This window comes from Argopecten irradians, chromosome 6 (assembly GCF_041381155.1).
Source record: "Argopecten irradians isolate NY chromosome 6, Ai_NY, whole genome shotgun sequence".
NCBI lineage: Eukaryota > Metazoa > Mollusca > Bivalvia > Pectinida > Pectinidae > Argopecten > Argopecten irradians.
Window position 1 is genome coordinate 781,344 of NC_091139.1, and position 60,948 is coordinate 842,291.

At 33.1% G+C, this 60,948-nt stretch overlaps 2 protein-coding genes across 3 annotated transcripts; both read right to left on the reverse strand.

Annotated features, from left to right (window-relative positions):
• Window positions 1–23,617: 23,617 nt before the first annotated feature.
• On the reverse strand, window positions 23,618–36,323 carry LOC138324664 (receptor-type tyrosine-protein phosphatase epsilon-like). The gene is made up of 22 exons (XM_069269700.1): window positions 36,239–36,323; window positions 35,428–35,523; window positions 34,736–34,825; window positions 34,178–34,312; window positions 33,838–33,946; window positions 33,208–33,332; window positions 32,059–32,246; window positions 31,769–31,856; window positions 30,973–31,049; window positions 30,473–30,509; window positions 30,022–30,119; window positions 29,526–29,654; window positions 29,035–29,180; window positions 28,541–28,676; window positions 28,072–28,218; window positions 27,587–27,686; window positions 26,739–26,812; window positions 26,215–26,340; window positions 25,720–25,836; window positions 25,302–25,459; window positions 24,776–24,911; window positions 23,618–24,559 (listed from the first exon to the last, which is right to left on the reverse strand). Exons 2-22 carry the CDS (start codon window positions 35,450–35,452, stop codon window positions 24,491–24,493), a joined length of 2,310 nt encoding a protein of 769 aa, XP_069125801.1. The 5' UTR covers window positions 35,453–35,523; window positions 36,239–36,323; the 3' UTR covers window positions 23,618–24,490.
• Window positions 36,324–40,878: 4,555 nt separating this feature from the next.
• Window positions 40,879–56,772, reverse strand: LOC138324672 (multiple epidermal growth factor-like domains protein 11). 2 transcript variants are annotated; one of them, XM_069269711.1, is made up of 9 exons: window positions 56,686–56,772; window positions 51,819–52,028; window positions 48,014–48,259; window positions 47,748–47,846; window positions 46,234–46,329; window positions 41,870–41,959; window positions 41,519–41,611; window positions 41,123–41,215; window positions 40,879–40,993 (listed from the first exon to the last, which is right to left on the reverse strand). In XM_069269711.1, the coding sequence occupies exons 1-9, from the start codon at window positions 56,765–56,767 to the stop codon at window positions 40,893–40,895; spliced, it is 1,110 nt and encodes a 369-aa protein (XP_069125812.1). In that variant the 5' UTR covers window positions 56,768–56,772; the 3' UTR covers window positions 40,879–40,892. The 2 variants fall into 2 exon arrangements, with proteins under 2 accessions (XP_069125812.1, XP_069125813.1); XM_069269712.1 differs by lacking the exons at window positions 41,123–41,215; window positions 41,519–41,611.
• Between the last annotated feature and the right edge of the window lie 4,176 nt (window positions 56,773–60,948).

Here is a 60,948-nt window from a genome sequence, read left to right on the forward strand (position 1 = left end):
AGATCACGTGATTAATTATCTCGCCTCAGTGGTCCAGCTTCTCGCGAGAATGAGCAACACATAGACTCGATTACCGAAAACGGAACGAATCGGGTCATGAGGTCAACCCATTTCTGGACGGGGAAAGCGAGAAATTATTTATTCACATGCCTATATTTGAAGGTGTTGCGATAAGTAACGGGTGGTGTTCATGGCAATAACGAACACTCTATGACAAAAATGGATTTCATCATCCACCATTAAGTGTGACTGCATGGACCATATACATCAGCAGTTACATATTAGGATTACTATTCTCTTCTTGACTTTTGTATGTGGATGCAAAATTTGGACACATGTGTTTATTAAAACACTATTAAAACCATGCCAGTGTTTCCAAGGAGCGCTATGGGGAAGTTCAACAGGTAAAATAGTAAATTAAAATAATATTCATATAACTTTTAAGACATCAATCCTTTATATCCGGTTGTCTGATATCCAGTGAGGATGGCTGTCGTCGACGAACATTTATCTGCTGGTGAGCGGCAATCCTTCTTCAGCTCAGTTTCAAATGGAAAAACCATAGCGCCGAGATATGAAAATTGTTCTCCGATGTTATCAAGAGGTGCAACAGACATTTTGGAGCAAAATCCGGACAGAATTATAGACGTCATAAATCGTGGGCATTTGCCGTCCGGTTCTATTGTATTTCAAACGGTTCTAAAACAAATGTTGGAGGAACAAATTAAAACAAATGATTCAGAAAATGGTGGTAACGAGAACGGAAGTAAAAAGCAGACGCAGAAACCGAACTTCCGGCGCTGCCATTCCGAGAAAAGTGGGATGCTGGTAACTCCACGGAGACAGGTGCGGTGGGCGAACTCAGAACGATTATTGTCACCTCTCCCACCCCATAATACTCTCCACACCCACCACTACCACCACGTGCATCACCATGTCCACTCAAGCACATCGGCGAGGGTGAAACGAAGTATATCGGAGGGACCCACCCATTGACAAGACGTTGCACAAACAATGGGATATCGTGTGGAGTTGTACTTTTCACTATCGGAGGCTATTTCACTGAGTTTTGCTTCTCAAAACTGACAGTTACGCAATCGAGTTTTGTTTTGTTGTTTTGAATGCAAAATAAAATTGCCACAGCGTTTGATAGTGGAATATCAAAAAAGCATATTCATATGGAGTCTAATGGCTTCTCAAAACAGGTTACACAACCAAGTGTTTTTGTTGTGTTAAATGCGAGATAGACATATTCATAACTTATTAAGAACCAGTCGTATGGAGTCGTGCTTCTCAAAGCTGGAGGTTACACAGCCGAGTCTTGTTTTGTTGTGTTAAAAGTTAAATAGACACAAAGAGACAAAACGTTGGTTGGTGTGATATTATAAAGAAGCATTCGTGTGGAGGTTTGCTTTTCACAGTTGAAAACTATTTAAATGAGTTTTGCTTACTTTGATGTGTATAGTACGAGTTAAAATTTCCGCACGTTTGATGGAGTCAGCACATTTGATTGTTTTTCTGTTGTTTTTTATTGTGTGTTATAATAGGGATTGCACAGGATCTAAGACATGTTCACAACGCTACAAAACTATAAAAGGTAGCAAGTTTATTTCTGTGGATTCTCACGTCACAATCGCGTGTATATTTTATATTGCTTTGCCTAACAAGTACTGCGTGGCTGTCTGTACATAATAAATGTTGAATAATGACATTATATATAGGTAAACATACATAATTAATGTGGATAAGTACATCATCAGGTGTATATACGTATTTCTTAACCGCCATGTGGTGTTATTACTGCTGATGTCTCTTTGTACATCTGCAAATCTTTATCGAACACAATTGATGTTTACGTAAATGCAGTCTATTTTGTCATGTAATAAATGATTTATAAACATGAATGTATATCATTTTCCATTATCAGTATCCATTCTCTGTAATGGATTCTTTAATAAAATCAATTTCTATCTATTTGATGAGGATCTCTATTCTTATAAATTGATATTAATTGACATTTACCGAAAATATTTTCAATCATATATATAGCCGGTCAGATCTACATTAATTGCCAAAGACTGGTGTTTTCTTTCAAACATTTATTCAACGTAACAGAAAAACACTACTATAACAAATACAACATATTGGAAAACAATAAAACTAGACTGTGGTATACATGTACACTTCACACGAGATGTATGATTTTATCATGTATACATTAGATACAAAGTCTCCGTAACGGTTACAATTAACGTCACGACTTCAGCGTAAATAAACATATATGATTCTGTCTATGAAAAATTACAGAATCTATAAATAAAGCAAACTTAATTAATGTAAAATGTACTTTACTTCTATTTTACATATAAAGCTTAAAAAATACATAATGTGCATACCCTATTAGTCCGACAGGGGTTATAAAGGAAACCGTGTAAGTTCCTTCTGTCTATATAGTTATTTCTTTCATACCTACACGTGTAATACTGGCTGGTCTAGGGCAATACACTCATGTCGCCTGAGGCTGTATTGCATGGCTAACCATCGTGACGTCACGGAGTCAACAAAATCTCTATTTCCTCGGTAAAATTTTAACATTTTTTTCACAAAATTGACTGGTTTTACTATAAAAGATGCAAGCAACGGAATTTGTGTTGAAAATATCACGTAATTTTTCATGTATGGAAATTGACTTCCAGTCGTGGATTTCTTCGAATTTATTTCAAAATGGCGGGATATTATAGTTGTAAAATTGCAGTAAAACATCGTGGTATGAAAGAAAAATACTCTTTCATAAGTGGATATGAAGGATAGGGATATTCTACCCTCGGGATCACAAAATGTTGCAAAACCCTCGGCAAGCCTCGGGTTTTACTACATTTTGTGACCCTCGGGTAGAATATCCCTATCCTTCATATCCACATATGAAAGAGTCTTATAATATTATCTGTAAGTACAACAACGCACAGATATACCTTGCATTAAAACAATCTAACAAATTATAAAATAAACCATTGTTTAATTTCATATTCTTTCCAATCCAAGGGTTAAGCTTCCGCGTTGCCCATTTTTGCAATTTGGGAAGCTAATACTTGCATTGTTTAGCAGTTTCAAATATTGGAAATGACGCGTTCTTTGAAGTAAAACGTAGTAAAACAAATCACGTGCTTACACCTAATTCATGCGATTGGTCGAAATTATGGGTAACCAGTAATCGCAAGATTGTGTGTTTATTTTGATTTTGATTTCTCTGACCTGGTATTTACTAGTATATATATTTTGGCCTTTTGACAGAAATCTGATTTTTTGTGTCATATTTACCTGTTCTGCAACCTAAAGCATGTAAATATAAATTTAGAATTTTACGAATTAAGCCGGGAGTAGCCGATCATCGCTGATCCTAGATTAGACGGTTAGAACGACTGAATTGGTCATTCCGCATAATATCATTTATAGATAAAACGTAGAAATGGCGGTTATATAACACTTTTCAATCCATTATCTATAGTAAAACAGTACATATGTGCAAGTCAAAATGAAATGCATGCAATATTAATAACATTTTGGAGTCTAGATATTTTTAAATAAATCATTTTACCGAAAAAATGGCAAGCAAACTATCACTATATTTGGAAGTAAACACACAATCACATGATCACTAGTTACCAATAAGACAATTTTATATTTCGGCCAATGGCATGAATGAGGTATAAGCACGTGACTTGTTTTACTACGTTTTTACTACAAAATAGATGCAAACATGTTAAACTGGTTTCCCAATAAGTGTGTAACATGTACTGTCTCGATATACGGACACCTACATTGTATGTATTCGGTGTGTAGTATGTACTGTACATGTGTCGATATAAGGACACCTATATATTCTTGCACATATATATACATTGTGAAGAATGCTCACGGTATGTCTAACAGATAGGTCCATGGGAGGTAACTCAAAGATATTTCGAGACTTCAAATCAGTAGACAGCCTACTCTATTGTTGTCTACTGCTGGCAATTGTTCTTTTTTTTCTAAAAATAGACGCTATTAATCTATCTATTTAGTAAAATCTTTATTTATACTATGTCATTAAAGCCAATATATCAAGTTTTAAGCATCCGCCTTTCTCTATACTTTAGCTAGGTGTAACTAATTTTGTGGTGAAACAATGGGATATAATTACGGATACCATGTGATTTCAACTCTAAAATTAGCCTTTAAATTTTTCCCTGTTACTTTACCAGTCATACGCTCACAACAATATGTCTGTCCTGTTCTTTGAAATCATTACCAAAATCAAATTTTATATCTTTCCTTTAACTTTTCTTATAACTTTTGTACAATAGCAAATAGAAACATTTACTGATCCATATACATGTATTAAGGTCTGTGTAGTTAAGTAAGCTAGTTTTTTTTCCGAAATAAAAGATGCAAATATGGTATTCTAAAAGACTGAACGTTCTTATTGATTAGATAATGTTAGACAGATATACGGGAGGTAACTCAAGGTAAATTGATACTTCACATGATAAAAACATGCTCGTCAAAGATATCATTTTTCAGTCTCACAATTTAAAAAAAGTTTCCATTTCAGGCGTGTAGCTAAAATTGTACCATAGACACATGTACTCCCGTGCATTCACATAATTTTCCTGCCTATTTAAGAATTAATACTGATTACGTTAAAACACTAAATTTAGACTGTACAATATCATTTATATATCGTAAATAAACATATTTAATACATCCTCTAAATGTTGTACGCCGATCACCAACATGTCTCCCATGAGTATCTAAATTCCCATCTGATTCATTGCTTGAGCTCATTAATCGTTTAAACATTAGCGTTACTATGATAGCATATGGTTGGGAAAGCAACTATTATTGAATGCTAGTTATCATCTATATTATGTATGCTCAGATTTTCCTCTATTGTCATTGACTTTAATACAGGTACATGGTCATTTGGGGGTACAACTTATAAAATAAACCATTGTTTAATTTCGTATTCTTTCCAATCAAAGGGTTAAGCTTCCGCGTTGCCCACTTAGCATTTTGGGAAGCTAATACTTGCATAGCTTAGCAGTTTCAAATGTTGGAAATGAAAGGCTCCATAATGGTACAAAACACGCGTTCTTTGAAGTAAAACGTAGTAAAACAAATCACGTGCTTACACCTCATTCATGCGATTGGTCGAAATTATGGGTAACCAGTAATCACAAGATTGTGTGTTTACTTTGATTTTGATTTCTCTGACCTGGTATTTACTAGTATATATCAATTTGGCCTTTTGACAGAAATCTTACTTTTTGGGTCATATTTACCTTTCTGAAACCTAAAGCATGTAAATATAAATTTAGAATTTTACGAATTAAGCCGGGAGTAGCCGATCTTCGCTGATCCTAGATTAGACGGTTAGAACGACTGAATTGGTCATTCCGCATAATATCATTTATAGATAAAACGTAGAAATGGCGGTTATATAACTCATTTCAATCCATTATCTATAGTAAAACAGTGCATATATGCAAGTCAAAATGAAATGCATGCAATATTAATAACATTTATGGAGTCTAGATATTTTGCAAATAAATCATTTTACCGAAAAAATGGCAAGCAAACTATCACTATATTTGGAAGTAAACACACAATCACATGATCACTAGTTACCAATAAGACAATTTATATTTCGGCCAATGGCATGAATGAGGTATAAGCACGTGACTTGTTTTACTACGTTTTTACTACAAAATAGACGCAAACATGTTAAACTGGTTTCCCAATATGTGTGTAATATGTACTGTCTCATAGTGATATACGGACATATGTATTCGGTGTGTAGTATGTACTGTACATGTGTCGATATAAGGACACCTATGTATGTGTGTGTAATATGTACTGTGTCGATATACGGACACATATATATGCTTGCACAGTGAATATGTGTAATAAAGTGTCGACATATATATACATTGTGAAGAATGCTCACGGTATGTCTAACAAATAGGTCCATGGGAGGTAACTCAAAGATATTTCGAGACTTCAAATCAGTAGACAGCCTACTCTATTGTTGTCTACTGCTGGCAATTGTTCTTTTTTTTCTAAAAATAGACGCTAATATCTATCTATTTAGTAAAATCTTTATTTATACTAAGTCATTAAAACCAATATATCAAGTTTTAAGCATCTGCCATTCTCTATACTTTAGCTAGGTGTAACTAATTTTGTGGTGAAACAATGGACATAATTACGGATACCATGTGATTTCTGCTATAAAATTAGCCTTTAAATTTTTCCCTGTTACTTTACTAGTCATACGCTCACAACTACGTGTCTGTCTTGTTCTTTGAAATCATTACCAAAATCAAATTTTTTATATCTTTCCTTTAACTTTTTTTATAACTTTTGTACAATAGCAAATAAAAACATTTATTGATCCATATTTTAAGGTCTGTGTAGTAAAGTAAGCTAGTTTTTTTTCCGAAATAAAAAATGCAAATATGGCATTCTAAAAGACTGAAGGTTCATATTGATCAGATAATGTTAGACAGATATACGGGAGGTAACTCAAGGTGAAATCGATACTTCACATAATAAAAACATGCTCGTCAAAGATTTCATTTTTCAGTCTCACAATTAAAAGTTTCCATTTCAGGCGTGTAGCTACCGTAGACTCATGTTCCCGTGCATCCACATCATTTTCCTGCTCATTTTAGAATTAATACTGATTATGTTTAAACACTGAATTTGTACAGTACAATAACATTTAGATATCGTAAATAAACATATTTAATACATTCTCTAAAAATTGTACGCCGATCACCAACATGTCTCACATGAGTATCTAAATTCCCATCTGATTCAATGATTGAGCTCATTAATTATTTAAACATTAGCGTTACTATGATAGCATATGGTTGGGAATGCAGCTACATATATTGGAATGCTAGTTATCATCTATATTATATATGCTCAGGTTTTCCACTATTGTCATGACTAGTACAGGTACATGGTCATATGGAGGTAGATACAGCATTTCGACTCTGTGTTGGCTATTTAAAAACTTTGAGGTTAATATTACATAATTATGAATTATTGTGAATTTCACTGTCCAAGTGAATTCAACAGGGTATTGTCCTATGGCCATCGTTTTTCTTGTAAGTAATACACACATTTTAAAAGAAATTCCATATCTAATATAAATTAGTGACCTTTGATTCGGTTAATATGGTGTTATACTGTCCTGGTAGTATTAACCTCAACGAAGTATAGGTTCTTACTTGTAATTCATATATGCAACCAGCTTTTGAGACATCACTATTACAACATTTTAAAATTGTACATCGCTTCTCTTTGATACATACATATCATGCATTTCCAGAGTTCAATTGAATTTTTCGGGAAATGGCGGCGTTTCCATTTAGAATAATCCAATCGTTTTCACTTGAAATTATCCAATTTCATTCTAAGTTTAAAAAAAAAAAAAAAAAAAAAAAAAAAAATTTCCGAATACCTGAAAATCGCTACAGCAGATAGGATTCATACTAGAAGGGGTGCCCTTTTTCGGCACGAAAAAAAAATAGTTATGTCATTGCAGCCACATTGTTTTAACCCTGGCTACGCCCCTGCTTTATCTAGGTGGTAAAGCAAAGGGATAGAATACGGATATCATGTGGTTTCTGCTATAAAATTAACTTTGATTTTTCCCCATCAATTTTTCACAACAATGTGTCGGTCCTGTTTTTTGAAATCATTACCAAAATCAAATTTTATATCTTTCCGTAAACTTGTTTATAATTTTTGTACAATAGCAAATAGAAACATTTATTGATCAATCTGTATAGTAAAGTAAGCTAGTATTTTTCGAAGTAAAAAATGCAAATATGTTATTCTAAAAGACTGAACGTTCTTATTGATCAAATAATGTTAGACAGATCTACGGGGGTAATTCAAGGTGAAATCGGTACTTCAAATGATCAATACAAATCAATTCAATTCAATTCAATTCAACTTCATTGCTTCCTTACATCCATACAAAAGGGATCGATAGCAAAACATACATGTAAATAACACACAGTAGATCAAAACAACAACTTACACCTATCAAGCCAGCTTTCCTCAGTTCAAATGACTTTTTAACAAAGAGGCTTAAATCCTGCAGAAGTTTTAGATCATTAGAAGGCAGGGGTCGTATCAAATTTTCAAAATCTGTTAAATGGTGGTTAATTACATCTTATGACTATTTAAGAAAGTTGTTCTCGCTGTAGAGTTAACGGAACACTTAAAAATGAAGTGGGTTTCATCCTCAATTTCTTCACAAAATTTGCATAACCGCAGAGAACGGGGAATCTTTTTTACCCTACCCGCCTCGATTTCTAAACTGTGGTTGCTAATTCGCAGTTTTGCGAGCGATTTTCTTAATTCAAAATTCTTAATAGAAAGATATGTTTCTTCCTTATAGTTTTGTTTAAATTTACTATATAAAAAAGTTTTACTGTTATTATCTTAATTATTTATCATAGTTGTAAAAATGGCTTTGAATGTGCCTTGTATCGATTTCTTGAATAATAGTTTCAGAGTACGTTTAAACGTCCTACTCGGATTGGCATTTTCAAAGTTATAAGAAATCTTATTTTCCTTTATGATATGAGAAACATAGGAAAACCAAGAATACGTTCAATTTGCAATTCCATCCTTCTTCAATAGCATAACGCTTGTGTATTTATGAAACAATCTAAAGTAAACTGTCCTTATTCAGCCCTGGGAGCTATATTCAATGCATACTTTCCAACACCCAAACCCATTTTGCAAAATTTCAAATAAATTTGCTCGAATGGCGTTTTATCAATTAAGGAAAATGGGGCAAACAATGCCGTGTTCGAGCAAGCTTTTGTACCAGCATTTGTTATTTTACTATAATAATCAGCATATCAAATTTCAGAGTTATACGTCAAAACTGGTCTAACTAGGGAATTGAATAACTTTTTTCATAGCCATATGGGTATATCAGCTATTCCGTATTGATATTGTTTAATTGAGAATAAAACCTTTTTACTTTTCGCGCAATGTTTCTTAACAGCAAGCGAAAATGTTCCGTTATCATGTAATTTTGTACCCAATTATTTATACTTATTTACTTGTTTAATTTCCCTGCCATTAAAAAGAAATGGTTTAACTTTAATACATTTGTTTTTAGTGGTGCGTCTCGTTCGAAAAATCATCGTCTTCGTTTTTGTTGTATTTATTGAAGCTGCCACTTTGCAGAGTCTGCCACTTTGCAGAGTAGCTTTCGAGCTCTGTTATTGATTTTTGTAACCCTTCTGGACTATCAGATAAAATCACTAAATCATCTGCAAAAGATAAGCTACCTACTTCTACATTTCCTAGTTTGAGTGGGTCGTACTTCAGAATACTTGATAAGTCGTTTATATACATACTAAAAAGTGCAGGACTTAAACTGTCTCCTTGTCTTACCCCTCTGACAATATCAAAATAGTCCGTCGTACACGCTTTGAATTTAATTGAGGATTGTGTATTTTCATACATTTTACATGACGCATATTCTATTGAAAATATTTTTACCGATACCTTGTTCGGCAATTTTGTATAGTAAACCTTTTCTCCAAACGCTATCAAAAGCTTTGTTAAAGTCAACAAAGCAAGCATACACTTTGCTTTTCGCCTGTGAGTATTTAAAGCATCAGTGATTCTACTATTTTTCCGAAAACCAAATTGATTCGGACATATCATGTCTTCCATAAAGACAGTAATTCTAATATTCAAAATTGAATTAAATATTTTTGCCAGACAACTTTGAAGAGAGATAGATGCCTCTGTAATTACAGGGAGATTTGCATCACCAGATTTGAAAACAGGAATAAGGTATGATTTGTTCCAGGAATAAGGATAGCAACAACAGCTTAGAATTGCGTTAAAAGACTTTGCTAGTGACGGAATCATAACATTTATAGAATATTTTATAATTTCATTGGATATATAATCAGGTCCGGCCTGTTTTATTTTCTTAAGGAGCTTGATAACATCTTTAATTTCTCTTATTGTTATACAGTGTAGCTCTATCCGTAATATCGTTCTGATGCAACTGCTCTTTCAACTGATAAAGTTTCAATTCAATTTCCTTTTTAAATTCGGGATCCTGACAGTTGCTTATGTTCCCCAAGTTTTTGAAATGTGCTACAAAATCTTGCCAATGAGGGGGATCATCGTCATCAGTTTTACGGGATTTGAGGGATTTCAGTACTTGCCACAATTGATACGACTCACTGATAGGTATTGAATTTATTTTTTTTAAGAATTGTTTTTTTAAACATAATCTTCTTTCTTTTTTCATATGTTAAAGTTGTTTGCAATGAAACAGAAATTTCAACCTTAGCTGTCAATCATATTGAGATTTCTTAAGTTTATTGCCCAGGCTGTTAACCGTTGACCTCAGGCTATAAATTTCCTTGTCTGTCCAAAGTGCTTTTTTGGTTCGCTTTGGTTTCACTTTTTTACGTACTTTAACCGACATACATCGTCTTTGTAATTTTTCATATAAGTCCGTAATCAAAGATGTTGCATTTTCCACTCCCTCATTAGTACATGGGTTATCGGTACATTCAAGCCTAAGAATATCTTCTTTTATTGTTATATCCCCCAATACTTCGATGAGTTTACCATTTGAGGAATTTCCCATCGATATGTTTTCATAATAGTATTTTGAGGAGGCAATATCACTCTCGGATTTTCGACTATTTTACAATCTAAAAAAGTAACTGTTTGTACATGATCTGACAAGTAAGCTGGCTCTTTTACAACGAAAAGGTTAACTGAGGAAAGCAGGCTTGTACTAGTTACAACATAATCAACAACACTACTGCCATTGTGTTTAATACAAGTGCAGTTACCCAATAAATTCCCTAGATATCTTCCATTCAATACCCGTAACCTTGAAGAGATACACAAATCTATGAGTTGCCGCCCTTGAACATTAATTACTTGATCTAGTGACTCATATTGCGATCATATATCGCGATCAATGGTATAAAAAGGTGAGTAGTCATCATGTTTCTGAAAATAGCCAAATTCCGAGTTCTAGCGTTAAAATCACCTGCCAGCAAGATTTCACCACCAAGCTGAATTTAGATATGTCATTTTCAAGTTCGATGAAATCATCGTCAAAATATGCAGGTGATACTGAAGGCACATAAACTGCACATGCTGAAGGCACATAAACTGCACATAAATAGATATCGTTTTTCCTACCAAAGTATGATTTATCCAGTTTTATCTACGTTCTGTTGTTTGAGATAGACCCATTTATAAGGTATATGATCCCTTTCGATATGGTATTCCTAATATAAATTATTATTCCACCACTATTCATTTTAGCTTTCTTTTTCTATTTTCTTATTTTCGAAAAGAATTTGAACCCTTGTATTTTAGAGATCAAGGTTTCACCGGTCCAAGTTTCCAGACAGATGTTTATATCATAATTTATTTTAGAAATGAAATTATTATCTATGTATTTCTCTCCAAGGCCATTGATATTCCAACAGGAAATGGTAATACAATTTTTCATTTCCAGCAAAAGAAAGTAAACAGAAAATCTCAAGTAGGGCCTACATTACTGTTACAGATAAAAATTGATACGGTACCGTCATTTTTGTCAAGAGAACCTGTACGAGTTACTTCCCTTTAAATGATACACTATGTTTGTCGTGCCTTTCACTAAATAGATTATAATCTTACTGACTTTGCGTGAAACATAAATATGATTACTTATTGTATTATGAATATAATAACTTTGAATACAGTTATCACAATAAAACGATATGAGTAGATACACAGTGACACCCACTAGTGATATAACAATAATCAATGATACATTAGTTTGATAGAATTCAATTGTTTCATTATAAAATATATATATATATAATAATTTTAAAAAAAACCATATTTCTGGAATGTCACCTATATAATATTGATAGTGAAATCACCATCTTTAAACAAGTATTTTGTAACCACGAAAATAACCTATGTACAGCTCCAAATCAAATGACACTATATGTAAATGGTATACTGAGATAGTGCATGTTTTTGCGGGATTCTATTTTCGTGGTTTATTATCATGGGAGCAAGAATTAATTATCGTCTGTACATCTTTGGATATACTTTTGTTTTTGTTTCATTGTTATAGTCATTTTGTAGTCATATGTATCAGCTCCATTTAACACCAGCTCCATTTAACCTCGCCAAAATAAGCGCTTGTAAACACAGTATTTCCTAATTGTCACGACAGATTGAAGACTCAGTGTTGCAACAGCATTGCGACCTGTTCAACAATGTCTTGAATGTTGACATTTATCATCTTTTGTAACATGAAATAATTCAATTTTGCTTGTTACGAGCATTTTCATTGGCTTAAAAATTTACTTTATCAGCCCATAAAGGAAAAAATGGCGTCGCCGTTTGTAACGTCGCTTCTGATTGGCTGAGATGACAGCGTAATAATTTCATAGACAAAAGAGTCCCAAAATGAATTTTAAATGTTGAAGAGATTATCTTTAGTAAAATGAATTATAAGGATTAATTTGAATAGATTTTTTATGTTATGGAGATATAACACAAAAATCTGAGTGTACTCTCATCATAAACCGCTTCGCGGTTTATTTAGAGTACACTCAGATTTTAGTGTTATATCTGCATAACATAAAAAATCTATTCAAGTTAATCCTTAAATATCGTTAATTGTAAATGGCACAAATTCGATATTTACTCATATTGACATATACGTAGAAAAAAAACTTATATTACACACGGGAGCTTTTGTTCATGTAACCTTCAGGCATGACTGCTTTTCATACATCGATACAGTGACTTAAGTAAATAAACGTGGATGAGTAATTGATCCTTTAACTAGTAAGCCAAAGTTCAATATTGTAAACAATATCATGGTCATACTTCTCTATCATCCGGTGCCCTATTTCGATGTCATTTACGAATGAGTACAGATGGTAGGAGAATAGACAAAATAATAATAGAAATCGCTGGTGGTCTCAGGCAATCAATACAAAAAGCTACACAAGTCTATACCTTGTCCAAGTGAGTTTTTCATTATTAAAATCCTGTTATATTGATTATTGATCTTCAGGGAAATTTAGTGGAGATGGTGTATATGGATCCCTTCATCAATAGTGTGATGTCAATGGTAAATTTCTGTGTAATGTTATCGGAGATACACTAATTACAATGTATATAAGTAGATTGTTTGTTTGTTTGATTAATTAACGTCCTATTAACAGCTATGGTCATGTAAGGACGGCCTCCCATGTATGCGGTGTGTTGCGTGTATGTTATGGGAGGTGCGTGTTTTGGGAGACTGCGGTATATTCGTGTTATGTCTTCTTGTATAGTGGAACTTTTGCCCTTTTTATAGTGCTATATCACTGAAGCATGCCGCCGAAGACACCAGGCAACACACCTCACCCGGTCACATTATACTGACAACGGGCGAACCAGTCGTCCCACTCCCTGTATGCTGAGCGCTAAGCAGGAGCAGAAACTACCACTTTTATAGACTTTGGTGTGTCTCGGCCAGGGGACAGAACCCAGAGCCTTCCTCACAGGGGCGAACGCTCATCTCAAGGCCAAAAGTGAGGCGGTGCCAAGGGAGGCATTAGGAAAGATAAAGTCAGTAAGGAAGAATAGAAAAGATAATATCCTAAATTTAGTCGCCTTTTACGATCATGCAATAGGGGCAGCAGGTACAATTCTAACGCCCTACCTGCAGGGCCTTATAGAGCGTGTCATATAGGCAGTGTGTCAGCATTTGTCTTGTACACTGGTTATTAGATATCCTTTGTCGGTCTCTTTAACATAATGGTCACCTTAATGATTAGTGAAATTTTCATTTCTAATTTGCTCCAAAATTTGTGTTTAAATCTTCACTAAAATCATCAAACAGATAAAGCACAAAAGTTCATAAGAATCTTACAAAATTTGGTAAAATTTGCATAAACAAAACTTGCTTGATCTTGGTATTAAAATTTTCGTGAAACTGTGTTTAGCCTAATCATCGTTTGAACAACAGGGCCCAATTCAATTCAATTTCTTTATTCCTTTAGCAAAAGCTAATCAGATTATACAAATCATACAAATACATAACATAATAATTATGAGAGTGAAAACCTTGAGAGCGTGAAAAACAAACACATGATGAAATATAGATAGATCAATAATATAGAAATAATAATATAGATAAAGATAGGGCATTAATGGCATGGATGGCAATTTACGGCTGTACATTTTGTAACACAAGACATTCAGCTCGGCGTTTGTTCGCGCGGAAAATGTATTTCCCCAAATTATTTAATTCTGTTACATTATCAGAAGATAACAATTGGATTAACTTAAACACACTTGGGTTTCTTCTATAGAACAATTTGATTAATTGTTGGCGTAAATCATTATATAAAGGACAAATAAGTATAAAATGGAATTCATCTTCAATATCATTTTTATCGCAGACATGGCATTTTCGTTCAGTTCTTTGAATATTCCTAAAACGACCACTTTCGATATTGAGTAAGTGGGCGGATGTCCTAATTTTAGTGACTTCTCTCTGATAGACTCGGCTGCTCATTTTGATCAGAAAAGTTTGGAGGGTAAACGAATTATTTAAATGTTGAAAAATATGTCCTTTCGGACTTGAAATTATAGATTCGTGGCATTTTTGTTGAAAAATGTCCAAGATTCTAAATATGTTACGTTATCAACATTGGGAGACTCCTATATGAACCCTAGTCCACTTCTATATAATTCATTTTTAATACTCAGAACCCAACTATCGCCGTTCTGTAGCATATTTTCATAACTAGCCTGAAGTATACAGTTATCAGTGTTTTTGAGTTTGATCCAGTATTTAAAAATTCTTAATTTTCGCACAATGTGTAAAGGGTAGCGCCCAAGTTCTTGGTAAACAAAATTGTTACAAGCACTCTTTCTAATTCCTAGCAACTTTTTACAGAAACTAATTTGTATTTTTTCGACATCAGGTGCTTGGTGGAAACCCCATATTTCCGAGGCATAGTTTATAACACTACCTACGAAAGTATCAAAAACGGATAGTTGAGTTTCAATGTTGAAAAAATTCTCTCTACAAATTTTGTCGATTGCAAATAATGTTTTACGTCCCTGATCTGCTACTTTTTTCTGAGTTTGTCTAAATTTGCCATTGTAATTCATAAGCATACCTAAATAGTTGAATTCATTTACAATTTCTAATTTTTCACCGTTATAAAACCACTGTTCATTTTCCCTAATTACCCCACCGTTTTCTGAAAATCATAATTTTTGTTTTATCAGTGTTAAGTTAGCGCCCATTTCATGGTATATGGTGCTGTAAATACTGTACATTTTATATGTTCGACCACATGTGAGAAGAGTCTTCGACTCAATGTGCAATCGAATGAAAATAAAGTCCATTATTATTATTATTATTATAGTTAAGCAACGAGTTTAACAGTTTTTGTAAGCCTTCAGGAGTTTCAGCTAAAATAACGGTGTCATCTGCATACATAATTCGATACATGGGCAATTGTCACTTATAAATTGCATTTCAAAATCATTAACGTAGAGGGAGTATAATATAGGGGATAGTACTTCGCCTTGCAACAAACCGTTTTTACATTCGAAAAAGTCAGAATTCGACCCATTATATTTAAAACAACTTCTAACTTTATGATATAGCGAGCGTATAATAGCCAACATCTTACCTTCGATACCCTCTTTTATTAGTTTATAGTACAGGTTTTGTCGATTAATAAAATAAAAAGCCTTACGGTAATCTATGAAACAGCAGTATAATCTTTTCTTAGTTTTAAGACTTTTATTAATTAAGGCCTGAAAGGCAAAAATAGCGTCGACAGTGGATAGATTTTTGCGGAAGCCAAATTGTGCGTCAGTAAGGATATTGTATTTACTATCAAATGCTAATAACCTACGGTTCAAGATAGACGTGAATAGTTTTCCTAAACAACTGACTAGGGTGATTCCTCTATAATTATTAGTGTCGTCAATATCACCCTTCTTGAAAACAGGGATAATATTACCAATTGACCAGTTGTGGGGGAAATGACCAGATTTGAAAACATTATTGAATAGTGTGAAGAGACATGGCACTAGAATGTCCTTACAATGGATCAAGTACTCGTTTTGGATGCCATCCATGCCACAAGCTTTATTGGAGTTCAGATTATTTATAGCAATACCAATTTCCTCATGAGAAATTTCTAAGTCAAGTTCTTCATAAACCGCATCTTTAACCGCATCATATCAGCCAAATTGTTCATAAAGTCGTTTTCTGAGGATCCATATATTACGGAATGAGCGTCACTCATAACTTTGCTTGTGACGTCACCATGTTTTTGGCTAGCCATGTTGAACGTGTAATTCAGGAGTATCTGGATCGAAAGTCAAATAACTGGGTATTATTGAGTAAACTGTTATTGGGATGCATGGAAAGTATACAAACAAACACAGTATACGTCGTGCACATTGTCAATATCGTATGCACGGCTCGGTGTATGAGGGCGGGTCGCCGGGTGCAAAGTCCACGTACGTACCGATATACACGAGTGATTACTGTAGGAGACCCAAGTTCAAATCACGCTTTATTCAGCATATAGCATACCGGCACATCAACAAAATGTTATTCGATGTGAACTAGAGTACTTATACCCGTTATTGCACGATAGTACAAATCCTGTGGGCCCAGATATACATCCAAATCAAAACATTATCTAACCGTATGTTATCGTCTTGAACCTGAATCTAAATCTAAATAAGACTCTGATTATCTGATTTTTATGGTGGCTGATTACGGCCATCTCGTGTTGTTGTGTTGTCGCCTTGTCGCGTTGTCGCCTTGTCGAGTTGTCGCGGTCTCAAACTGCGACAACCCGAGATTTAACAGTTAAAATGTCGACTTGTCGCGTTTTCGAACCGCGACAAGTCGACAACACGACAAGACGACAAGTCGACAACACGACAAGTCGACATTTCAAACACGCTAATTAGCGCGTACAGAATATCGTGTTGTCGCGGTAAAATGTCGACTTGTCGTGTTGTCGAGTTGTCGTGTTGTCGACTTGTCGTGTTGTCGAGTTGTCGACTTGTCGCCTTCCTGTTACTCATGCGCAAATCATTTGAAATAGCCACTATCTTTGAATATAGAAAACTGAAGTCAGTGCTTGTACCATAGACCATATGGTGGCATATTTCTGCCATCGAGTTACCGACTTACGACTTAATGATGTCGACATAATTAAGGCATTAAGTCGACATCATATCGGAAGATGTCGACATAAACAGAAGAATATGTCGACTTACCACATGAACCTGCCCACATAATGATTCCAAGATAATTATGTAGAAAGTCGGTAACTCGGCGATTAATCGTGTTTATGCTCGGGTGTGACACCGACTTGTCAGTTATTGATGTCGACATCTAAACTAAAAGATGTCGACATCTGGTCATGAAAGTGGAATTCAAAGGCCATCCTTTCATAGGGCACTGCGTATATGAAGCAAGGCGCCATACAGCAGAGTTCGACGTTGATTTTGTTAATTCAGAAAAGTTTTTATATATTTGATTACAAAATTAAAAATTGTGATCCTGCATATCCCGGCCATGCAGCTGTAGCCTGCGTGTACGCACACATTGTAGCTGTTAGTCCGAGCTGAGGAAGTTAGAGTGCAAAAGGACTTTGCTTTGTACAACGAATTTCCATCCTCTTGGCCACAGGGACCTGGCACGATTTTTTTAAACTAACAGTACACATATATATATATTATAGTATCAAGGGTATGAACTCGGCAGTAGAGAAAAACGGACCTATTTTTTTTTAAACCGTGATTATTTTAATAAAGGGTTAATATACAACATTGACTGATATCTTATCTTAAAGAGAAATAGTTTATCTTTCCATTGAGTGCTTGATGAACAAAATTGGCTTGATGAATCGGGAAATTTATGAAAAAATATGCCAGGTAGACATTTCCCTGTCCGGTCTAAATGTCGTCTCGGCTCTAATGGGCACCTCAAAAACCAAGCCAAAATCACAAAATCTACGCTTGTGGTGGTAAACAGTACCCATAACTGTGTTCATCCACAATCTCCTTTGGAGGTGTCATGATCCGTACTTTGTAGAAACTCCATTTAAACATCATGTAGCTCACTTACTTTAACCGTCACCGCCATGTTCATTTTTTTTTCGGAACGCTTCTCGAGTTTACCCATTAGCACAACATTACATAATTTGCATAATGTAGTCACGATATGTAAAGTCGAGAAGCGTCCCGAGAGAAAAAAGAACATGGCGGTGACGGTTAAAGTAAGTGAGCTACACGATGTTTAAATGGAGTTTCTACAAAGTACGGGTCATGACACCTCCAAAGGAGATTGTGGATGAACACAGTTATGGGTACTGTTTACCACCACAAGCGTAGATTTTGTGATTTTGGCTTGGTTTTTGAGGTACCCATTAGAGCCGAGACGACATTTCGACCGGACAGGGAAATGTCTACCTAGCATATTTTTTTCGTGAATTTCCCGATTCATCAAGCCATAACTTCGTCAATACTTGGCCAATTTTGTTCATCAAGCACTCAATGGAAAGATAAATTATTTCTCTTTAAGGTAAGATATCCGTCAATGTTGTATATTACATATTTATTAAAATAATCACGGTTTAAAAAAAATAGGTCCGTTTTTCTCGACCGCCGAGTTCATACCCTTGATACTATAATATATATATGTATACTATTGAGTTAAAAAAATTTTCGTGCCAGGTTCCCTGTGCTCTTGGCCATAATCATTTATCAATATATGTAACCGTGGGTTGAAAATTCGTTTAAAAGCTGTGTGTGTGCTTTGTGGATTAGCATTCGTACTAAGTCCATGTGGTACATACCGTACTATACTATGTTACAATTATTTTTTCAAGATTTCATTTTTTGAATGATTATCAACACTCATACCAACAATTATAATCCAAAACGATTGTAGAAAAATAAATGTACAGTTGTGATAGATTTAGTTTTTCAACAACTTACACCAAAACCTTACACCCCTGGCTATTTCAGCCTATTGGGCCTTCTTAGAATTCTCAAAATCCAGCATTTAGGTCCTTTTAAATGATTGTTCAGACTCATAGCAACACACTATTATAATCCAAAATGATTGTACACAGAAATTAAGGTCAGTTGTGTTTAGATAAGAGTTTTTCAACACTTAAACATTCAAAACCTTAATCTGTGATTCCAGAGCCAATGCCGGAGTGATTTTTAGAAATTTTGTAATTCCAGGTACATGCTTTTCCATTTCTTAAACTACTTGCTTAAAACATTATGTAAATTGTTGAGTATGGATATGGGTGAAGGAAAATAATATCAATAGTTGTTTTTCCATGTAGCACTGACATGATCGGCCAGCTTTGAAGGTTCCATGTTCGTTTGTATCATGTGTATGCATGGTCTTATATGCAATGATACTAGACAAAAGTCATTTTTGAAGAATCTAATCACAAACTGTTTTTGTTTAGAGTGAAATATTAGTATTTTTTATAGATCTGAAGAGGGCTTAAATGTTAAAATTACGATGTTCCAAAACAATATTTTACCACTTTGATTTCTAAATGATTAATCGTTCAATTAATTAAGTCTCTCCATTTTAGCTTATATGTACTATACTTAAGTTGGAGTCCACATACAGTTTACATTTTTTTACCCGCAGTTATTACAAATGAGGCAGACATCACACTCTTGAAAAAAAATTGTCATTTGTGTGAATTTCTCTTTTTTTTCCTGATCTTGCGATGGGCGAAAAAAATGCGTGATTCCAATGCGTGACTTAACATTAGTCCTATTTATTACTGGGCTCGACACCATCAAACTATTTTCAGACAGATTTTACATAGTTTCTTTATAGTGCAGAGCCCTGACCTGACTCCGTCAATATTAGTTTAGTTTCAACACGGATTTCAGAAATAACCGTTGTTAAAATCCGCAAGAATGACGTTTATTCCATAAAAAATGAAACAATCTCGCTTTTACCATCGGATAAACATGAACTCACCAGTACTAGTGTAGGTGATTGTGATACTGTTGACGGTCACCAGTTCTCCCATATCGACCCGCCACCAGACAGTTATTGGCCCATTGCCTTGTGTATGTGTACAACAGCCATTGTCCATTACCCTATCTAAGCAGCCATCCACGACTTTACTAGCAACGAGATCAGGCCTGCCTTGGTCGCTACTTTGTTCACTTGGTTTTGATAAAGCAACATTTTCTGCAATATAGCACTAGCATAAATAAACTGTAACTTCTAATTCGATAAGTGTTTGAATATGTATTTTTCAATCACAATTATAGTGCATACTCTTGGAGCTGGGACACGATTTATGATTATTTTTTATAAGCATATTTTATTATATGAAGTTTGGATAAATAGTTTCAGATTCAAAGAAATATCTATAATAACTATCAACTTGATGAATTTAGAAGTGTTATAAAACAAAATAGAATAATATAGGGGTATTATGTGTCAAGTAGGACATGATTGGGCTAATTCCCGGTAACCAGGTAACTCGACTGGTTACTGTGTCAAAGTTTAGTCAATTAGCTAAATTATTAATTACATCGGTGTCCATAAATAGGCTAAAACCTTTCCTTTACCTTATATACATCCCTGTTAATACCTGGAAATTCAATAACTATTTTGTTCTGAAATGGTGACCTAGGATACAACTAACTGTAATATATATATATTGGGGCTAAGGAGGATATTATGAAACTCGATCAGTTTATGGTTAAACAACTAGTTTACTAGATTTCAAGGTTTATCTCAAACAAATACAGCTGTTACAATTAGAACGAAAATTATATCACAATATCACGTAACAGTCATTTCATTTTATAACAGTGACATCAAGTTTTACAAATTTATACCTTTAATGTTGAATTATACCTAAATATATTGATATAACTTTGGAAACGCTTAGTAATTATAAGCCAAAGAAGCGAGTCAAAGCAATTATAATTCACTCCACGAAAACTTCATCATCATCAGTTAGTTGTGCTTTCGATTTAACACATTTTTATCATAATGCCTTTATAATCCATATAGAAATATTCTCGTTAATGCACTGTTTTTTTGTTAATATTTTATCATGTGTCGTACTTACTTTGTGATCGAATTCCCTGATACATGAGCAACAGAAGCAAAATCACGTCTCTTCTCCAAATCATCGTCTCCACTTTTAGTTGAAGGAAACATCAACAAGGAAGTGAATTTAACGCGAATCTGTTTGAGGATTATATTATGTTCCTTTGAGTGGTCTAAAAGTCAAACACTTCAATGCCGTTATTATATATATGCAACTATATATTTTCTCCTTTGAAATATGCCATAAAATGAACAAACATTAATAAAAGGTAATTTATATAGGGGACATTGAGCTTTCACATGTTGATAGTGTAATAAGAAAACACTCGAGGAGAAACAGAAATTTTAACACAATATGCGATTGAAGGTACCTGCTTGCTAAAAAATAAAATCGTCTTTTACAAGTATTCAGTACTGAATGACATTGACATGCAACTTTTTAAAAACTATTCTATAGCATCATAAAAAATATTGTATTGTCAAACTCCTTATTCACCTGCTACTAATTGATCATACATACATGTTCACCTATATTTGTTTCTCTGAAACTAATCATATTGTAGCATTTTTTTCAGTGACGCGAACATTTTTAAATATATGTATTTCTTTGCGTTTTTAGAGTATTGTAGAATATTACAAGTTACTCACCACTTGACCGTTGAATATCCAATGTGTTATTCAATAACCAAAAGTTATTATTCGCTGCAATTATCCACCTGTTATAGCCACATACACTGGATATCTATAGAAGCTACTCTGTTTGTTGTGTTTAAACGAAGTTATACATTTACTAGAAATTATACAGTGCGAACGAATGTGATCTGAATAAAAAGGTTTTGAGAGCTTAGCGGCATTTTTCGGATTAAGACCATTTCAGCCACTGATTACATTAGGCACTAGCATTCGAGGGGAATATATCAGTGACTTATCGAGTTTACTCTTTGCTCCGATGGTTTTTGCAACTCGTACATACGTAAATATTATGTAAAAGGATTGATTGTTTTAAAACAAATTGTTAACTATTTCCAATGAGACATGTTGATGTTGATAAGTTACATTACATATGCAATAAGACAATTGCTTTCATAGTCCGAGGCACGAGATCAAACATGTTATGTACAATAGCATTACTACTTCTCTGTATATCAGATATGACCACACTGTCGTGTTACAAATTATCGACTATATAAAGAGATGTTCTGATACATAACCTTATCTTTTTATCACTATATTTGTGCATCAAGTGGTCTGATTTAAATAACATGATTATCCGGTTATTCTTAAGAAAAAAATGAATCAAAATATAAAAAAAAATGTTACAGTTAGATATGAAATGATCTATTTGATTTATGAATGTATACTTATTTAATTAACCAACCAACATTACATATTTGTGCACTGAGATTGAGGTGTTATGTTAGACTAGAGGACCAAACTGTTAACAGCGACCTTGAATTCAACCTCAGTCTAAAAAAGTTGGGAAGTCATTTTTATTACAAAGAAAACCACGTTTGTAGCAATGATCTTACTCAATGACGTTCAGAAATGAAGGTAAATTAACGAAGCACTTTACAGGTAAGATCTTTATGATATCTACGTCTTATCAATACCAGTTCTAGCACGGAGTCATTTTTATGGGAACTGTGCACTTGAATGCGAACCTATATTTGAATTTGCAAGTAATCAACTTTTTTACGGTGGTACCTTCAACTTCGACTCATCTAGGTATCACTATCGTTATGTCGTCTTTCACATTGATATCAAAATCACGAAAACAACTTGATATGTGAAACAAACGTTTATTCGGAACATTGTGAAACTACATTTTCTTTCAAACATTTAACATGAAAAAAAAAAAAAAGTGTGAATGTCGATCAGGCTGTTAATGATATTAAAACAAAATTCTATATGTTTTTAGTTTTTTATGTTAATGGCAACATTATTTTTTGGATATATCTAATGATATTATGTATATTACGTAATAATAAAAATATATATGCTATACTCATCCAAGACGCGAAACAAATAAATTTGATGATAATCAAATGAACATGCATTTGAAATGTGAAATAATGAGGAACAAAAACAACATCATTAACAGGAAAGAAAGTCTCTTGCATAGATATTTGGAGATGTAATCATGTTTTCATGATAACATAAATATGATATATAGTATTGTCTTCATCAATAAGCTCCCGCACATTAACCAGGGTGTGTCTAAATATGCATCAATGTTTCAAGTTACAATACGGGGGTTTCTAGATCCCAAAACGACGTGGGTAAAGTACAATTTACCGTCGATTAGTCCCACCATCCGATGATTATGACGTCATCATTTGACGTGAGTTTCGTGACGTCATAATCAATGGATGGTGGGAGTAATCGACGGTAAATTGTACTTTACCCATGTCGTTTTTGGATCTCGAAACTCCCGTATTAGGCAGATCACACTTCGACCCTTTTGTATCCAAATAGACTACACATCAACATTATCGGTCTATTTCATAGAGAATCTAACAACATCCAATCACAGGTCATGTTCTGATGGCCTTAAGGATTGACTTATCAAAATACTTTCAAATTTTTTGTGTGAATGGGGTGGAATTAGTTTAGAAGAGCGAAACAATATTTTTCGTTTATGTAGTCATCTAGACCAAAACGCACTCCATATCTACATGTATATGGATCATGGGACGAATTTTTTTTCAGTTTAGTAGGTGGAGAAGATGCTTTTGAACCGAAGTACAGGGAGTATAAAGGTCATCAGACCGGGATCCCTTATGGTATGTTGTCAGAGATCCTCTGCGAACGGATTGATCATAAGGATCAGTGTTAAAGTCCGATTTTAAAAAAGTCCGCGGAGCACAACATTGCTACAGGTATACGTGCATGCTGTTACGTTAACGTTTTCAGATAATGTAGGTGAATAAAATGCATTTTAAAACACATGTATCCAGAAAGTGATAAACTCTTTGTCGTAAACAGTTTGTTTCCAGGTAAGTGTAATTCAGTATAGGTACACAGTGCCTTTATCCAGGTAGTTATCAATCTATTACCGTCCGTGAGTTGTATATTTGTGTTCATGATTTGTATTGGTAGGCACTTATCACTAAACGTCGGTAGTAGCTAAGTATACAAGTCCTGTATAATTATTTTATATCCATGCTATATTTTATCCACTTAAGTAATGCGAGGTTATGAACTAGTTGTCAATAAAATAAGCTTTGTTCAGGTAATCAACCCCCGGTGGTGTTTATGTTGTAATCAGTTAACATATATATCCGTGGTATCCAGATAGTCCTTGATTGTGTTGTAACAGTATTGGTACTGATCCTGAAATGAAAAGCATCAGACAATGTTGAATTTACTCAATATGAATTACCACACTAAAAGCTCTAAGAAAATACATCTAATTCAAGTTTTAAACATGAAAAAACCATGCCTAGTATTTACATTGTCAGTTGTCGTAGGAGCCCACTCTATTTGATACGTACGGGAAAGAGTATTTCAAACTTGCTTGGAAACTTTATTTATGCCATTTATACTTACGAAATTGGTTATGAACTCCGGACGTCGTACGAGCAGCTGGCGTGAGATCTGATATATATCCACCTCTTCGTCACATTTCATCTGGTCTCTGGCATTGCTGATACAGCAGAACAGTCCACTCTGGGAATAACCATCTCTGTAACATAATAGTAACGTATTGTGCATTATGCATTGAGGATAATGAACAAAAATTCTTGATTGTGTTGACGTCAAATAAATGTGGTATTTATATAAAAAGATCATACACTGTAATACGCACGTAATTAATCAGAAATGTGCATGCGTCCGTTGAAATCCACATAAAATGAAATCTTTGACGCAGTTTTGTGGTGGAAAAACTGGAATTATTTTTTCATTAATTGGAGAGTTTAATGTCAGAACATGCCACTTGTTTTAACTTTGTTTCTTGAGAGAATGGCAGAGACAAACCATCAAAGAAGTAGTTACTTTGATATCCGTCGTCGGTACAAAGCACTGTCATTATCAAAGTAATTATTTCTCTCGTTTTAGCATGAACATGACATACCGACACATGACTACTGTTGTTTTGGTGTCGTCTGATTTACGTCGGCTGTCAACTAACTCCATCAACTGAAGCAACACTGACGAATTCTTGAGTACTGACGAGTCTCTGTCCCAACCGGTCATGTGGTACACTCTGACTGTAGTATTGAAACTCTTGTCCTAAAAGGGGCACATAAATCAGTTTTTATTTAAAAAAAAGTTTTGGAACATTTTTTTATACCGGTAAATATTTGTACACTTCTTCTGCGTATATCTGGATATTGAAGTCCTTCTCTGTTTCAAATAATTACAAGAAATGATAAGTATTTTCCTTTCATTAAAGTTTCGCCTTTCATAGTTACTTAAAGTGAAATACCTGGCTTACTTGTCGTGTTTACAAACAAATTTATATCAAAGTAAAGGCTTCAAAATACACATACCACGTTTTCGATTGCGATATCATAAACGTCAACATCCGCTATCGTCGAGGACTCCCCTTTATATTCCAGTCTAAAATCCCCTATGGACATATCTTCATCAATTCCTGGCAACCAGTCCTATAAAATCGAACCATACACATGGGTGAATTTTACGTTAATTTTTATTTCAGTGATAACTGATTTATATCTTTGTAATTTAATCACTATGAGGAATACGGAAGGACATTTTACATTGGTTATTATTTCACCCTTAAATAGGTTATTATTGCGCTCATTAATTGATTATTATTACGCTACCTAAATTGGTTATTATTATGCTCCATAATTGGTTATATAATGTAATGCATGATTCCAGCAATACTGATAATAATGGTTTATTTTGCATGGCTGTTCATCATAAACAACATTCTTACTACCAAATAAACAACTTTCATTTCAATTGTGAGACATCTTAGCTATCCATTATTGTATACATCTACATTTATATCCACTTACAATGGGGTCCGGCTCAATGATGACAAGTGTGTGACAGTGGTGGTCCATTATCATCGTCAACAGATCCACCACAGTGTCCTCCAGGGGAGTCTGAGTGACGATGTACCCAGTCTTGGATGTATAGGACTAGTTACAAAATATAAAAAAAATAAAACATATTTGAAGTATCTATCATTTTCTAGAAATAACATACCTTGTTCAAATAAGTAATATTAAAGAGTAAAATGAGGTCATGATATACCTTAACCTAAACTTCAACTCTTAACTTAAATTATCTTCAGTCTTTATTTTGCTTTACCTAGGTCGAGTAAATTAAATAATTACAAACAAATTTCGATATTTCAACATGCAGATACATGTATATATAAATTCTAAGTATCCAATATTGTTATTTAGTCATACAATTTCCGCTGTGCGATAGGATATGTATTCTATATAAATATTATAATAATACGTCATATTGAATAAGAACATAACGCACGCATCTTTTATAAAAGCATGCAAAGATGAACGAGTATACTTACAGGTACGGACACCGCATTGAAGTAGTCTGTTCTACCATTCGCATGCGATAGCAAGTATACTCTGTATTCATCGACTAAAATATTTAAATCAAGAAATTCAATGTGTTTTCTTAAGATTACAAGCCCACTACCATTCCGAAACGACTTTTGATTTTTAAATTGAGAATGTAAACAACAGCACAGCCACAACAGGAAAATTATTCTTCACTGTTAACATAGATTTAGCAGGGAATCTCGCATTTGTTTAGTATTTAAATCTAATCTGATGCTGTCGATATTAATGTTCTTATGGTATTATTGCTTTTATGAAAATATTAATTTGTGTCTTAGAAAAACCATTAAAAGCTGCATAATTCGTTTAAGAGGCTCATATGCCTTCACGGTTATCTGAATATTGGCACAATACAACATCTCAAAGAATATAGAAGGGACAAACAATTAAGGCAATACAAAAGAACTCTTTTATAAGAAGAAGTTCAGGTTCTAATATATTTGATGAATTAGACTATGAATGAAGGTCCCTTGATCCCCAACATCCTACGAATTCAATATCCAGTCTTTAGGCCTCTTAGTTATTCACAAGAAGTTGTGTAAAGATTTTAGCTTTTTCGACCCCTGTGAACTTGAATGAAGGTCTAGGTCAATGTTTTGAACAAACTTGGTAGCCCTTCATCTCAGCATGCTACAGGTTATGTATCAGTACAGTGGGCCTTTCAATGCAAAAAAATCACAGGGCGCACGGCGGACGGCACACGACGATGAACGATGCATGATGACGATTCAGATGACTTAATAACAACTAACATGTCCATTAAATACCATATTTTATCTGGATTTAATATGCCTACCTGCCAGAACTGTCATCACCCTATTTTTCCTTTTGTTGGAGATCAAAAGGGCGACTTTGTAATTTTCCTCGTCGTAAGATGGCTTGGAAGATTGTGTCAGCTACAGGGAATATGTATGAAAAATAATTCAGTGGTGTTTTAGTAAATTTATATGGTAAAATATTTTTTGCAATAATCTGTTCCTATGAAACAAGTTTGTCTTCCGTCATTCAAAAATCACTTGACTTTTGCATTTTGCATACTACGACATTTTCTATTATATTCAACAGGTGCACATGCATGATATGATGGGTAAAAGACCTTAACAAAATGTTCTACATTGTATGTGGGGTTGCCGTGGTGCTCATTATATTTGGAGACCGATTTATACCAATAATGCATCATTATATATTTGCTAATGGCCAGATTCCTATCCATTTAGACAGTCAGCAGATTTATATTTACAAAACTGAAATAATGTAATATGTTTACAAACCGATAGTTACCTGATACTCCTTCCTAAGCTTTGTTTGGTTAGCGGCGCCACCGTTCATCAGAACTTTCAGCTCCGTGTGGAACTTCATTCTGGGAATCAGAGTATCTGGCATTTCGAAGGCTTCAACAAGTAGCTGGTGTACAGCTATGTACTGTTCCTGGATGAGAATCTTGGAAGTCACTCAATGTCTTACATATACAATGACAATACTTACAATGGCATAATTGTGTCGAAATAGGTGATTAAGATGCGAACCTTATATAATTTTATAATGTGCTGTAATACAACCTTATTTTGTGTGCGATTAATGAAATGTCAAGAAGGACACAATATCGCAAAAAATGAATTTTAGGCATTGCAAAAACAATTGATTTACAATAACAGGTATGTTACAATGTTTTAATTTCAAATTCATTTATTCAAAATTTGATTTTGCTACCAATGGGTAGTATGTATTATTTATGCTTTTTGTGACTTACAACTGTTTGAACCATGTTGACTCTATCCTTCCGCATCGTTTTGATATATTCCAAGACGTCAATACGTTCTGTCTCTTTCCCGTATATCAAGAGAGCGTCCAGGGCCAGGAATGTTCCCGTTCTACCTATACCAGCACTGTCATTGAACGCAGTTTTCAATATTTATTCATCGCTGTACATTATCAAATACCTGAACAATTATTAAAACACATTATGACCGATAGGAGAGCATTGGTATATATATCTGTTCTTTTTTATCACTCAGTACATAGGAATATGGGTCGCTGGTTTGTCTGATGATAGCGCAATATGACAGGTTGTAGATTGTCATTTGGTGTCTTTGATTAGTTTTTGTTTCTTTTCCCTCTAAGTTTAAGGTATAGTTCTTTCATAATCATGCATTTAGACATTGCATTACACAACATAAACCGACCAAGACACTGATTACTAATTATGATAAAAAATAAACAATTTGAGAATGGTTGCATTTATACCTGCAGTGGACAACCATTTTCCCTTTCAATGTGGCCTCGTAGTTCTTGACGCGGCGGTGGAAAAGGACGAGTTCAGTTGGGTCGGGAGTTCCATGGTCTGGCCACGAAGTGTAGTGGAACTGGTGTATTTGTCGAACTGCCTTTGTCTTTCGAAACAGGAACGCACACATTTATATTCCAGATGTGCCATATGATTTCCAATATTAAAACAACTCAGTTCCACATTGTTATTAAATGACCCTATTCAAACTACAGTCTGTGTATGTCTCAATATGTATTGAACATAATCTAGTAATAGAAGTTCTGAATCATTTGAGAAGAAATATTGAAACAAATGTTACGTCAACATGATTCGATGGATCTCACCAATCTCAGCTGATAAACAATTTTGGCAAATCCAACATGTTTCTAAAGGATAGAAGTAATGACGGTCTTTCTTAGTGTATATTTGTTTCTATATTGATAGATTGATAGTTATTTCAGTTTAATACCTTCTTCTCTGTAACCTTCAGGTCCCTGATGACATAGAAGGCGTACGACCGTTCCCTGTCCAGTATGATGTTGTAGTGTGTCGTGACCAATGGTTGACCTTCATCTGGCCAGTACTTGTCACACTTTGGCTAGAAAATAACAAAACTCAACTGAAATTGTTTGCGTTCAATACATGGAAACAATATCAATGTTGTAAACTACAATACCATGTAAGATATGAAAAGTAGTTTTTAGAAATGGTTGGGGATTGGGGGTTGGGATGGGTGGAATTATTATTTTTTTTCCTTCTTTTTAAATACAAAATGACAAGTAATACAAACCGTCATAAACATGGTATTTTCCCGCGCTTTAATTCCATACACTTTAATAATTCTTTTGTTTATTTTTCATATTTATGATTACCTGCAATATACAATAACTAGGAAAAATGAGCTCTAATGTGTAATGATCGCAATCTAAATAAAATAGGATTGTAAAATAAACAGTTGTACGTACACGTCCTCCCTCGACTAAATTTGTTAACATGACGATTTTCCCCGTGTTGAGCTGCCACATCATCCTCCAGAAATCGTTAACAGTGCCAGGTCGCGGTCCTTATCAATAAAATAATAATGTGTTATTTCAAAATACAATTTTTCGGCAAATTATTTTTTTATCAAACACATGCTTATAAAGCAATTATATTTAAATATCACCTGTTTTCTAACATATAGCATTTAAACAGTAAGAGTGAATCAGTTCCACATCAAAATGTGTTCAACATGTGAACAAAGAATACGAAACAATGTGGCGATTGATCCTGAGAAATTATAATGATGAGAGATGCAAAAAATATGTGCCGGTAAATACTATTAGTTTTCATACACCCGAGCATTTATATGTTTTTATGAAAATGTTTTGTTTTTTCTTAAAATTTTTCTCAATATTTCGCTGCAATCATATTTACCTTGTGTTGCAACGTACTCTTTATGTTTTGTAACACTCTGTAAAATGAGAAGAGAAATAGATTGACATAAACTTGATTAATATGATAAAGCAAAGGATATTATCTTATAATTAATTAAATTCATTTATATTTGTTTTCATACTAAATCCTACTTTCTGACTGACAGATTCTTTTTTTCATATACTATGAAGAAACAAATTGAGAATGACGCGAAAACCCGACGTTCAGATGACTTCACAATAAAGTCGTTGACGTTTCGTATTGATTTAGAAAAAAACAGTCCTTTGGAAATTCAGCGGAATTGTACGTTTAAACGTATTTTATGTAATCAAATAGTATGAGGAATAATAATAAGCATTGATGAAACTAAATTTTAACTATGAAATGAATTTTGCTTGCAAACTTTCTACGCGAATTCACACAATTTGCAAACAAAATTTCTTTTGTACCCTAATGGAGTTAGAAATAGTGACATAAATGCTTAAATACATCTTACTTACGTCTATGTAGTTAGCGTTTATATAGTCCGAGTGAGAATCGTTTCCAACAGCCTTCAGAACAACACGGGAATGATCATCTGAAATAGAATTCGGAACCAATTAACAAAACCAAAAACATTATTGATAACTGTAGACAATTCTACTTACGAATTTTAGTTTGTTTAAATTCGTTTTATCTAGCATAGTTTTATAGAGAAATAGGCGAAATGATCGAAAAGGCGTATTTTTATTTCAGTTATTTTGTAGGTGTAGTTACATTATCTTTAATCGGAGTACAAATATTATAAACCGTTATAATGTTATTTTGTACATATAAACGTTTTTGAAACATTTATTCATATTAGACAATATAAATTATACATATATATATATATAATATGTTGAAAATTCCTATTAAAACAAATATAATATCAAAAAGGTAATTCTATATGGAGAAATGGTACTATACTTTAGACACATCTCAGAGGTGTTTATTTTTAATCAGTTAGTACAGAATTGAAAACAGTATGATCATCTGTCAATTTTGCAACTGACAAATGACACGATCGATCGAAGTACAAGGTTGGTTAAAAGCAATTATCCGTTTTGTCAATTTACATGTTTAGTGTTCTGTATAGCACCTTGTCGGCAGTTCAAATGCCACGGAAACAAGACGTAATGAAAAGTATATTAGCCCCAACATCATTAAAATAATTTGAACTGAACACACTAAAACATGATAACAATGCGGTAAAACGGTTTATATAACAATCGTAGAGTTTAAGAAGGTTTATCACCCTACTAAAGACGTACTTACAGGGAAACGTGGTCTTAAATCTATTCTTTGCCTTGTTCTGTTCCATCTTCCCAATGTCATGTTTATGTAAAGCTCCAGACGGTAACGACTGCATCAAGAAAGAGATAAGTATAATGGGCTGTACAACACTTTACTTATACATAACGCGCTCAATATGTTCATCTCAGTGCATGGAATATACACTACTAAAATGTTCAAAAAATCGCTTATGTTTAAATATATCTCTTTTACACTTTGTAAAGAGTTGATAAATCATGCATTCCTTTTTTTCATTGCGTAAGCAAATATACCTTGTATTCATCCTCAAAAGCCTTGGCCTTATTTTGCAGTTTCTTTTCGACCATTGATTTGAGCCCGGAGACGAAACTTCCCACAGAACCGTGGTTATAGTAGTCAGTATCGCTAGGTGTGGACTTTCTGGGGACCTGCTCGATGTTTAGATATACATTGGAGGAGTTCGTAGGATTTTCTTCTGGATCTGTAGTATGTATCACACAATTGTATAAAATAACATAAATTATATATTGGTAAGTATCAATCATTTCATGTTAATAAACTGATGTGACAAAAAGCCGAAAAAAGGTATACCAAGATAATATTGTGCTCCGAAAGCTGTGTTGTTGGATAGCTTTTGGATATGTAATTGTAATTGTAAGTATTATACTCAAAATTACGAGATTGTTAGCATATATTGGTAATAAAAAAGTGTTCCGTAAATCATGTTATTAGGAATTCTTTGCAATATTTTTTAATGTTTTCTTTAGCCAAACAGAGTAAGTTTAATGTCTGAGCTCTTCTGGCAAACCACTGATATTCTGCAGGTTGATAACTTAGATATTTGTTAATGCATTGTTCCAGCGTTGTTTAATGCATGATCTATGGAATCATGCCAGCAGGGAACAACTAAATTTGTTCTAAGGGCATTGTTAAATCTTGCTCTGGGATTGAGAGCATAATTGTTTTAGTGATCATTATATACCTCTGAAAGTAAAATACACAGAATCGTCGTAGCAATTTTGGTTTATTATCGTTATTTAAAAAAATGAATAGAAAATATGTTAAAGATGATCCACCGCCGACAGAGCATAAATGATACTCATTATTTGAACTATAATTGGTGTTTTATCGTGTATATATATATGTCTTATTAACATTTAATCAATATTAAAATAATTTTATTTGCCTTTGGTGCATGCGCAATCAGTACTTCATTCCATATAGGATATAGTGCCACGGAATTTTTTCGGGATGCAATTAATTATTTTTTCATATTTTTAACTTGAAGCAAAATTAGAAGCTCAAACTTTTTACTGTTGGTAATGGTGTAAAGTAAGTAACTTTGTAACTGAAGAAAAATTCTTAATCGTCTGCTCCTGTTTTTGATAGTGAAAGAATACCATTTGTCGGCGGTGGAGCATCTTTAATAAAATATGAATCACCTCGGCTATTTCTTCCTTTTTGAGCTCCCTGGTATCCCTGGTCTTCTGTATCGTGTGGCTCACTGTATATGTTGTGCTGGTTAACATCACTGTATGGTTTCTGTTTACCACCGTTTGCCTGTCGTCTGAGGAATGGCAAGGACATTAAAACATTGTAAATAAGTGTAGTGACTAATATCGAAATTAACCACTAACATCAGATTAGTTATGCAGCGCTAAACATTAAAGTAATGGCTAATATCAACACACATATTTTGTTATGAATTCGGATTACACATTTGCATAATCTATACATGAACTAATTTTGTTTTTAGTATAACGTCCTGTTCAGCGGTCAGTACCTTGCAACTGTAGAGGTAGATATGTCGGGACATCTTAACCACTCGACCATTGGATAATTCTCATTTTGAGATACTATGCTTTGATTGCTTTAATAATATGTTTCGTTATGCTTATGATTTGGCAATGTTTATGTTTAAATTGGATACATATATTACATTAAAGTAGCCACTACAAATACTTTGATAAGGAGACGATGCTCACTGAAATATTATAGATATATAAAGTATGCAATAATTATAATTCTTATATATTTTCGTTACAGGAAAGAGGATGCACACATTTTATTACCTTCTAATAAAGATGATTACAACAATGGCAACAACAGCAACAACCAGAACTGCAACGACGGCCCCAACTATTGGACCAGCATCTACTGAGGGGGTGTCGGCGTCTTCGACTTGTTTATATAATAAAATAGCTTATACTACAACTTGAACATAGGTATTGAACTCGAATGATTGGATAGGAATTCACCAGGTTTATCTTTATGATTATGACTAATGGTTTGATTTTTGGCACATCATTTTTGATGAACCTACATAAAACTTACAGCATTCAATAGTCTTTAATATTTTTCGGAGAGGTTGGCTTCATAATATACAGTAAAAATGACAATAGAAACACATACGTTTACTTTTCCTACATAATTTCCCTTCGTAACCAGCGTCACATGGCGATACACAGGAGCCAGAATCGATGTCACATGTACTACAATGCCCACAGGTCTTGTTACATCTCTGTCCGTACAATCTATTGTTGCACTCTGTCAAAAATAAAAGTGTTGATGAACTTCATCCGATAAGTTTTCCATTAATTATGTACATATAAAAGAAGAGGAGACCAGGACCCCCAGAGTACTAGCTTGACACTCTAAAGATAAGTCAACCTACTCAACTATAATCGGCCCAGTTCAATTCCGCTACAATTCTCCATATCGTTTCAAGGTTTAAGCACCCGAAGGAATATGTAACCCTTATACCACTACCAGGGTACTTATTTTAGCAACAATTCTGTAACATCGAAGAAGAAAGCGTAAAGGTCAAAAGGGCTCTCGAATACTAGCCGGATGGCCTAGCCATTGAGCTACCTGGTCAGTGATAATTGGCCCGGCGCAATTCTGCTAAAATGACATACCTGTTGATGATTTTTATAAATCATACTTAACCTATTTTTGCATTTTAATTACCTTTGCATTCTCCAGAGTTCCGATCACATTCGGCACAGTTGTTGATGCATGGCATCGTACAGTTTGGACTATATAATCCTCTGGCACATTCTAGAATGAATCAATTTCGCATCAAGTAAAACATATAAGACAATACTTATTTGCATAACGAGTTCTGAAATTTAAAAAAAAATCAGTCGAAATTACATTTTCATAAAGAATATATTATAGCATGTCCCAAAAACGTTGCGAAAGCTAGACCCGAGCTTTGAAAAAAATATATCGTAAAACACTTTTTAGCAAAATATTAAATGAACCATATGATTGTATGATGATTTGTATGACACATTCAATTTGTTATCAAAACATTTATCATTTATCCAATTAGCAAGATGTCAGGTAAATATTTTGTAATCATCGTGGCTTTATGGTTTAGTCGCTTGATGATGTTAAAGTTTATATTATGAGGTAATTATTCTGATTTAAAAAGTCTTATATTCATGCTCAAGTATTGCCAAAACTATGCAAATCAACTTCGATGGCTCAGGCGTGATTTGGGGTCTTAGAAACGGAGGAAAGTTACGTGATCAAGCAGAAAAAAGAAATATCATAATGAGAATGTTCGCTCTACTCGGTCAATGGGAATTCTAATTAACTGTGATAATATTTGGAAATTTATTCTACCGGAAAACAGATAAAAACATTGCGCTTACCATTGCAGTTTCCGTTTTCCTTCATACAAAGTCTGTCTTTACAATTGGCGGAGCAGTTCTGCTCACATTTCGCGCCGTACGTCTGAGGAACACAATCTTTAAAAAATGTATAACCCTATTGCATTAAGCGAGTATGTGTTCTGATAGCTTTGATTTATCAATTGTATGTATTATACAATATGTGTATGCATATTTAAAGATATCTGATAAAATCATGAGTGGAAATAAATAGTTTCAAAAGCAGAGTGCATATTTGCTAATTAAAAGTCATAATTTTCATATTATAGATCATTCGTACAGCTTTTGTTGTGCTTAGCCACAGAGCATGTCCTTACAGTTCCAAGAACAAATCTGTTGACATGCATTAAGTCACATGATTTGAAAAGGACATTTTAGAGTGTGATTTTAAAATGCATCGATTGCCTTTATGGTCTTAGACTTTGTATTATAATTATCTTTTATCATGAGTACCATGGTACAGTATTATGAAAGAAATCATTCACTCTGGCAACGGTACATCATTTAATTGCAGCAATGAAGCTAGTTGCAACAGAATAGGAAAAACATGAACAAATTCTAAATTAATATAGTGTTATTGTACGAATTGTTAAGGCGGAAATAATGTTGACTCTTTACTTTCAGATACGAAAAATAGCAATGAAGCTAGTTGCAACTGAATATGAAAAAATGAACAAATTCTAAGAATGTGATATCAAATACTCGCCATCGATTTTACATGTTTAGAGTATATTTTATATCATAAATTGAGGAATTTAACTACACAATATCATGATGATAAAAAGTCACTCACCCTGGCAGTTTCCCGTGGCTTTATCACATGTATCAATACAATGTATCGGACAGTTTAGTTCACATTGGATTCCATATTTTCCAGCGATACACAGGCAAAAGTGCCACGCATGTAAATCATGCGTGGCAATTTTCATGTGATATTTATTGAAGCGTTACTCCAAAAAAAGTACCCACAATGGCGAAAACATTCACTTTTGACCTGTACAAAAAACGCGAACTTGTTGTCTAGTGATACTATGCTTTTCTGCATGTTATTTGAATCCGGCCCTATAAAATAAATTATAGGTGCGTCATATTTGCGAAAAAATATTTAAAAAAAAAACAACAACGGTTACATTCTTTCGAAAATTAGGAATCACAAAACATATTTTGAGAAAGATTTTAATGAACCAAGACGGGAAATTGATAACACATTGATTTTTTTTTTTTTTTTTTACTTTCACAAAAATTTAAACAGCAACATTATTAAAATTATTTTTTTAATAACTGACATATAAATGCATTCTGATATATATATAATGGATTCAATGTAATAACATAACTGGTATCCCGAGCTAGAATATATAAGGATTTTAAATTTAATTAGCCATTGTTAATCAACTGATAGACATGTTTAGTATTACCTTTCGATTACAATTGCTAATATGCATTAAAAAATTATAATGAAATTCCTAGTCAATTCCTAGATATAATTATAAATATTTTGTGGTCAATGATATGGCTTCACAAAGCCTGTTAGGATGGAATCACAGGAATTGCACAAGGACTGTGACGTTTCTGACGTCACTAATTACATTCTAACAACTGGTATCAAGTGTTTTTATCAAAAAATAATTCTGATTTTAGTTCAGCCAATATAGTTAGGTTCTTTTTCTTTTTTTAATAATAATTCTTAAAGATTAAGTAGCAATTAAAAGGATCTGACCACTCTTTGACGAATGTTCATGAATTTTTAATTTTTTACTGGATGAGGCAGCCTAACCCGTTGTTAAAAAATTGTTCGATGTTTTTACAAAAATTGTTTTAAAATTTAATGATTTCAAAAAGGGTAAAGGGCTTTGGAAATTTAATAACCCTTTATTACATGATCAAAAATATTTAAATTGGTGAATAATACAATAAATGCTCTGTAAAATTACAATACTGTCTTCCTATATATAATTTAGATTATATTGATAATATTCTAGATAGTAACCTTCAATTTGTAATAAATGATCATTTTTTTCTTGAGACACTCCTAATGGAAATAAGGGGCAAATCAATTTCTTATTCATCTTATAAAAAAAAACATAGTTTGTTGAGAGAAAACAATCATAGAGATGATATAATTTAGATTGAAAACCAGAACACAGTTGATACATAGGAATTGAATAGACAAAAAAAAAAGAATTAGAAAAAGTTTGATTGGAAAAACTTAAGGGTTGTGTAATTCGGTCCAAAGCGTTATGGATAGAGGAGGGAGGAAAATCTACACAGTATTTTTTCAATTTAGAAAACTGGAATTTTGTATCAAAAACCATTCCGAAACTTGAGAAGGAAAATGGGGGGTTTACTACAAATCAATATGAAATTCTTAGTGAAGTAAAGACCTTCTACGAACAATTATACTCTGTCGACAATGACATAGAAGTAGATTTAGAAGATTTTTAGATGGTTTTGAAGTTTCAAAATTAAAGGATACAGAATCTTTAAATTTGGAAGGTCTAATAACATATGAGGAGGCATCAGTAAAACACTTAAAAATATGAAACATAATCAAAGTCCCGGGTCAGACGGGTACACATCAGTGTTTCTGGAAAAAATAGGATTTTTTTGTTGTCAGATATATTAATCATGGTTACTTATTAAATGGTCAGCTTTCAATTACACAACGTCAGGGCATTGTTACCTGCATTCCAAAGCCCAAACAAATCAAAATATTTTATTAAAAACTGGCGTCCCATTTCTTTATTAAATATATTTTTATAAAATTGCCTCTGGAACAATAGCTAACAGATTTAAAAATATTTTGGATAAAATTATAAATTCAGATCAGACTGGTTTTATTTCTGGTATATATTTAGGGGAAAACACTAGATTAGTTTATGGCATCATGCAATACACTGAGGAATTTGATATCCCGGGAATGTTTTTAATTCTTGATTTTTGAAAAAGCTTTTACGTCCGTGTCCTGGAAATTTATTGATGAAACTCTTAAATATTTTAATTTTGGAAACAGTATTAGGAATTTGATAAAAGTTTTACATTGTAATGCTAGCTCTGCAATTAATCAAGGAGGTGATTTGTATTATTTTTAATATTATGCGCGGTTGTCGTCAAGGTGATCCAATTGTCCCTAACATGTTTATTATCTGTGCAGAAGTTTTAGCCATTCGTATTAGAAAATAACAAAATTATTGTTGGTATAAATGTAGAAAATTGTAATTTTTTAAATTCTCAATATGCTGATGATACATCATTAATACTTAATGGTACCGAAAATTCATTAAGGGCTGTAGTTATGGAATTAAATAATTATGCAAAAATTTCAGGACTTAAAATAAATAAAGGAAAATCTTAGGTTATTTGGATTGGTAGTAAAAAGTATAGCAGTGATACACTAATGCCAGGCTTGAACTTGCAATGGGGGGTTACTAAATTTACACTTCTAGGTATTGAATTTCATGTCGATCTTCACAAAATACCAAAATCGAACCATGATAAAAAACTAATTAAACTCAAAAATCTATCGCAGACATGGAACAGAAGGAAATCATCTTTTTATCTTGCTTCCAAATTTGGAAGAAGGTTTTGTAAAACAGCTCAACAGTATTTTATTTTTAATTATCTATGGAATGATGGTTCAGATAAAGTTATGAGAGATGTAATTATACAAAATTATATGGATGGAGGCTTAAAAATGATCAATCTCACAGCTTTTATAGATTCATTAAAAATTGGGTGGATAAGGAGAATATTTAGATCTAATGGTAAATGGCGTATGATTCTAAACTCTAAAGTTAATTTTCATCATTTGGCTAATTGTGGAAGTGAATACCTTAGTAAGATTTTGACAAATTGTAGAAATGCTTTCCGGAAAGATGTTTTTACAACATGTTACAAATTAAGATCAAAGGGGAATCAGTTAAAAGCAGAAGAATAATCTGTATTCAAAATTCCAATTTGGTACAACAAAAATATTATTGTTGGAAATATAACTGTTTTTACATATCTTGGTTTAGAAAGGGAATTATAACCATACAAGACTTGTTAAAAAGTGTTTCTCCATATTCTTTCTTTACATATGATGAATTCTGTAATATTTATGGTGTGATAAGTAATTATCTTCAGTATCATGGACTTATATCTAGCATTAAAAAGTATCTGAAAAATGTACATGTACCAAATGAAAAAATATTTTACCTAATTATTCCTTTTAGCCTTGAATTAATATTGAAAAATAACCGTGGAGTCCAAGATTTTTACAGAGTTCTAGTTAAAAATGATACGGCTATAACTGGCCAGCATAAATGGAGAACCTCTTTTGACTATGTTCAAGAAACGTGGAAACAAATATACAATATACCCTTCATGTCTACTAATAATACTTAACTTCAATGGCTTCATAAAAGATGAATAGATAGCAAAGAATAAAGTAGAATTTGTCGACTGGAAGGGATGTTAATAAACCAAAGATGTTATTTTGGGTTATTTCCACTGTTACCTTTGTTCCGCTCCCAAATATAATTGCTACTTTTTTCTCAATATCACGTCACAAATTGTTAACGTTACCAATAACTGAATGGCTTCATAATGCTACTTTTCGCTGTTGAAATAAGATGTTTGACGGCATCGGAATACCTGCTTTTTTATTTGGCTTTCATATTTTATAGCTTAAACTATCTACTCAAAAGGATACATGTATTTGGTCAATAATCTATCTATCCGTAAAAGGACCCTTCTGGTGATTTTGGATCGACGCACATACTAGGCTTGATCGACAACAAGTTGTTTACTGTACCTAGTACCTACATTGTATATAAATCTAGATTCAAAAAGAGATTCAGAAAGTTGAAATGCATGGAATTGTTGTTCATAAATAAATTATTTGTTATACAATGTATATACATTCCTTAATATATAATTATGATTTTTTATTATTATTACTGTCATTTTACAAATGATATAATTGCGGTAGAAACAGGCAATGCTCTAGGGGGTAATGGATATGGAATTAATGTCGAACTCGGAAGATATTTTGTAAGTTAAAGAGGGCTGCGTGCTTAAGCTCGTGTTTTTGTAACTTTAGCAAAATAAAATAACTCTTATTCCTTCCTTGCCGTGACAATGTCTTGTGTATACATGTGTTGTATTGTAAATGCCATATTTAGTCTAATATGGTATTTGAACACATATATCTTACTTTCTATATCTAACATGTCTGTCGAGCAGCCATGAGCATATTTTGGTTGTTAAATAAGCATATTTGCAAGGAGACTTAAATCACTATTTTTTCTGTATGTGATTGAAAGTTGAGAGGAAAATTATATATAAAAAGCTAACGTGTTTGAATAATATTTAATGGTTTGCAGATGAATTTGTGATATTGAACGTAGTTTTTTAAAGATAGAGTAGATGCTGTTATTTAATTAAAATATTGCCTTGGTAAAATATTACTCACCCTGGCAGTTTCCTGTGGTTTTATCGCACTTTTCCTTACAATTCACAGAACAGTCCAGCTCACATTGCGCTCCATGCTTTCCAATGCTACATTCTTACATATGATCAAATATGAAACTATGAATACAACAAATGTGTATCAATTGTTATGTGATAGTTGTTGGTTTTATTCCTAACTATTTTATCACAAAAACATTCAAATTAAAAAAAAATCAACACTTACCAAAACAGTGTCCTGTAATCTGATCACAATTGCCTTTACAGTTCGCAGGACAATCCAGTTCACATTTATAACCATAATTCATATCAATGCATTCTAAAATGAAAATAAAACAGCTACGTATTTCTCAAAGGAATGAATAGAGGTGTATTTGGTTCGCTATTATAAATATTTTCTGAAATTTCACATTACTTAATATATCATTTGGACCATTAGTTCACATTCATTGTACTTCGCTTGTGTTTGGAGGAAAAAAGTCATTTTTAAACGTGATTTTCTTTTCTATTTTAGCGTGTTGAATAATTATAACAACTTATTTTTGAGTATTTCTGAGTTGTTGACGTCGTGTGGCATACGATGAAACCGCATGAATTAATACCTGAACAAAACATAACCAACCTTCACAGTTTCCTGTGTCTTTGTAGCACTTTTCCTTACAATTCACAGGACAGTCCAGCTCACATTGCGCTCCATGTTTTCCAATGCTGCATTCTTACATATGATCAAATGTGAAAATTATGAATACAACAAATGTGAATCAATTGTTATGTGATAGTTGTTGGTTTTATTCCTAACTATTTAATCACTATTGCAGTTCACATTGCATTCCATGCTTTCCAATGATATATTCTTGCATGTAAACAAATATCAGAATTATGAAAACAACGAATGTGCATTTATTTTTTTTCCTTTGACATTTATTGATTATTCTTTAATAATTGTAACACAAATATATTGAAATTAACTAACCAAAGCAGTGTTCCGTCGTTTGAGCACATTTTGTGCAGGTATCAGGGCAATCCAAATCACATCGATAGCCACGCTTTCCATCAATGCATTCTGAAATGTAAACGAACATAACTAAATGTTTCTCAGATGTATGGTTAATGATCATTATTGTATGAACGTCTAGAATAATAACTGTATCATATAATCTTAATGGTAAAATATAAGTCGTAAAATTATATGTTCTGTGGTTATTTCCATTGTATCATTGTTTTATTTTTCACAATTGTTCTTAATATTCATCTCAAAGGTAACACTACATTCTAGTAATATATTCTGATTAGCAAAATTATTTTGAAAATAATCAATACTTGTAACTGATATTTTCAAGCTTGTTAATTTCTTTACCGTAACAATGTCTGTGTACAGATGCATTGTGTTGTAAAGACAGCGGACTTTATTACGGTTGTTTAAATTGATATGATATTTAAATACACATTTTTTTATTCCTACAGAATGCGTCGATCAGAAACAATGTACAATATTCATACCACTGTTTAAAAGACATGTCGGATTAGACAATAATCATGGTGAAAATGTCGTGTTTTATATGTATGCCATGTCTTGTCTTATTTAGCTTGATAAAAAGATTACACATTTACACACTATATTATTTTCTTATTTCTAAAGAAGTACACTCATCGACAAGTCATGTACACATTTTTTTTAACAAAATGGTATTATTTTATTGACAAACAGTTTTCACTGACCGTTTATTCCTTACCTTTTGACTCATTACACAGCAAAAAGTGCAACATACGTTTGAAAAAACATGCGTTAAAGGTATGTTTAAATCATGCGTTTTACGTACGTTTTGTGTATCTTTCGCGAGGGTGATTGAAAATTTAGAAAATAAACATTAATCGATGAAAAAAGAACGAGTTTGAATAACAAACTATTGTTTTGCCGATTCATTTGTGATATCGGTTAACATTTTTTAAAATACACAGCAGAACTTATTTATCGAAATTTTGTTTTTATGTCAAACAGCACCAATATCGTGGTGGTGTTTAAAAAGTCGAGTACATCGGGTACGATAATATACATGGGGATATGTGGACCATTATTATTATGATTTCTATTCATTTGTGTGGGAACTTCAATTTATGAAACATCTTAATGACAGCTTAGAGGAGTTGGTATATTTGCTTTCTAAAACAAGCCCTATACATATTTTCAGGTATGGGGTTTGTTTACGTAGGTGGTATACAGTTGACAACTACTGAGCGCATATGTGTCGATTCACGCCCTTTATATATATATTACACTATCTTCGCTGTATATTTGTTAACTTGCATTGTCAGCTTTAACTAATTGTTGAGGAAAGGATGAACTACTAACCAGCACAAAAAGCGTTACACGTGTCTGCACTGGATACTCTTAATTGAATTTAACCCTCCCTTACATCAAACAATAGGCATGCAAGTACATCTTGCAATCTTTAAAGACAGGTGTAAGATGGATATCTGTTTTTTTAACGTTAGGAGGCTTTGTAACACAGTGGTAGAAAACAGATGGAATAAATAATTAGGGGATAGAATGCCAGTTATTTTTGAAGATTAAATCATGATTTTAGCCTGAAAACGAGTCGAAATGACATTTTCTCCCCTTCTTAAACTGAATATAGATGTAATACTGTGTACATATCGTATTGTTCTAGAATGATTGATTCGAGAACTTATCAGTGCATTTAAGATAAAGACACTTGTGTGTGAAGAATCTTATGACATTTTTTCTCTTGCCTCGATGCAACGACCAAAACGGCTACGAAGTTTGTTCTACGTACGATCGATTGGCCTAAGCAACAAGTAAGTTAAGGCTTGGTATGTTTTCTAAAAAATGTTTTGGGAATTACATAACATTTTTTGAATAAAGGTAATGGGAAATAAAAACAGTACAGCTCGACTAAGATTATTGATATCGAAGTTCTTTTTTGCCATTAATTCATGTTTCACGTTCAAAATCGTTTTGACATACATGAGTAACACAAATTGTATGAGTGATATAAAAGAATGTTTTGATTTTACTTTAAAGCATTGACGTCATAATAACTTCAACACTTTAAGGACATTGACACGTCAATGGACATTATACCTGTAATGAAGAATGTTACATATTTTGTAAGACATGTTTATTTTGGTCTAATGCCCCATTTCTCAGCAAATTAAATGAAATCGTGGCTCTGTTAGTATTACCAGAACTACAAAAAGTAAACAACAACACCAGAAAACGTTACCCATTCATCAATTAGGCATTATAAAATAAGAATAACTCTTCGATTCCTGTGTACTTCAGTTGCTCAAATGTCAGGGATAACTTCGTTTTGACCGCATTTTGCAAACCTGTGTCTTTTAACACAATCGTTGCCTAAATTACATACATCATTTTTTTAAACTGCTTTTTTAGAAGAGAACAAAATTGATGATTACAGGCTTTTCGCAAATGAAATCGTATAATTTTACGTTCCCAAGTGGGTCAGTTGCCAGGTACTGACCATTGTTTGGTGTTTTTTCTCCGGGTACTCCGGCTTTCCTCCACCGACAAACATTGCACGTCCTTAAATGACACTGGTTGTTAATAGGACGAAAAACTAATAAAAACTAAAACGTTCTGTATTGAAGACATTATTTAACTTTGAAAGTGTAACATAACTTACGTTCACCTGTATATTAATTTTTAATCTAATAAAACGTTTTTATATATTTAATGCGATACAGGATTTATGATCAGTATTAACAGTAAGCATAGTACCCAAAATTAGAGAATGCATTTTCAAATTAATAAATACTATGCAAGAACTTATCGCTCTTCATTATGGATAATTATCAATCTGACGCTATTCAAAATCATATTTTTTTTTTTTTTAACAAAATGTGTTGTTTTTATTCTTTTCATTGTAAACTGCAAAAACATCAGTTTGGACTTAAAGTGTATATGGACATTAGTGGATTTGTGGATGCATACCTTAGGACGAAATAAGCCAATATCATTTTATGAGATTTGGCAAGTTCATCATCTGTTGGCTATCTCCATTATTTATTAAAGGTACAATCTATGATTTTATGAGTTCTTAAGCAGTTGGTGTCGTATTTTTGACATGAATTGGTGTGCACATACATTAACAGATATCATAGAACAACCAATATATGTAACATACCAATTCATGTCAAAAAGAAAACCAATGTTTATATTAACATTTATATAGTCATTCCCATTATAAAAAGAAAAGGGGTGGAAATAAAGTATAAAACCCAAAGTTATACGCTTTGTATAGTGAAAAATAGTATTTGATGAAACAGCCAATGATTTGGCGAGAAAACATTGAGTTCTAGCAACTTCCGGCGAGTTGCCACGGTAACCGACTAAACAATAACAGAAGATGAAATAGTCCCATCGAAAAACACGGGATATACAACGATAAGTACTACATTGCAATCCATTTCAAATATTTTCATAAAAATATATTTCTATGTTGATAAATTTTCGGAATTTGTTATATTCTTTAGTAAATTATCATTGTGACGTAAAACGCCGTGTTTTTCTGACCTCTAGAACTCTGATTATGGTATTTGTACGCCAGAGCCTAACTGCTATTGTTAATATCGGAAATCAGACATATTGGGCTTATTAGAAACATATAGGTACTGTGTAGTGACAATGTAAAAATAGCAAGTTCTTGTTTTGTAAGATAGATCATGCCGAAAAATGTACAATATTTAATACTTGCACACGAGTATCTATTCAAATTAGAAAAAATAAATATGGGACAAATATCATATTATTTTGTCACATAATCCACCAGAGTGATTTCGTCTGTGTAATATTTTTGCGTATGTTACTAGTGTAATATCTACTGGAGCGATTGTCATTTGATAGAGTTTCATTGTGACGTCAGACAGAACCAATCTCTGCTGGATTTTGGGAATACGTTTTTGGCGTTAAATTCTTTATAATGTAAGTTTTTGTAATAATGTTATAAAAAGTATCTTAAATCTGTGTTCATTTTATGATATGAAATTTAATGAAACTCATGGCTCGTAAAAATACAAAAAAAAACTAATATGAAATGATTACTCATGTAACATCCTATATATATTACACAAGCATGCATATGGAGGAAGTGAGATTATGAGAAAAGATACGTAATCAAACAGCTGATTCTGACCTTTTACATCTTGCTAGGTTCGATCTTTTTTACGATAAAAAATAAAAATAATAACAATAATATGTTCGCTCTATTCAGTCAATGGAAATTTTAATAATCTCTGAAATATTTTATTGACAGTCTACCAGAAAATAATTATAATAATGATAAATATTACGCTTACCGTTGCAGTTTCCGTTTTCCTTCATACAAAGTCTATCTTTACAATTGATGGAGCAGTTCTGTTCACATTTTGCGCCGTACGTCTGAGGAACACAGTCTTAAAAGAACGTATTACCGTATTATTTAACAGTTATGTGCTCTGATAGCTTCGATGTCTCACTTGTATCCAATATACATTTTTGTATGCATATATAAGATTCATAATAATATCATCATTGAAAATAAAACAGGTTAAGACACAATACTAGTTTCCAAACTATGATAGCGACAATTTATGTTAATATTGATTGTTGTAATATAGTTTTATTTGTATTATACAGAAAATGCCTTTGAAAAATAAACAATTAAAAAAAAAAAAAAAAAAAAAACAAGTCAAGACAATGTATCATTCGTATAGCTGTTTATGCTTAGCCAAAGTGAATGTTCATACAGTTCCCAGAACATGTTGACAAGCATTACCAAAGTCGATGTAGTACACCATTTGGTAAGAACATTTTAGAAATCCATTCATTACCTTTCAAATTACGATATAAGATATTTTAGTACAAATATCTTTTATCACGAGGTTTGATAATTGTAAAAATGGGTCATCCAGCTTGCAATGGTACATTTACATCGTTTAAAACACTGACACCTATGAGTGTGAGTTCATATTCAACACTATATAATGTTTAAGAAATTATGTTTTATATCTCATTTTATGGAATCCCAATTACTCAATATGATAAACATTCGTGTCTTCATCGCATAGAACACCAGATGAGTATTTAAACGTTTTAGATATTTTTCACAACATCTTTTTGTAATCATACAACAATCGTCATTGGGGAACATCACCTTTCGTAGGTTTAACAATTACTCGTTTTTACCTACAAACAGTCAAGAGGACATTATACGGGTAATGAGAAATGTTTCATACTTTGTAAGACACTGTAAATTTCGTTCTCTAAAGTGTAAGTATAACCAGAATTACAGAAAGTAAACAACAACACCAGAAAACGTTGTCAAATTGTCTCAATGATAAAAATGTAAATATATTTTACGTATTGATCCAACAGTTCTAATAGAAGAATAATTACTTTCATAACAACAAAAAAAAAAAAAAAACATTTCCTTTTTTTCAATTTTGAAATTGTGTCCTTTGATCATTTATCCCCTTGATACATCATTTAAAATGTCAGCAATATCATAACGTTGATCACTGGCATTCCAAAACGTATCTTTGGTGAACAGATCAAGGCCTATAACAAGAGTCAAGCAATATAACAAGAGTCAAGCAAAACATCTATAAAAACATAATGCACCACATATCGTATCTTCCAAATTCTAATGAAAAGGAAGCCAATACAAATGGCTTCTGTGAACCCAAATTCGCATTTTTGTGCTGTTTCAATCTCAGTTGCCATGATGACATTTTAAGGCAAAAACGCTATACGCGGTTTTCCTTAAGTTTTAATGATGACAAAATAGGATTTCACTGATTTTAATGTAACAATTAATAGTATGAAAACTTACAGAAACATGTCCCCGTTGTAGCGTTACAGTTACCACCATAACAGTTACCGGAACACGCACTGTCACAGTTACCGTCACCGTAAGTTCCAACTGGACATCCTTAAAGGAGGTTAGATATTGACATGGGTATATGTAGGAACTCATTGCATTTAACAATTAGAGTACATTTGCACACGCATTATTATACACAACCTCCCATACACACTCATACATACACTGATATACACATTAAATAAGATAAAACAAAAACAATATTTCGAACTCACCCCACACCTGTACCTCACACAATTCCAGAACAGCGTGATTGTCGTACCAGTCCTGCCGTGTTGGATTTGATCGATAGTTGTACACGGTCACGTACTGACTTACATTCGGACACAGGTGTGTCACATTCAGCTGTAGAGCACCTCTGGTCCTACTGGTGTCCTCAAAACAGAGGACACCATCTTGTGGTGAAGATGTGGTATTGGACACGTACAGTTGATAACCAGCAAATCTTTGCTGAAAATTATCTAGAAGCAAAATAAAATTCCGTTAGCTTCCATTAACTCATTGTCCACTGTTATTAAGGCCATGTGTGCCTGTAAAATGATATTCCATAATGCGGCAGTTGCATTACACAATCGACAAGAATAGCGGAAAACCAGATAATATATATTTTTTGTGATATAATTATTTTATTTTCAAAGGACTATGTATGGTTTGGGCCCTTTTTGGTCCCCAAATCCATCGAATTTATAAATTAATAATTAAGAAATAAAATTGTTGCATTTGACATAGGTAGTACATCCCTGGTTTAATTGTAATAATGTTTTGTAGTTTAGCAGCTTGAAGTTGTCTTGGTAACCATCCGAAATACGCATCATTTAAATTTAAATTTGACAATTTTGTCATTTAGTTTTATAAGTTTTTGATGGTTTTTTGTCTTGAACAAACTCAACATTTATTCTGAAAATGTAGGTAGCTAAGATACATCTTTAGGAGAAATATAAAATTTGTTCAGGGATGCGCTCTATGGTTTTTTTTATAAAAAAACGTACCAAAAATGGCCAACATTGACTAAATATCACCATTTAAAAAAAATATTTTTTGCATATTTAGGGTGGTTACACTGTACTATAACAACTACAAATGCAGTATTACATAATTGTCATACCTATTTCTTTAAAGATGTACTCGATATTTGATATTCAACATTTAATTACTATATTACAAGCTTAAAAAATTTGGTGGATTTGGAGGCCAAAAAGTGGCCAAACTATACACTGTCCTTTATATAATTGTTTATTTGTAGATATTATATTTGTATATATGTATTTTGAGTCTCTGGTTCATATACGACTTTATTAATACACTGCACGTCACACTAGCTAGCATTAGTGGAGTGGCTAAGCATAAAAATCATTCAAAGTTTGAAGAAAGCATGAAACTTTGCATATGGCTTCTTTAGGACAAAAGGTTTCAGGAAAAAAAATGAACAAAAAAAAACGGCCTCTGGTGGCCGCCATATTGGTTTTCAAGATGGCCTCCAAAACCACCTTCTGCAACCCATATCCCACATTCTTTACCAGTGTTAAAGGTTATGTGGAAGAACCGTGATTTTGTATATCAAGATAGCCACCGTGATATCAGACTTTTATTCCTGACCATAGCAAGGGAATTATCAGAAAATATCTAACCGAAATCACTCTGGCAGTCATCCGAGAGATACTTTTTGTGATGGGGATTCGCCCTAATATCAGACCTGCAGGCGGAAGTACTAAAGGCAAGGATGTCATTTGGGATTCGTCTTTCAAAAGAGGTTTCATGGATGAGATGGCCTCACTTATATTGCATAACCACGTTCATGCCCGACCGTCAACCGCATCTCAGGAAATTTTATATGGATTCAGGGAGAGATAGTCCCTCTATTGTTATTAATAAGATAAAATGTCAGGGATATTGGTTAAATGTAATCATCCTTAACGACTCCAACCATATTAGGAGATTTCACTTAAGGAATAAATTCGAGTAAGTTCATAGCAATATTTTGTCGCCAAAGCTTTGATGTCTACTTCGTCTGACATTAACCCTTGGGGTACGTCTATCGAACAGGTTTTTGCGAAGATAGTCATTGGTACCTCTATGTCAAAGCTTTACAAATGTTAGCTGAACCTTCGTAGAATTCCCAATTTCATTACAGGCTTAAAAGATGAAGATAGCAAAGGCAAGACAGATGATGTTGTTGAATTAAGAACATAGTTAAGGGCAATGCTAGCAGTTCAGTATATGCAAAATGAATCCATCTTAACACATAGCCATCATCAGTAAAACATGCATACGGCACAAGGGACTAGGTGCAAATAAATTGCAGAGATGAAGAATTGAAGAACAGTAAAACTACAACTTCTACTTCAAACTAAATGCAAACAATGGAGATGATAGAGAGTATAAACAAGATTGGGACCACATAGAAAGCAAAATAACTTAGTAAGATATTGGTCATCTGGACCTTGATGAATTTAGTTCTGGTTGACGTCGATATACATTTTATGTCAAAATGTGAGACCGATTGTGCCACCAGAAACTCTACTATCCCAGCTCCTAAAGAAAGTATAGTATTAAAAAGAGGGAAAAAAACCCTAGCCACTAAAAGAAAATACTTTCATCAATTCGTTAAAGTCAAATAGGGATGACAGACTTATGTGTAATATCTGAAGAAGGAATTCTTACATACACACGAGAAATAAGATGGATTGTGTTCTCAGACATCATCAGGTGACATGCGTCTAGATGTTCTTTTCAGTTGTTATGTATGACTTGGTAGATTAATAGGAGCTACACTGTGAGGAAGGATTTGAAAGGAGAAAGAGGAAATATTAAGGATTGGTAGAAAATAACAATGCCCTATAATGTAGGAATGGGCGTTCTTGTTTCCTGCACATTCAACTGAAAAGCTATATTGCCAACATTGTAAGTGATGGTAGTGACAAGAAATCAACTGTGAATTCACTATCAAAAACAGATATCAAAATGGCGGTCATGTTGAAATTTAATTAAGCATCAAATTAATTACATGTTAAACACTACATAAGTATAAGTACTCTCTTTATATTTGCTTGAAGTTAGCGCAGTCAATTAGATTTATTATATAAAAAGATATAGTTCGCAAAGTTGGCGGCCATCTTGAAATACAAAATGGCGGTCCTTCTACATGGCATTTAACGCTACCAGAATGTTCCTACAAATGTAATTATAAATAATATGGGCATTAACGTTTAAAATATGGGTCTAGCTGTTATAGAACGTGAGATATGAGTTGCAGAAGGTGGTTTTTAGCGATTTTTTAATTTTGAAAACCAATATAGCGGCCGCCAGGGGCCGTATTTATTTATTTATCTTTTTTTTTTTTTTTTTTTTTTGGGGGGGGGGGTCAATTTTTTTCTGAAACCTTATGTCCCAAAGAGGCCATATGCAAAGTTTCATGCTTTCTTCAAACTTTGAACGATTTTACCGAGATCGACCTAAGCCGCTCCGCTAAAAATAATGAGTGCAGTATATTGAGGCTAATCATGCAGTCAATGATTTCCATGAATAAAACGAGTAAACATAACCACTTTAATTAAATACTTCAAATAAATCCGTTCCAACCTGCAAAATGGTAAAGCAACATTTGGCATAGCTATGCTTAATAAACTTAATGCATTCGGCAGTGTATTTATGAAAGATTCTTTCATATAATTACTTCAAAAGGATGATGAAGATGAAGAGGTTAAGTTACTAGCCTAGCCTTTCACTTAGTCAGCCAAGGTTCGATCACTAGCACTGACATGAGAAAGTCAGGGGGTCACCTACGGGATCACCATTTGTTCATGTGTACGTATTTTATACTCACAAGTATTCGATTCAATCATATTTACCATATGATAAATCCGTACACGCGAACTTCTACAATGATTTGGTCGAGGAAACTTCTGCATGACAACATCCTTTATATTTCTTCTAAGGTAGTGGTCAATGTTGCCAATCAGTTATGTAATGATAATAATTATTGATATATAATGGCTGTAATCTAATTAGTTTGTACATTACCTCGATAGTATATTGTGATATAATTAATGGTGATAAACTCTCCAAGATTCACTCGCCACCACGCTGTTTTCTGACCTTCAGCCTTCGTATGTGAACAACAGCCAGATGGAATGGTTACTTCTTGGCAGCCATCCACAGCCTGCTCCGCTAGCCATATTTTGTCGTTCTGATTGCTGCTCTGCTGAGCAGTTCCTGACATGGCAACATTCCCTCGTGAAATACAAATACAAAATGCATTATGCAAAATAGAGGATTTAATTGAAGGAATGTTTTCCACTAAAGTCATTTACAAGGTGATACATATTTATCCCGTACAGAGTAGAAAATGGATTTTTTCTTTTGAAAAGTTTTGATTGCCTCAATCAAATAATATATAACATACATATTTAACGAACGCATCCCAATATCGTAGTATGCAAACTATTGTAAAATTCCATTGAAAGATTGGTTTGATACTTTCCCATTTCTGCCGTATTTTATTTCCTGTACTTTGAGTTAGCATATAGGTCGAATTTTGATCAATATTTCCGATTTATTTTTTTATATATGACATACATGCGTCCCAATTCGGAACGGTACCGTACACTTTCACAATTGATAAGGGCTATATTGATATTTTTAACAGAAACAATTTGTTGTAATACCAAACCTAAATGCTTTATGCATTGTCAGCCTTAATTTATAAAATAATTATAGAGATATCATGATAAAAATAATTAATCAAATGCAAGATTACAGCGTCGCAACAGAGAATGAGTGTTTAAGAATCAATGTGTAACACTAATACGTGATAATATTAACATGAAGCACACTTCAAGTGATATAAAAGAGGACACATTCCTGATTATATAGACACATGTGTTTACTGTGTCACACATGAGTTGTTTAACTATCTCTATTCACTTATTCACAAAAGTAGAACAGGTTACGCGACCTGAGAGGTCAGTCCGTGTGAGATCATACCAGAACTCCGGTCTCAGGCACGTGTTTCCGAGGAAAACAAACCATGGCCATACAAAGATTGAATACAAAATAGCAGAGAGGAAGCCTAAGAACATGTATAGGAAGGTAGAAGGTGATATATTGTATAATCTAAGGAAATTTAACACATTCTCCTTGAAATCGAGTTAACCCTGCAGCACAGATATCTGATTTTTATTATCTTTTTATAGAAGTTTCTGTTAATTATAATGACCAGTTTCACCAAAGGATATGTCTACTGTGTTTGAGGAATTATATCAACCTATTAACACTCAGAAAATTGAAAGGGCTCTACTCCTTTCTGGCGCGTCATGGCCACCGAACTGAAAACAAGGCTGTAGGCGCAGCATCAGCGCCATGTTGTAGTGCAAACATGGCCGCCAAGCACTGCTGAGTACCAATGTGTAGTGATTATTGGAGGAAAATTCAGTCTGTGTCGTTTCATCTTTTTTTCAAAAAAAAAAATGAAAAGAAGGAGAGGGGTCGTTAATCGAGACGAGACGAGGGTGCATTTTTCAAGGCATGGCGTATCAATATCAAAGCAGATCTAACGTTCCGTACCTGTAGTACCAATGGTTTATAAGAATAAGACACAGGGCACACACATTCATTATGTATATATCATTAGCTAGACATGTCATATTCCAATAGTAGGCATATTAGTCCATGGTTAGTTCTAATCAATCATTGTTCCTTAAGCTACTGATAAAGATCAATAATATTACGCACATATGTGTGCCACTGTCGAATCTTATGACAATATGTACTGTTGCAGTTGCTGTCTGTAGTGCAGATCGAATCCAACCATGTTTTGTATGTTCAACGGTGAGGAACTTTTTAAAGGGCATCTTGTATATATCGATGACGTCTATTGGAAGCAGTTATCGCCGTCTAAACTTATGTAAATAGTGTTTATCTAAACTTAAAACACACACAGTATAATACATGTAGCTGTTGTAACAATGCAACAAACATATGTACATGTATATAGTAATTCATTAAATGCATCTGTATAGGTTCCTACCTAGCTACTAGATACTGCTGTAGCGGGAAATATATCACCTTTTGATTAAAAGTCTGTCATAATGTGATATATTTTCCGCTACAACAGTAGCTAGTTTGTACCCTGGTTTCAACACATTACTATATGCTGTACCAATGTTTTACATTTGTTGACTTTTATCAGTTATTAATTGATTGACTTGAAATTTCCCATATTACATTTACTGAAGTAATTTAACCCAGGGTTGTCTCCAACATAATAATGTTGACTACCGGGTATGTGCCTTCAGAACTTGAATAAAGAGCGCGAAATTATCATGTGCTTCGTCATGGTGAGAGAACAAGATTTAGAAATGCGTTTGACATGTTGAGATTTATGAATTCGAACCTCGATGACTATTTTATTGATTTATATTGAGACATTTAAAACGTTGATAGCAAGTTTTTTTAAACTTTACGTTACAAAGATTTAAGAAGTGCATACTGAAGCAGACAATGTCTATTGATTTTGTTGAGTTATGGGATTGTAGTGTTTATTTAAACATTGACAAGGAAAAACAATAAAATCAGATGAAAACACTACAGGTATATGGTTAATATAACTATTTCTTTCATACCCACAGGTGTAATACTGGCTGGTCCAGGGCAATACACTCATGTCGCCTCAGTATTGCATGGATACTCAATAAAGCCTCGTGACGTCACGCCGTCTAACAAAATTTCTATTTCCTCGGAAAATTTTAACATTTTTTTTCACAAACTTGACTGGTTTTACTGTAAAAGATGCAAACAACGGAATGTTGGCTGCAAATATCACGCATTTTTTTGATATATGGGAAATTGATTTTAGTCGTGGATTTCTTCGAATTTATTTCAAAATGGCGGGATATTATAGTTGTAAAATTGCAATAAAACGTCGAGGTATGAAAGAAAAATACTCTTTCATAAGTGGATATGAAGGATAGGGATATTCTACCCTCGGGATCACAAAATGTTGCATTTACTACATTTTGTGACCCTCGGGTAGAATATCCCTATCCTTCATATCCACATATGGAAGAGTCTTATAATATATTACCTGACATATAATCCATCAGCAATAATGCTTACTGGTCTAAATTTTCTGCACAGATCACTTAGATATCACGTAACCCAATGTAAACACAAGTCGCGTATAGTATATGAGATATCTGAGATATAATTTTGTAAGAAGAGTTAAGTACAACCTACACATTTATAGTGAGCACAAGTTTCATTTATGTATGGCTTCTTCCAGAACAGTTGTAGGAAAGCTAAATGTGATATATTTGTAGATTTTTCTGGTTAGATTTACAGTGCAACGTTGCCGGTGTTCAACATGGACTGAAAGGACTATATATGGTAATGGCTCTTTTTGGCCCCTTAATGTACCAAATTTCAAATTAAGTATTTAGAAATTAAGTTGCTGCGTTTGAAATATTGAATACGCCCCTGATAAAAACTTAAATGATATTTTTGTTGACAGATAGTTGGTTTTTGCAATATAACCATGGTAACTTTGCATAAATTATGCAAATTTGAAAAATTGTTCAATTTTGGCATATTTTTTGTTAGTTTTTTCTTTTAAGAACAATAGAGCACAACCTAGAACAAACTTTATATTTCAAGGGAATGAGCAGACACGAAGAATACATCATTTTAAGAAATATAAACTTTGTTCTAGAATGCGCTCTATGTTAACTAGATGAAAAACTGCATAAAAAGGGCCAATTTTGATGATGAATTTTTCACACATGCATAATTTATGTATAATAAAAATGGTTGCCATGGCAACTAGAACAGATATATGACCTAATAACACTATCATATATGTCAGGTATGAAGTTAATATTCAAATTGCAAGATTCACATCTTAAAATAACAGACTTTGAAAAAAATAGCGGATTTGGGGCCAAAAAAGACCCTTACCATACCTAGTCCTTTGTCATTATCATTTTGTGCTCATAATTGTCATTCCAATGATCACGGGAGATTGATATTGAAATGGCTGTTTCTTCCTTGTCAATTACGTTTATTTTGTGTGCAAAATCAAACAAAAATATTGGCATTGGACTGCATTCAGTTGGCAACGATGGGAGTGTAAAATGTCAATTCGTCATTCTCAATTAGACGCTAGCGCGCTTCATTGAGCTTACCATTGTCCAGTTGTTCATACTCTAATAATTGACAACGAGAAGTTGTTCATTGTTCACCAACGGAACAGGTTTCAATTATATAGCTGGATAATATATTGAAACTATCACACGTTTTGTTACCAGATTTTTTTCTGGAAGAAATAATACGGCTGTTTGGGCTTTATGTGCTGATAAATGAAACTAGTTGTAAATACGAGTTGTGGGTGAGGGCTATTCGGTTCACTGCTCATAGAATTTACACCTGTGTGATTAAGTAAACGCTTACCGGTAAGCTATATAGCTTCCCCTCAATATTAGTATTGAAAGATACAAAACAGGTTGCCTGATTGCAGTGGGTTGACTATCTTGTATCGTCGGACTGTTTCAAGAAAAACACTGTCACTGTTTCCGAACCGAAATTTGCATGTCATCTTGTTATATATCAGATCCAATTCACCAACAAGTAAAAATTGCATATATTTCTGTATTACATATAAATAATTGAAATCACACAAAAATACCGGAAAATGTAACCAGTTTTCTGTAAATCCTGTAACAAAACCACACGTGATGTCCGGATAATGTGCCTTGAATTATATAAAATATTTAAATGCTTTAACGAAACAACTATTGAGTAATGGTTAGTGCAAAATCAAACTGTTAAGTATTTCTGATCGCTATAAACAATCTTAATATGTTAATTCGTTCTCTTGTCGTATATTCATACTTACTTTCAGATACACTGGACCTCAATATAGCGAAAATGATAAAAATCATACATCCTCTTAAATCATTTTGTCCCGTCGTCGCCATTTTATCAAGTCAACAAGGAAGTATGAAGTATTGTTTTTTTTCTATATTTTTTTTAACTGCACACGAGTACATATTTTGTTTTAATGCGGGTGATTACATGTATGTACACATTTCGCGTTATACGATCTATATTTTGACGCAACATATACACGCCAACAGGTAAATCGATTGTATATTTTGTTTGCACTAAACCTGTTACATGCGTCCATTCTCAACGTGCATGTACACTTGATATTAACAAGAACTTAGACTTTTTAGCACATAAACAATCTGATGTTTATATAAATTTTAAATCTGAATAATACTATGATAAAGGCCCACTACCTTTCCGAAACAAATATAAAAATAGTTCCTTAATAACATACAAAATGTACATGTAAAAACATGTATATCGTTGGCTTCAGATGAGGTTACAACACCAAATAAATTCAATATTCCCTGCGTAATCTATGTTAACAATGCATTATCATTTCGCTGTTTGCCGTCCGGTGCAGCTATAGTCAACTACCACTCAGTGATAAGGACGACAGCGGGAAACATAAGAAACATATGAAAATTAACATAAAATTTACTTTAAATAAGTTGATCAGAAAGTAATAATAAAATAATTGTAGAATTGCTAATATGTTTTGTGACAAATTATCAGTCTCGTTTTACATTCATATTTCAAAGATTAAAAGCCGTTTCGGAAAGGTAATGGGCCTTCATCTAGGAAAACAAGTGAAGCATATATTGATGGGTTATGTTTCTTAGCTCCAATGTTAGTTTTGACACGATATTTAAATAGTGTTCCGAACACGAAAGCACATCTCAGTTGGTCGCGACTAGCATTTTAATAACTATACTAACAAACCAGGAACAGAATAATATCGCGTAAAAATATTATGGTTTAACATTATGTTTTATCCGAACTACTTTCCTTCGTTTCACGCCGTACTCGTATATATCTGAATACGATATTACTTCTCAGATCATACTACTTAAGGATGTATGAAAGTCAGTTTTTGACGTAAATCTGTCCATGCCGTCCTGCTTCCAAAATCTGAAGTCGTAAAATATCAGATGGTAAATACATGATTTATTTTGCATAAGTTATAAAAAATGGTATCATATCAGCATTCACAAGTTAGAAAAACAAACTAAACAAACTATATTTGGTTTAAAATAATCCTCTCGGCATGTTTTACGACGGAAATCGGCGCAACTGTGTACACTGTTGGTCTAAATATTGGAAACTTGCATTTTAACAAGTTTAGGGTTTTCCGCTGAATTAAAAAAAAATAAAATGTAGAATATGCACAGGCCTTAAAATTAGCTTACCTGTATTATTTGCACTTCAACTGAATATTACCTAGTACATATACCGAATATTAGATGGCACATGCACATTCAAGGTTTTGTATTACAATGCATGCATGTACATACAAGTATAAGATATGTATTGTGAATTTGAGATTATGCTACAGTTACTTAAGCATTGTTTGTCATATTTTTGACATGCATTGGTGTGTAACATACAATGGGTGTTCTATCATATCCAGTGGTGCGCGTTAGCGCACCATGATAAATATGCCAGAACACCCTATGTATGTTACACACCAATGCATGTCAAAATATGACAACCAATGCTTATGTTTACATTTAAAGTAGTAATTATCGTTTAAAAAAAAGAAAATAGATAGAAAAAAAGCATGAAAATAAATCTATGATTTGGCCGACTAAACAATAGCCGTAGGTGAAATAGTCATATCGATAAACCAGATGTACAAAGACAAATACAACACTTCAATCTATTTCAAATATTTAATTAGAATATATTGTCATATTGGTCAATTTTAAGAATATTTTAGCAGTTTTTGCAGTGAATTCTCGCACTGACTTCAACACAGTGTATACGTGACCTTTTCAACTTTGATTGTGGGTATTAGTACGCCAGAGCCTAACTGCCAATGTTAATATTGAAATACATTGGGCTTATAGCAACATATAGGTAATGTACAGTGGTAATGTAAATATATCATCATGAATCTTAAATAGTATTTTTTTTTATTTTCCAGCTTTTATTAATGCCTGTGTTAGAAAACAAATGAATAACATTCTGAAGACACTGAATGTACCACCTGTAATTGAGCTGACAGAAAGAAATTTTACCTGTAGAAGATCTGATAGCAACCAATCAAGAGCTCTTGATGATGACACAGCCTAATTATTTGTTGCGAAGATATTTAAAAAAAAGGAATTCAGACTGTAGTCTTAACAGGAAAAAATCACAACACATCTGTATCAAAAGTTCTCTGACAGACAAAATTATTAGTCTACAAAAGTATCCATTGTATGTGAATATTCAGCCAAAACCAAGGAAATAAATGAAACATGGATGAGATTTATGGGAAATAACCTACTCATAATTTACTGTTAAATTTTCCTAGAGTAATACATTATCCAGAGAAGACTTTTTAATGCACACTACATTTTTAAAAAATGGTAGTGGAAAAATTGATTTTTAGACTTCACACTGCATATTTTTTTGTAGAAAATATGAATACAAGGGAGGTAACTCTCAAACAATAAAATTTGTCCAGAATATAGTTTTACACTGCAAGAGTATTTTATAAAGAAATGCATATATTTTATATTCAATTATTAAAATCTGTTATATGGGTATTTCTGAAAATATTTTTTTTTAGATAATGTTATAAGAAATGGATATGTAGAAAGAAAAACAGCTTCCAAAAATAGGGAGACAAGGGAGCTAACTTTCCAATATGACAAACCTTGTTAAGAAAAAATATTAAATTCTGGTTTGGTCTTTCGTGATAAAAGACTGTTTATTTTTAAATTATCAAAAGACATAAAATATGTTTTTGTTAACGTTTTATAAGTTTCTTATCAGCAATGAATATGTTGAAATGAATAAACATAAGAAAATCGACTATATTCAGATGGGGTAGGGTGAGGGCTTGGGTTACTCAAAATTGCAATATCTCAAAATTTTCATCAGCGACCTCCCATTTTCATTTTAAATTTTCGTAAATTATGTCTATTTGTTTAATATGACAAATTTTAAGAAAATATTTGAAATATTATTTTTTGCATGTTTTTTGTCTAGGTTCAGCGTTTTTGAAAGCCAAATATCAATTTTCATATGGGGTGAATAAAAGTACTAATAAAGACAATTCATTTTTAAGAAAACTTATTATCCTGTTTATATATTTGAACTTGATAAAATATGATGAAAATAAACGAAAATTTGAACAGCAATGGTAGTTTGTTTCAATTTTTATTGCCATTTCATTTAAACATGCATTTTTGTCATGGGATACAGTTTTGAAAAGAGTGATGCGCTACATGTCATTTTCAATGAGCTGTAGTGAAAAAAACAAGCTCAGCAGCATACTGTTTTCTTTTCAGAATTGAAGTCAGCATTATCTTTCTTTTAAAATAATCATGTTTGAACAAAAGTTAAATATTCTGAAAAATTGACCTCTGACTTTCATACATCCTTAAATCACATGCGGGAAAGAAACAAACCATACTATTTATCTACCGATCAAATAAAATAAAACTTGGTATCTCTGTAATAAAAATTTATTTCTCAAAATGACAGTCTATTATCAATGTAAAACTGTTAAAATACGGCGAGGTATTAGAGAAAAATCCTCTTTCATATGTGGATATGAAGGATCTGTCATCGATATTACATAATGTAAAACCCACAGCAAGTCTCGGGTTTTTCTACATTTTCTGACCCTTCGGGTAGAACATCCCTATCCTTCATATCCACTCATGAAAGAGTATTATAGTTCCTATCACTTCCCTTAAATTAAGAAATGATCAACAGTATCACGAGCTGAATTGTTCATACATTCACACAGAGATCGATACAATATTACAACATATCACTTCGAGATCTACGCATGTGTTTTCTTTTTGCTCATATGTAGTGTACTTCCCTTCGTTTTGCCGGTGTTGTGTAACGATTTGAATTTATGCTACGAACTATGTAAGTACAAATCCTTTTGCTTGATCTTCATTCGCTTCTTTGTCATTGCTTAAAGTAGTTCGGCATATATAGATGTTTTTGAGACATTTATTGAATATCTAATGAATGTCTGACATATATGTCAATAGAACATGTGTTCGTAAAATTATCCTGATTTACTCGACAAAAATTGTCTTTA

What these genes read in the sequence shown, in the direction of transcription:
- LOC138324664 (XM_069269700.1), bottom strand. Translation starts at nt 35,452, where the DNA reads ATGAAGGAAAACGGAAACTGCAATG. An exon ending in ATTATGTAGGAAAAGTAAAC is followed by an intron (nt 33,947 to 34,177) that starts GTATGTGTTTCT and finishes TATATAAACAAG; the next exon opens with TCGAAGACGCCGACACCCCC. An exon ending in CTTTTGAGGATGAATACAAG is followed by an intron (nt 31,857 to 32,058) that starts GTATATTTGCTT and finishes TTCTTGATGCAG; the next exon opens with TCGTTACCGTCTGGAGCTTT.
- LOC138324672 (XM_069269711.1), bottom strand. Translation starts at nt 56,767, where the DNA reads ATGGCGACGACGGGACAAAATGATTTAAGAGGATGTATGATTTTTATC. An exon ending in GAGGTCCAGTGTATCTGAAA is followed by an intron (nt 52,029 to 56,685) that starts GTAAGTATGAAT and finishes GTATTTCACGAG; the next exon opens with GGAATGTTGCCATGTCAGGA. An exon ending in AACGACGGAACACTGCTTTG is followed by an intron (nt 41,612 to 41,869) that starts GTTAGTTAATTT and finishes ATCATATGTAAG; the next exon opens with AATGCAGCATTGGAAAACAT.